The following is a 72,089-nucleotide window of genomic DNA, read 5'->3' on the forward strand; positions in this document are numbered from 1 at the left end:
TTATGTATATATATATATATATATATATATATATATATAAATATTTATATAAAAATATATATGTAAATATATATATGAATCATTTCTTTATATATATATATATATATATAAATATATATATATATATATATATATATATATATATATATATATATGTATATACATATATATATATATATATATATATATATATATATATATATATATATATATATATATATATATATATATATATATATATATATATATATATATATATATATAAATATATATATATATATATATATATATATATATATATATATATATACATATATATACATTTATAAATATATATAAATATATATATATATATATATATATATATATATATATATATATATATATATATATATATATATATATGTATGTATATATATATATATATATATATATATATATATATATATATATATATATATATATATATAAATATATATATATATAAATATATATATATATATATATATATATATATATATATATATATATATATATATATATATATATATATATATATATATATATATATATATATATATATATATATATATATATATATATATATATATATAAATATTTATATAAAAATATATATGTAAATATATATATGAATCATTTCTTCATTTTTATCACACAGACAAAAATATTTTAAAAATAAGTTTAATTTTATTTTCACATTAAAAGTCATTGCATTTCGTTAATGTTCGACAAACTGTTTCACAGAGCTTTCTAAATAAACTTAAAATATTCTACGCAACGTTTCCTGGTAAAAAAGGTTTTAGAGTAGTTTTGAAATTATGACGGCTGTGGAGTGCATGGAAAAGGATTTCGTTTATAACTAAGGTTTTAATGTTGGTATTATTTATGTTCATATAAATATTCATAAACTAAATTTATACATACATATGAATAAAATGTTATTTATTTATTTTTAGATAAAGAAGTCATATTTCACCATAATCTCCTTTGCTTTCATCACCTACTATGTTTTTCATTCTTATATCTAATAATCTAAATTATATGTAATGCTCTAAGGAGATGTTTCAACGTACTGCCCTTAGGACCAATTTTATGCAAATTGGGTCAAAGATAAAAAATTCAAAACTTAGTGTTTATGTTTCAAATATATCCTTATTAAAACATGATATTTTCATATTTTTTTAGAATGATACTTATTATTTTTATTAATACCGTTATTTTTTTAAACCTTCAAAAAATACTAGAAAATTACAAAAAAACTAAAATAGATTTTTTCACCTATTATAAATACCTTAAACATAAATATAAATATTAATAAATTGCTGTCGTCTATTTTTTTTAATCATTGGAATTTCCAAATAAAGCTTCGGTAAAATGTGAGCGTGTACAATAAACCAAACCTTGATGAGTGAAATCCACAATCCTCTCATCAGATTACACGCCAAGAACTTTTGTATGAAATGCACAACACGTGACAAGCTTAAACCCTTGTACAAGCCTGCTCAGGCTCTATGGAACGGGCATGTCCAACTAGGAAAGTAGGAAATGTTCTGCTATTAAAACGGATAAGAACCGAATGAGCGTTCACAGGTTTGACGATGTGTGAATGACATTTAAAACAACACTGGTGGGAAAATGAAAGAAGCTGTGGAAATTTCTAAACCGTGGGAATATTGGAATGGGTAGTGGGTAGTGTCCATCGCATGAATTTTTCAGAGTGGAAATTTAAAAAAAAGGGTTTTGTGCCGTAAGGGTTTTACTGTATATTTACGTATACATGAGTTCTTCGACATACGTCTAAATAATGCTGTATGTACCTTCAAATATATGGTACATACCACATGACCATCGAAGTATTTTTTTTAAATCCTCAAAACAAAAAAGTTGTAGGGCAAACAAGAGAGTTGAAAAAAGTTCGTAAAATAATACAAAATTGTTAAATTAAAGCACTGACGTTGAAGTTTTAACGAAAATTTGATCTGATATTGAAAATAAAAAAAGAAATTTATTTTTCTAAGAATTTATTCCTTTTAATTTCAACAATGATTTGTCGTAATGTTTATGCTATAAGTTAAAACGTGTTTTTTTTTATTTTTGGGGCAATTTTTTTATTCACATTCAACATTTTGAGTCTGTCAAAATAACTGTTAAAATATCCAGGTTTTCTCCAATAATAGTTTGCTCAATCCAACATAGATGGCCCTTGTAAACTCACATATACTGTATCATAAGATCAATCATAGATCTAGGAGTTCTAAAACTATGAGTAGTGTGGTTGAAAAGTGTTGTCCATCATGTCTAGAATGGTGAATGCGATCATTTAACCACCCGATGACAGTTCGTCAGCCCTGAAAAAATACCCAGCCATCCATATTCTTCTTCATCTTTATTAATGTAAAAAAATTAAAATATTTAAAAATAATAAATATTCTTAAATTAATTAATTATTATATCTATACGGCTGTCCAAATTTAAAACACAGTAAGGGACATTTTTTTGTAGTCTATTTACTCTACTTAGTCCAAAAATGCAAAAAAAAACCTACTACAAAAAAATGTCCCTTACTGTGTTTTAAATTTGGACAGCCGTATACTTATCTTATACTCATTTAAATGGATAAATAAACATATCAATAATACTTAAATATTTAAAAAAAAAACAGAATTAAGGAAATAATATTTAGATTTGTAAAGACGGTCCTCGATTTCATCCAAACAAGTGGTACCTACCATTATTAATTTTAAACTTACCAACTCAACATTCGGTCCAGGAACTAGGATCATTTGTCAGATTTTCCGGTGCGCCACGCTCCGCCAGACAGGATATGGACAAAACGTGGACATAAAACACCTCCACCCCCCTGGCCAGCCTTGGCACCCCGGCGGAAGGGAAGCTCTTAAGCCTAAATAATTGATCCTAGGGGTGGCGCTATGAATTACTCCCCACGAGGTACAGCCAACATCCCCGACTCGCATTCTGTACCATGATTTATCCACGGTTTTCCGAACAACCTGGATACAAGGGATTTTGGAAATCCAAATGGATTTTTCATCCACCAACAAACTTACTTTATTTGCAAATATAACTGATATTTAATTACAAACTGAGTTTTTGTAAATATGTAACTTAAATTTATCATAGACATCAAATGAAATCTATTAAAAAAATACTCACACTCAAAATGTTGTAAATAAATTATCTGGTCAAATTATAAGCTTAATAATAAAAATGAAAATGGTATTTTCTGGCGTTTCTCATGTGTGTGATTATAATCCAGGATTCGGATCTCACATACTAATATAAGAGTTTCTGCTTAATAAAAAAGCTTCTTTACATCTCACCAATAGATGTCTCTAGTGAAGTTCTAGTGATTCAAGAACAAGGTTTCTAAATTGGTTCATATTTATAGAACTTCCAAGAATTTGAGTAGTGTGGTTGTCAATAATGGGTAGAATTGGTGAATGTTACACGTGTGTAAAGTGAATACTTAAACCAGCCTATGACGGTCGTCAGCCCCGTAAATGCCCAGACTTCCATATTCTTCTTCATCTTTGATGAGATGTCAAAAAATAATATTAAAAAAATACTAAATGAAAAAATCTTCATTCACCCTTGTTATAGCATAATGCTCGATCTTCTTTTTCGTCTAACCCTTATCCGCATCAAATGGTGAATAGGTCACTGTATCATATAACCGCAGTGATATCTCATTTTTTTGTAAAGATAAATATTTGTGTTTTTATTATCTACACAAATATTTCAATTTCATACTATTTCTATGAGCCTAAGTAAGTGTAAGTGGCTTATTATTAGAAATAGGTATCAAATTGTGGTAGAGCGGGTTCGAACCGAGAAACTCTGACTTGAGAGTCCGCTCAGAGTCCGTATGTACCAGTCCAGGGTAAAATTAAGTAAAGAGTTGAGTGAAAAAACTTCTCTTATTTGTTTGACCCCCCCCCCTGGGAATCGAACCTGGGACCTGCGGCACGGCAGGTAAACACACTAATCATTACACCACCGGAGGTGACAAAAAATATCTTCTTCATTCACCCTTAACTTCACATAATATTTCATAGAGTTTTAATCAAAATAATTAAACACTTTCTTTATCATTCATCGTTCACTTTAAAGTGGTATTACAGAAAGTGAACGATGAATGGTAACGAGAGTGTTTTGTTACCATAACACAAAGTTAACAATGCTTTTAATATACGACATAAAATATGATCGTCGATCGTTGAATTATGAGTAAAAATTGTTTAATATCAAGATGATTTTTATTCACAATTAAACGCTTATTTTTTTTTTAATAAAATCTTTTTCAACAATATAAATGTTACTGACGCAATACGAGGGGCGAGTGTGAGAGCTAAGAACAAAATAAAAGCCGTGGCGTCGACATTGATGCTCTTCTTTTATTCTGATGAGCTTTTCGCTTCTCGTAACGTTACCGAGGCTTGAAAGAAAGCTTTTTTTATATTGTAGCAAAAGAAAAAAAATTCTCGTTATTTTATGTTTATTTATGGTATAAAATACATACATTTAAAATGTAATTCAAATAAAACCTAGCTTCAGATTTCGTAAGTTATTTAATTTTTTAGACAGAAGGAATATTTTGTGTTAAGGAAACGAAATGAAAAAATTAATTTAACAAAAATGTTTTATTAATGACTTCAGCTACATTTTTTTCATTTTAATATGGTAGATGATAATTTAATATTAATGTGCAATTGGCAGTAAAATGTACGTGCTTAAGAACACAAGTTTTGGCAAAAACTTCACCCCATTTATTTCCAATAAATAAATGTTTCATCTTCACATGACTATTTTTTCATATTAATTCAATATATTTTTGACTACATCCGTTATTAGTAACCTCTCTTATTTATTTCTTATTTTTGTGTCCTTATTCTAAGGAATTCTATGTTATATTTTAAGTATAAGTCTTTGTGTTTTTCTTTTTAAAAAACGCAGTAAAAGAGGGTCAGTAGTAAGTTAAAAAATAATTTTATATAATACATATGTTAAGTATGTACTCAATCATGTTCGAGTATGTTCTTATCGGAAAGTGAATAGAACAATTATATTTCTCTTTATTTTACCCTGAGTATTGAAAACAAACAAAGATCCAAAACAAATTATCTAATTGTTATTAATTAATTTCGAAATTGTATTATTTCCCTTACTTCGGTATTATTTAAGTAATTATAGATTGTGTTTATCGAATGTAAATTTTCCGGAAAAGTTGAATGATGTTTTAATCACTTTTGAGCTTTTATCAATTAAACTAGTGCATTTTAATATATATATTTCTTCTAAGTGTGTTTCATATTATATTTTAATATCTACATAAGTAGAAATTGAGTTTATTTATCAATTCAATTATTTATTAACGATTTATATGTTTTTATAGAGTCAATTTTTTAAGTTGTCTTTTAATAATCACTTCACAAATATGTTTTTACAGAATTTCGATAAAACGTCATATTTTATTTGATACACGTGTATAGTCACTGAATTATATTATAACAGTCTCATTTTTAACAGATCGGGGAGTACGTATCTTTCATCACAACTAACACGACATTTCGCACTGATTGACTTGGGAGGGAAATAAATTCGACATGGGGTACGTATAATACACGATTTCAATCATTGTTCGTTAGCTTGTGATGAAAAATACAATGGCGAATCATACACTTGCGTACAATCGAGTAACTTAAATATTTTGTAATGATTGTACATAACAAAATGCTTAAGGTTTAAACGACCGCGCTTTGACAGATTCGCCAGTTTTATACAGTGGTTTCTCTATCCACGTGTATGTACTCCACAGATCTGTCCTTATGTCAGGAGCTCACCGTGTTGGTGTTGCTGCCTGGATCTAATAACAGTTCTTCAGTTAATCGTCTTCCGTCAGCAGTCGCCAGTAGCTTCTTCTTGCCTAGCCTCCTGTCTCTGGTTCGTCTGAACCTCGCGATCAGAGCGAATATTGTGAACAGGATACAAGCGGCCAGCACTGCCGCCGTACACCCCAAAGCGGTGTACACGCCTCCCGGAAACTGTTTGAAGAACCTCCTACCGACCCCACAATGCATCTCGTTTTCATCGTAGCCCGATGGACAGTTGACTCTTCCGTCACACCACAACGAAGAACTGATGCACGCGTTAAGCTCAGGACACTTGTAGGTGCAGTCTGCGTTAAAAGCGCTCAATGTATCATTGCTGTACTCTGGTTTCTCAATTGGTTCGATCGAATCAGCTTGAAGCTGCTGCAGGAGGCTAGAGCGGGATTTGGATATCTCGAGCCACGAGAAAGCAGCTAATCCCGGTTCTCTGGCTATAAACTCCAGGAGAAATGTTGGCGGTTTGGGTGGAGTCAAGTATACTGAGGGTACGCTCGTTTGTCCGGTGTTCGAGAACCAATCTTCAGAGAACACCTGGACTGCGAATTGGCGCGTGTTGGGTTCTGATGGACAGATAACTTTGATGAGCCTTGGAAAGAAAGAAAAGCTACATAAATATTTTTGGACGTGGCATTTAATATTATTTATTTCTGACTAACTGAAGTTGATGAGTTTGTAATTGGTGAAAAATATAAAACTTACTTTGGTGGTCTTCCAGTATAGATCATGAGACGATTTTTAGTAGAGCATCTTGCAGGATCATCTTGCGAAGGCGTTAAGGGAAGTAGAGCACCCCATGTGAGTAGAAATAAGCTGCGATTATCTCTGGCTTCTACTACCCACGGCATGCCACTGCAAGCACTTTCAGCTCGACTTCTACAGAGAAAAAAACATATTAAATTATTAACTCTTGTCTTTATAAAATTAATTTACTTTGTTTTCACCACTTCTTTTATAAATACAATTTAACTTACCGGTTTCGACAATACTTTGTCATCATTAGGGTTTATTTTAAATCAAAAACATAAAATACTCTTACCAAAAATTTCCACACACTCCATATAAATCCTAAATGTAATTTTTATTATTCATTGCATAGCAACCTCAAATAACCACTAATGGAATCACCCAACAAAACAGTATGAAGCTGCGCACGCATACGTAAAGTGGAGAACACACAAAAAACACAAAAACCTACTGTGCAGAAATTTCAGGAACAGAAATGGGAAAAATATCAAAAATAGGACTGTTACTCAATTTTAATTGATTATTTATAATATTTAAATCTTGTTTAATGGCTTTTTTAATTTCCAAAATGATAATTTATAAGGTATTGTTGAAACCGGTAGGTTAAATTGTATAAATAAAAAAGTACTCAAAACAAAGTTAATTCATTTTATAAAGATATTATAAAATGTGCCACAAAGTATCTGCGGAAAACATTCAAGAAATATTAACTCTCGGATTACAAAATATAAATTAGCTGATTTTAGAAGTCATTCTATTTATTACCTTGCCGGGTGAGCAATTTCTTCCTCTCCTCCAGATCCTCTCAATCTCTGCTTTCGTCCGCAGTCTGAGGTAGAGATTAGCTCAAAACTGGCATGGAAGTAGATATCCGTATAGTCGTCAGTAATGTTGAAGGACGATACGCTAAACATTAACTCCAGAGCACGAGAAGAGGACTGGATGATGAGAGGTTTTGGATCTGACGATGTTGTGTTGTCACACAAGCAAGCACGGGGAACCTGCCAAGGAAAAAAGTCTAGAAATTATATGTATGTCAATGCATATTTATTACGGTAAAAAAATTATTTGTAATCAAAACAAAACAAATTAATATTTTTATGTAATTTACTGCAGTTTTTTCTAAGGGGTTCATTTAATAATTCCAATAATAATCATAAATTATGGTCAAACTGAATACTGCTGGAACAAGTGTACGTTTTTATCAATGAACTCCTATAGTGCGGTCATAAAGCATTTTAATAAGTATGACAAAAATGTTTAAGTAACTTCAAGTAAAATCATTAAAAAAATGTTCAAGTAAAATCATTAGTATGGCATGTATCACTCAATTTTGGGTGCTTTGCCAATAAAAAAGAGTACATTTCTACATACACTACTCATAGTTTTCGTAAAACAATGTTGCTTCATAAGCAACATTTTTTTCTTAAAGTAAGTAGTTTTTCCCTTCGTTTTTTATATGGCTTGTTCTGAACAAAATCAAATTAATTCATCTTTTGTAGTTCGATACACCCAACAGAATTATACCCAACAGAATATACCCCAGTTCGATATACCCAAGTTGTGATTCAAAAGGATAATGCTTAAGTTTTTTTTGTACTTAATTTAATATATTTAAGTTTTGAAGTGACGTTCTTGGTGGAACTGCATTTTATATAAGATAGACACCAGTCTGGTGATTTCGGTAACGACGAAATCCAATCACTGGTCAAATAAAATAAATGTGAAAAAATATCTAGTTATTATTTTAATATACATAATGGTGATAATATATTAATAAAATATTTGTTAAGGGACTTTTGAGTTTATAAATAAACATGACCTGTTTCGTAAACAACTGATATTCTCAAAACTAGTAATGCAATTAACTATCTTAAATTACTCTTATGTAAGTGTTTTATTTTCATATTCAAATAATCATGTTTTTTCACAATGTTAATGCCAAATTATTTTAAAAATGTGAGTTTCGCCCAAAACTTGTAACGTTTCTTGGTTTATTTTACATAAAATCAAGCAATCTATATTTTCTGGTACATTAAATGAATAAATGTTATTTAACATTTTTTTAATGAAAAATTTTTTTTAAAAAAAATCATTTCACTGATAACATATTTTCAAAAAAAGTACGTAGAAAATTTTAAAATATTGGCGTTAATTTTTCAAAAATCTTTCCTAAAATTATATGCAAAGTGATAAATACTAGCCGTGATTATTAAAAGTCGACTGACATTACTTTGTGTATCATTTAATGATAGTTCAATAAAATGTATCTAAAAATAAGTAAACTTAGTGGGGAGTTAAGTCCGAACCTCGTAAAAGCCATAAATAATTTAATCATGACCTTTGAGTTGGTAATTCCATGTTGTAGACTTTAAAATTTAATAAAATAATATAATCCATAGGAATAAATTCAGCACGTGTAATAGGGAAAAAAACGAGGTAGTTTCGTGATTTATATTTTTTTATAACTGATGAAATATGTTTTTTTTGTATACCATATTTATGGTAAAAAGGAAAATTCAATTTATTGTGCTAACTGTGAAATATTACTATAATAATTCATTTTTGTTTCTCCTATGAAACACGATAAGGTTACATACTTAACATTTTAAATATAATATAACAAGTAACCTTGCCTACAAAATCAACTGTAATACCTGTCGCATATTATTTGATAACACTAAGTTATGTAACGAACATATAACGCCTACTACCCCAAATTTATGTTGTCATTTGATTGATGTTAATCTTGATCAGATAAACGAAAATAATTCTGTAATGAAATCGTGTTTTAAACAAGCGCGTCAAATAAGCACACGAGGTATTGATGATAATCAAATAATGTAAACACATTACGGTTGGTAAATATTAAATAATTAACGAGGATAAAACGTCAAAGCGACGCGACGTAGTGAAATCCATTATTTGTATAATAACTACGTATTTATGTATTTTTATTAATATGTCAATTCTCATCATTTTATTAAACAAGCGTTCATTTATTTTTATTTAAAATATAAACATAAAATTACACAAAATAATTCTGTGTATGGAATACAAATAATCTATATTGTATGAAGATAATTGCAAAAGATATTTTTAATGAGATTTTTATGGTAAAATTTGAAAAATTAAAATAATATTTCGGAAAAATGTGAAAGTCAAAAGTGCCGCCAATTGTAATGAAAAGTACTTATCTTACAAAAAAAAATATTCTTCTAACCCTTATCCACAGTAAATGGTGCATAGGGCACTGCATCGTATTGACGCAGTGTTATCTTGATCGTTACTTACATGAAGGCAAGGTTATCACTCCTGCGCTCCGGGGACCAGTCCAGGGTAATATTAAATAAATATTGTAGTGTAAAATCGTGAATATTTATTAACACCCCCCCCTGGGGATCGAATTCGGGACCTTCAATATGATAGTTAAACACGCTAACCATTACACCACGGAGGCAGACTTATGTATGTAATATGTTTAAATAAATTAATAATGAGACACAATGTGTCAAATTCTAACAAGTGACCATAAAAGCTCATTTTATTCCTTCGATTTTTGTTAAATCCGCTAGTGAAATGCATATTGATATTGGTTCACATATGATATTGGTTGACTCACCCTCACGTCCTTCCAGGGCGCGTCCCACACGCGCAGGCTGGCGTGCCGGGCGCGCGCGTGTGGCGCGCAGCGCGGCCGGCCCGTGTGCGGGTCGGGCTCCGTGGCGCAGGCGCCCCCCGCCGCGCCCAGCGACACGTTGCGCACGGTGAGCACGACGCGCTCGCCAGGCCCGGCCTCTATGCGGTACACGCACGTCAGGTTTGTAGCGCCGCCGCGCCCGTACATGAACACGTTCCTGGGGAAGACGAGGATGCTCGTTTCATACGAATATATCGTCGATATGAGACGAGAGATAAATGACACTCTCCGTAACTTACTACTATGTGACTACCTTATGTAATCGGGTAATATGCAATAATCCATATTCGCAAAATGAAGTTATTCAAGTTTTTTATTTATTTATAACATTCATTATTTTTCCTATACACAAAAACCCTTAATCAGATCCCCATACCACACCGGAACCACACCTGAACCACACCTGAACCACACCCGAACCACACCTGACCCACACCCTAACGACACCCGCAGTACACCCGCATCACACCCGCATCACACCGCACCACAACCGTACCACACTCACACAACATCCACGCTTCACACCTATTCCACACCCACACGACACCCTGTCATAATACCTACGTCACACCCAAGCCACACCATATCACACCCACACATCACTGTTACACCACTTTCAAGATACACTCTCACCACACCTGCGCCCTATCGACACCACACCCACATAAATTGTTTCTGTAAAAGCAATAACAATAAATAAATACGAAAACGTAGACAACGTAGAAATTATTTTGCCAATAATTTTCAAGTAGGGTGTGTTAGGCTGTTGTTCAAGGGGAAAATTTGAAGAAAATTAATTAGATCAATCAAATCCACTTTATTTCAAATTCGCCTGTTCCCTTAAATAATACACCTAATTATATCTTACCGACTCAAAAATTAGCTCTCAAAGGGTTCTGCATGGAGAAAATTAATATTTTCAATTAGCCCCGCTCACCTGGGCGAGCTAAAGTCCGCTTCCTTGATCTTCCTGAAGATCCTAGCGCACCCCGCGCCGCCCGCCGCCTCCGCCGCCTCCTGCAGCACGCCGCCTGCGGCCGCCCAAGGGTCGCCGCCCAGCCGCGTGTCCACGAACTCGTACCGCAGGCGGAACGTGGCCGGGTGCAGGGCGGTCCCCTCAGCGGTGTGATGATGGAGGACCATCTTGGAGCCTGGGCAAATTAAATAAACCCTTAATAGGAGGGGATCTCACCAGTTCTGAAGCGCTTATTAATATAAATTAACGAAGATGTTGAGAATTTGTTACAGGCGGCGTGGAAAGTGAATTTATCAAAACATGTATTTAATGAGTTGACATGACACAATACTTTATTTCTGAATCTTGGTATGAAAAAGAAAAATTTAACTGAAATATTTTATTTGAAATTAATGTTTTACTTAGTAAATACCACTATTTTTTTTAAATCTACTTTGACACATATTTATTAAGTAAAACATTATTTAAAAATGGATAGATTTTACAACAATGTAACTGCCGAATCAATTAATGAATTATTTTTTTTGAATACTTCTTTGCCTTTGAAAATATATATTTAAAGATAATTTTTATTTATTGTAACTGCAGACAGTTGGTAGAATTCCATTTTGAATTGTTGGGTAATCCATTAAAAATTAAACACGGTCATTGGATTGAATTCTACTTTTATTAACATATCGAAGTCATACAGGAGAAAGTGACCAAGTGCATTGTTTTAATAAAACGTGATCATTGACTATTTGATATCTTACTAGCTTAATATTGCCCTGAAAAAATCCCAAAGGAATTTAAACTTGGAAGTATAATATGTTGACTTGGTAAAAATGACTAACTGCATTGATGTTTATTTTCTTGCCAAGCAAAAGTGACTTAAATGATCCTCCTGAACATTTTACGTTTTGGTAGTTAGTCACTTTCTTCTGTACGACTACGATATATATGATAATGTGACGCGTTTCGTCTTATAAGACAGTGTTTGATATATCTTAATAAGACGAAACGCGTTACATATTATCACATAAATATTAATACAAATATAATTCAATCCAATAACTGTGTTTAACTTTGGATATATTACCCAACAATTAGATCATTTTTATATTAGTATTGTAGCATAGCGTATCATTGATTTTTAGTCTATCATTTGTTCTATTTAATAAATAATAATTACAATTTCAACTAAAAATAAAGTTTTAAAGCGAACTGCCTTTGACGCCTTCAATCCATTTAATGTCACTTTTTGATGTGCTTTATGGGCAGGTAGATTTTTTTTCGAAGATAATAAAGAGCGCTATAGAACCATTATTTCTTTGTATCTCAGTTGAATGGTATTGATGTGACAGAGCTGTGGTTTCAACAAGATGGTGCAACATGCCACACGGAAGGTGCCACCATTAATTTATTGCGGGAAATTTGAATTTGTATATCTCTAAGAAAGACACCTATATATAGTGTGTAATCACCTTTCTGCCCCTAATAAAATATACATTTTACTTAAAGTTTTTGAATTTTTTGTACTCTGTGTAATTCTAACTCAATGTAACTCAAAACAAATGTTGATTTGTAAGTAAGAGTTTTTTTTATTTATTTTTTTATACATAAATTGTTTATATTTATTTCAATCATAATTTTCAAACATATTTTTAAAAAATGCACAGCAAATTTTTTTTTGCAGACAAGACACCAAGCCACCTTGTGTATCTTGTCGGTGGAGTTCTTTTGAATACATTTTTATTGTTTTTAACCATTTTAACCTAATATACACACAAAAAATCGAGGAAAATTAAGAATATACACATTTTACAATTTTCATAAAATCTCTTGATTATTCACCCATTCCCTTATTTTACCTTTGTTCCATATTTAATTTTGACCTCTAACATCCGTCGGCAACAAATTAAAAATGTTCAGAACGATATACTGCAGTATTCGACTCCCATATTTATTGTTAATTCTTGGGAATTAACAATAAATATGGGGGCTTATTCTATGAGTGAATATTTAATAATTAAAGGTGTTATTCAGTTTTTATCAAATTATTTATTTTCCCTGTGCAGAATGGGTTAAACTTTAAACGGGATATAAATTATTCAAAGTTTGTAATTTACCTGTGCTTATATAGCTCTCTTCTGTAGTACAAGGACGGGTGATCCGTGTCAGGTTACTAAGGGAAGTATGGTCACAGAGTTTAGGGCCATCGTCATCACAGTGATCAGCGAGTATCCTTACCTAAGGGTCCAACAAAGGAAACATGGTAAATAAATTTTGCTTTTGTGGTGAAACATCCTTTGAAATTAGACTACCAGCATAAATATCTTAAAAGTAATTTGATCTTGATTTTTTTAATGTCGTTAATATATTTTTTTAATAGTTACAATCGAAAACGTAAAGCACTCTAATTGCAAGCATTAATATCTTAAGTTTTACTTGGTATATGCCACTATTGCTTAAAATCTATTGTGACACGCGTTTCAATGCATTCATTTACAAACACTGAATGTGAAATCTTAATTTTAGAGTTGTGTCCTTGGGACGTTGAAGGATGAAGAGGGATAAGGAGCTGTTTCTTATTTTTGAACAAAGACAATTGGGGGGGAGGCTTTAGTTATCATATAGTTAATTGATATTTTAAGAATTTCTATTGTTCCAAAATGTTGCAGTTTATGAATTCACATAATAATATTTTTTATGATTTCTACGTTTTTGTACCTACTTATATTTGTGATCATGATCTATTAATGGTTCAGAGTTTACAAACTAAGCTTAGTGAACTGTGATTTGAAATAAAAAACATAATTCATGTTTTGAATTAAATGAATGTAAGATAACTAAAATACTAATGTATGAACTTCCACAGTCACAAGAAACAACTATTAAATTTAGACATAGCTTCACTATGGTGTTTGAACATGATGCGAAATGCAGCGAAACACATATCACAATATATTTGAAGAAAAAGTGGTTTTTAACTTAACTCTTTAAGGTGGTGTAGAAAATAGATAGCGAGAGAACGACCAAGATAGTATATGTGGCGAATGTGACCTGGAGAACAGAACGAGGACGGCCAAAAAAAACTTCACGTCAATCAGAACCTAAAATATGGTGGTGTCAAAAGTCTGCGTGATTGAAGGGCATGTATGACTCAATGTATGGATGTGAAGGAAGCGAGGAGTATATGTCAGGACAGAAGAGTATTGCGAAGAGTGGTATTTAGCAAGTAAAACTTTAAATTAATTGGTAGATTAGACCACACAATGACAGAGTTTTTTTTAATGTAAGGATAGAATATATTTGATAGGTTGCAGACTTTGTAAGTGAGGGATCACAAAGTGGAAGATATTACTGCCATATCGTAGTCATACAGGAGAAAGTGACCAACTAACAAAACATAAAATGTAAAGGAGGGCCATTTAAGTCACTTTTGCTTGGCAAGAAAATAAGCATCAATGCAGTTAGTCATTTTTGACAAGTCAATATATTATACATTCAAGTTTAAAATCCTTTAGGATTTTTTCAGGGCAATGTTAAGCTAGTAATATATGAAATAGGCAATGATTACGTTTTTGTAAACAAATGCACTTGGTCACTTTCTTCTGTATGACTACGATATACATGAAGCGCCCTTGAGGTAGTATTTTACGAAAATGGCGCTTTATAAATTATCCAAATTTATTATTATTATTTTTATATTTTAAAGAAAACAGAAAAAGAGAACAAAAGAGTGGGAATAGTAGATAGTAAAAGAAGAATGACAGCAAAGCTTGAGTCGAAAGAATTCATCAAAAATGATATATAATATTTTTAGATCAGAAATCAGATCGGAGACATCGTCATTTTTTATGTAAAAATCTTGAAAAGTTATTAAATGGCTTAATAACGGTTTTTTTGGACGGTATTTCTGTTTGAGTGACATAAGTCTAAGTATACATAGTATAGGCGAATGACATCGTCCTTTTATAATCTCAATTTCAATTAATGAAATTAATATCTTACATTGGCATCATCAGGCCCGCCGCCGTCCCAGATTCGAAGCCGCGTGGAGCATCCTGCAGTATTATTCTGCCTTCCTTGCTTCTCTCGGGGTGTCTCCTTCCCGTGCTCCGGCCCTCCCCCTCCCCTGGAGGCGCCCCTCCCCCTGCCCCTCTCCCCGCCCAGCCCCAGCCCCAGCACGGACGGGGGCATGGGGGGCGGCGAGGTGGGGCTGTCGGAGTCCTTGTCGGGCGGGGGCAGCAGCGGGTGGTGCGAGTAGCTGACGAAATATATCCAAACCAGATCACCTGTGAAATGAACGCGACGGTGAGTTCGGCAAGTGAGATCCATCACAAAAGATTCATTGCGTTACGGTTAGAAACATATAATGTATACAGACGTTTCCGCTTAATTGGGACACATCGGAACTAGAGCATTTGGTCCTATTAACTGACTGCCTCAATTTACCGATGCGAGTGAAAAAGATTGCATTATTGTATTTTTTTTTTAATATAATTTTTATCATTTAAAAATACTATATCATAATGAAAATTGTGTTGAGATTCAAAGAAAAAAAACGATTTAAAAATTCGCATGTTTATTTTATTTCTTTTATTTGTTCGGGAATTGTACAGCTTATCAAAAAAAAAATTATAAAGTAAACAATAGTTACTTTAATAATTACAATAATAAACATTAAATTACATTAACAAAAATAGTTACGTTAAAAAAAACAATTAAACAATTCCACTGTGAATGTTTTTTAATTGTAATTATGTTATAATTACTATTAAAAAACATTCACAGATTTAAAAAAAAGTGTATGGTATAAAAGCTGTAAAAATGTTTAAATTGTAAATATTTTTTTTACTCTCCCTTGTCACAGGTATGGATGGATCATCGTTTAATAACTTCTTCATCATCTTATTTTATTTTTTATAAGTTATTATTTTTACGTCTGTTTTATTCATGATAAATAAACCTGTTCCTTATTTGGAAAACTTAAATTACATTTAGAATTTATTTTATCTTAAATTACACGGGAGGATATTCCAAGTAACCGACGTAAATTACTATTGGTCACATAGTTTAGTTTTCTCTCCTTAAAATTTGGAACAAATAAGCGGCCAACCCAATAAAACGCCAATGACTCAATTAAGCGGAATTATCTATGCATGTATAATATCACGATAAAGTTCGGAAATGACTCGATAAAGAACATTATAAGTTATTTTATATAAATACTATGGGTTTGACGTACTCTCGTGGATAAAGTCATAATTTTGAGAAGACATTGACAAAGAGAAAAATTTATGTTTTCCAATAATAGCCTTATTAAGTTAAATAAGATATTTTAAGTTAAGTCGCAATATTTGCAAGAAATAGTGCAAGGCAATGATTGCAAAATGGTAGACTATCATTCTAAACATATGTTTTGTTTCAATTTTAAAACTCTTATTAATTACTTTTCCGACCGATTTTTTTCATTGACAAAATGCTGATAATGTAAGAAGTTAATGATTGTTCTGAAAAAGAGACGGGTACGTCTTGAAACCGGCAGACTTAAATTCCATTGAGTGGTTGTATATTTTTTTTATATGTAATTCAAGTTATTGCCTAATCAATAGATAATAAACTTGTATCCTAAATTACCTACATTTTGTAAAAAACGACTGACCGCAAAGTTAGTTCTCTAAAAATTATGTTAATAGCGATTTGAAAAGCCTGTAACATTTTTTGAATTTTTATTACTGAATTATATACATCGCTCACTCTTTTTAAGTACGTCATAAATAAAAAAACTTGATTTTTCAGGAGAACGTTTTTAAAGTTTAAAAATATAATACAATGTATGAAAAAAAAACATCAAGCCACTTATTGAAATTTTTTCTGTGCATCAGATCTTTTTAGGTAAAACTTGTAGGTTTTTTCTTCATTTGAATAATATTTAGTCTATTAAAAAAAAATAAGCAATACCTTTTCTTCAAAATGCAAAAAAAACACTTTCTACTCTGTAGCGAGTAAATATTAAGTTAAAAATATGCCTCTTTTGCTGGAATATAGTACATTTTTTGGGCATTCCGTAAACATGCACAACTGAAAATTGACGATTATTGATTAATTACGTTCTTGAAAGGAGTGAGCGATTTATGAATAATTTAAGCATACGTGATTAATTTTATATTAAATAGTGATTTTTCCTTACCAGGTCTTCCGTGAAATGTCCACTCGCAGGTCGTGTTGGGTGGTAATGTATGACGCGGAGATAATATCCTGCCTCTTCTGCCCCTGGTGACGTCTTCAGAGATTGTGACTGCTCCATCGGGAGCAGTACTGGCAGATGTGGACATCCCTGAAGATGCATGCACATGGAACTCGCAACGCCTTGCTTCCCTGGAGGAAGAAAGAAAAAACTTAACTGGAGAGATTCTAAAGCCTTTGAGGACGATACATTATATTGGCGGTGTAATCTTAACGTTGAGCAAGTCAATGACTTTAATGGTCTTCAGGAACACTACGTTCAAACTTTTTCTAAGCATTTACTAGAAGAAGGTAGCAATTTTTAACGATGAAAAACCTTGCAAATGGATACAAGACAGGAGTACAGGAGACGTAAGATGGGGTTTCAGTCAAGCAAATAACCGGCTACAGTATTTTATCATAAAAAGTATCTAAAAATGTATCACTCTACAATACTGTTACTACAATAGTTGATTCGGTAATTAATTTTAACTTATTATCATTAATCTAAGCTTTCACCATTTAATCATTAGAGTGCTGAGAATCGATATATAGATTATAATATAGTATTCCAAAAGCGCGTCCGTCGATATAACGACGATTGTGCCAGTATATTTTGATGATCTAGTTGGATCGTAGGTAGACACATTCCTAAAGTTCTAAATTGTCAATTATATTAAAAAATAGAAATTAACTACACTTTTTTAGTGAAAATAGAAAACATTTTTTTGTAAAGCCTATTGTGCTCTCTAAATTTGAAATATACCATTTAAAAAAAAAACTTCAGCTATTTTAGTATACTTATTTGTTAAAAAATAATCTTAGCACTAAAACGGTTAATATAAATAAATCTAATGTGACATTTGTGAAATTGAGAAAACCTGCCTTCGAGAGTTGAGTTCTTCATTCTTGTTTTTTATCCCATTTTTTTGAAAAATACTAAAAAAAAAAAACAAGAACACAAACTCTCAAATGTTTTAATAATCTAAGAAATGAATGATAATAATACTATTGAATACTTCTAAAAACGTGAAGCATTTGATTTATTAATATGTATTGGTATTTACAGTCTACAATAAATATCCAAAAAATATTACAATGACAAAAAATATTACTAACTAATGTAGTAAAAAAAAATGTAGTCAACGTGATTTGTGAGATTATTCTAAATGACAAGAAAAATAATATAAGTATAGGTATAGACAAAAAAATTAATACACTATAAATTATAAGGTTGAAAGGGTTTATCGAAAATGAAAACCGTATTATTTTACGTTTGAGATTTTTTGAATGTATGAACGGAATATATTTGATAAGTTGCGGACAACATAAGTGAGGAATCACAAAGTTGAATGATAATATACTCTACTTTGCAGTAATCTGCTAAATAGGAAAAAAATAGAAAAAGAGAATGAAAAACAGTAGGAATAGTAGATAGTAAAAGGAAAACGGCAATAGCAGCAAAGGCTAGGGCGAAAGGATTGCATCAAAAATAAGATATAATATTTTGAGGTCGTTCTTAAAACTTTTGAGACATCGTAATTTTTTGTGAATATATCTTGAAAAGATATTAAATGGTTTAACAACGGATATTTTGGAAGACATTTCAGTTTTAGTGACGTTAGTCTAGGTATACATGGTATAAGGGAATAACATTGTTCTTTTATATTCTCAATTTCAAGAAAATACGATAAAAGTAACTCGTCAACACTGAATACGAAATAAGGTATTCCTTTATTTTACGCTTCACCTTAATAAACTTTAGGATTTATTTGCAATTTAAAAAACTAATTGTTCCGTTTATAAGCCCTAATTTAAATATCCCTAAGCGACGACACGGAAGTATTATTAGCATTAGGGTAATATTAATTTTAATGGGATCCCAAAATGGTGTCACAACGTTAAATGTCCGCATAACATTTGAAATTTAAATATTAAGCTAACGTAACAGGAGATTATGAAACATTTCCCGAAATCGACACTTAGGAGTGAAAATTGGCTTCTCATTAAAATGCTTGAGTGGTAAATAGAAGATTTAAATATTTCTTTATACCATTACATAAGGTTTTACGTTGATAGCACAAAAGCCTTAAAGCTCTAAACTACCGTTTCAATGACACGATTCAATGGAGCCGTACTTTTCTGATGGAAAGATATTTCACTAGTCACAGAAATGGAAACGAAAAATTCTCCCTTCTTCGTTTTTTGGCTGATTTCATTTATTTCTGCAAAAAATAAAGGTAAATAGGCGCTTATGAAAAGAATTTTTATATGTTTTGAAAACCAACTCTTTCAAAGGTACAAAGACGTCTTACGTCTTTGTATGTTTTTTTTTTCTTTAAATAAGTTCAAATCAACCACTGTATAAAGCTTTTTTAAGTTTTAGATATTTGTGATTTTTTTAAATGTTTTTAGTAGTGAACGAATATTAAATTTAAATAGTTCAGTTTCTTGATGAAAAAATCTTTGTGATGAAAACATTTCATCAACATTATAACTAATCATTTTGATAAGTTATGTAAAATTATATACAGCAAAAAAAACGTGTATTTTTTTAATTCTGCTCAATTCTTGACGTATTTCGTTCCATAACAAATTTTACATTATTACACTTTATAGAAAAACATGACAAAGATATGTCGAGAAAAATCAAAATGTATTGAATATGAAAACTAATCTAATGAAATAATTCATCATTAACGTTTAGAGAAAAAAAATCATCTTTCTATTTTACAATATTCATAGTACTTTACATATAAATGTAAATTTTAATGAATTAAAAGTACTACAACATTTTGAGTGTGTCCAAATACTTGTTCACAAAATCTGGATTATCTCCAATTACACGAGTTATTACAGACGTCAGCCCCGTAAATGCCCAGACTTTCATATTTTTCTTCATCTTTGATGAGATATCAAAAAATAATAATTAAAAGTGAATACATTATCGGTTTGTCTTCATATCTGATGTAACAAGGCACATTTCAGAAAAGGAAATATTGATTAAATACATTTTTTAATTCACTATCATCACGAATTTCGAACAATTATTTCGACACGAATTCACGTTGTTTTGAGATTTTGGTTATTTAAAAAGCTAAAGTTAATCGTAATATGAATATCCTTACCGCGAATAGTCAAGGCTGTCCGAGTCTGCAAATATGATGTCAACGTCAAGCTCAAATCCTCTTAAAGGAGAAGTGGCAGTGGCGGAGTGGAGAGGGATGCTGAACGGAGACGAGTGAAAAGCAACCAACATTTCTGGACCCCTGTTAACAAACGAAAATAAATGGTGAAATAAGGATCACTTACATACTAAATCATATTTGAAATTCAGTCCTCAAGGAAAAAAATTACAGTTAACTGATCATAATTTTTAACATGAGGTGTTAATTTTCAGGTTCAACATAATTTATTTATTGATTTGGCGTTTAATTTGTAGAACTCCATTTCAATTATTGTATTAATTTTTAAATCAATAACAGATTTTTTGAGTCTACGAATTCAAACGAATTTCTCGTTTGAAAATGCCATGCCTAAGAGAAACAATTGTAACAATATGAATTTTTTATGTGTTTTTGTTGATAAAATACAACTCGGTAATCTCAAAAAATCTGTGTTTGATTTAGAAATGAATACATAAATTAACCATAATTTATTTTTATATCATATGTACGAAGCTAGTCACAAATTAAAAATAATATATCCTTACTGGGTTTGGCTGCATCAAGGGCATATTTTACAATATTTTTGATTAAGAATTTGTCCATCTTGGATGACTTGACCGAATGACACGATCTATTTGTACGAGTACCACTACACCGGCCGTCAAACTGCTAGGCGTGTTCTTAGACTCTGATCTCTCCCTTGAGACTCAAACTAGCAAAACAACTAGTACATGTTTTTATCAGCTAAGGCAATTAAAAGCATTCGCAAGAATCTGCCAGTTGATGCTGCCCGTCAATTAATAAATGCGTTTGTAATATCGAGAGTAGATTATTGTAACGGTATATACACGGGTCTACCAAACAATAAAATGACTCGACTGCAATCAGTGTTAAACGCAGCAGCGAGACTAATTTTTAGAATTTCTAAATTCAGTCACATCACCCCACTACTTCACAAACTCCACTGGTTACGCTTTCCCGAAAGGGTTGAGTATAAACTCTGCCTACTCATGTATAAATCAGTACACAATATGGCTCCAGAGTATCTTAAGGAGCTGTGTATTCCAGATGAATTGGTTGATAGACGTCTCACGCTTCGATCGGCTACAACATCTGCAATGGGCAAAGTGATCTTACCAGCTCGCAACCAACGCACTAAATTTGGCGAGCGTGCCTTTGCTGTTGCAGGACCGACGGCGTGGAATGCTCTTCCACCAATGGTTAGAAATAGTGAGAGTGAGATGATCTTTAGAAAAAGACTAAAAACACATTTGTTTGCTAAATCATTTCCACCATAATATTTTCCCCAATTCATTCACAGTGAAGCGCCCTTGAGGTATTTTTTTTACGAAAATGGCGCTATATAAGTTATCCAAATTTATTATTATTATTATTATTTAAAATCTATTCCCCTCCATTATCGTATTTTTTAAAGTTTTAAAAACAAAGTGTCGTTTAAAACTCTTATTAATAATTAGATAACAAGGGTTTTGTTTTTTTATATTATTTAAATAACCTGACTTTGAAAATTTTCAGTAATTTGAAATTATTTTCTTTAATGTTTTTCGTTGACACTTTCTGGCACATTTAATAAACTTAATAAAATAAAATTAGAACCTGGTCATCATCACAGATAAGTTTATGTTTATTTTATAAGTTCTAGTTTTGTTTTAAATTAATTTATTTTATTTAACTTTATATATCGCTCACTCTTTTCAAGAACGTCATAAATCAAAAAACTTGATTTTTTAGGAAGAAATTTTAAAGTTTAAAAATATAATGAAATGTATTGAAAATAAATATCATGCTACTTGTAGAACTTTTTACTGTGCAACAGATCTTTTTAGGTAAAACCTGAATGTTTTTTCTCCATTAAAAAAGTATTTAGTATATTAAAAAAATAAACAAAACCATTTCTTCAAAATGCAAAAACAACACTTTCTGCCCTGTAGCGGGTAAATATTAAGTTAAAAATATGCCGCTTTTGCTGGGGTATAGTACATGAGTACTGGGCATTCTGAAAAAAAGCACAACTGAAAATTTACGATTTTTTATATTAAATATGACGTTGTTGAAAGGAGTGAGGAATATCTTTATGATTTGGGTAATAATAAATGTTAATTGATTAAATTATTAAACTTATACTAACCTTGATACAACCCTGGGTAACCAGTCGCCCCCGCAATATTTAACCAAAACAGGGTCGTTCGTGGATCCTCCATCATAGAAAATGAGATGGTCCCTCTCCCCTGTACACTCCTTCCAAGCCTTGAGGGCTCGTCCTGTCTTGTTTATACTGCGAAATAATAATGGATTTAATCGTAATATACTGTTTGATGTATATTAAGCAACGTACAAAGATACGCATTTCAGATATATCATGTTTATTTACCTAGAAATATAAAATGTACAAATATTGTCGCTCTGCTGACTGACTGTAGTAACTGGCATTTTTACAGAATCACAAAAATATATTGTTATTTAGATGTCACAAGCACGAAAGTACTCACTTATTGTGCTTGTAATTCTTACCGTTTTATGGGTATCGAGCTTTTTTTAATTATAAGGCGTATAATTTTCAAAAATTAAAATTAAATTGATTTAAAATCAAACCTTCACATTGTTTTATTATTTATCAATTGATAAAGACAAAAATTATTCTTGGCATAATTAAAAAAATGTGCTAAATTTCATATTTAATTAGTTGTGCTAACGCCAAACAGAAAAAATGCGCCATGTTTTGCTCCATTTTACTAATAATAAAATAAATATGTAGCTATTTTCTATCGTATTTTATTTAAACTATGACCGGGTTTTATCTTTACCAATATTACCTGTCTAATGATGTTGTTTAATCATACAAAAATATTCTCTTTTCAAATTTGGCCAAATGCGGATACGAAGGTTAATCAAAAGAGGGATAATATTACGCTTGTGATTTCCATCTCAATATAATTTTTAAAATACAGAGATTTCAAAACATCACATTTTCTGAATAAGCTAATTTAATTTTCTTATAGCTTGAAGCTTATTCGACATCATATATAGGTAGGGTTTATCAAAAGACTCGTACAAATTAGTGATTTCCGAGTTACACAAGCATGAGTATATATATATGGAATTGCGAGTTCCCTAGCCATCTCGGGTATTCTTTTATTATTATTATTATTTTAATTACTACGGCTTATGCATTACCGCTTATCTTGACCCTACTCAGGCTTCAACTTTTTAAGTTTCATAGCCTATGCCTACTCGTGAGTGGATTTACTCTTTATGTTTAAAGTTACTATAGTTTCATGTAATTCTTGAGTGAAAATTTTAGGCAAAAACACTAGCTGTTCTCTGTTATTCTGGCTTTAAATGTATATTTATAGCAACTGTATAACATATGCAAGTAAAATAAAATTTCTGAAAATTCTGGCCTTAAAGGTATATTCATAGCAACTGTATAATATATGCAAGTAAAATAAACTCAGTTTTTAATTATGCAAGTATATTTACAAAAGCCAAAACATATGGGTGAAATATATAAAGACCTTAAAAAAATTATTTATATACAATAATTATTCCATACATAATGAAAAGGTGTAAAATATCAAACATATTGAATTTGACCGCGTCGACTCGTATCCGGCTCACAGTTAACCGGTTACGGAGTACTAATCAAAAGTATTGTAGTATAATAAAGATTTTCTAATATAAATCTTACACATATTACATAATCCATCTAACCTACCTTGCCACAGAGATTGATCTCTTCATCTGCATCTTGTGTTCTGCCTCTTGTCTAACCGCAATCATAGCATGCTTACATGTCGGTACCGTCTTCTGTCTTAAACTCCAGTAGCATGTCACATTCCTACACAAAAGAGAAATTGGGGAATATTACCATAAATAAACCACAGCGAATACGTTACACTGTAATCATACGAAAGTAAACTGTTAACATAATAAGGTTTAGTCGCGTACTTAGGCAACGAAAATATGTGGATTAAAGCTTTGTAATAACGTGAAATTACACTATGGTATGCTCTATAAACAAAACACCCATAGAGTGTCATTAATGATTCACGTGTTTGCAACTCATTTCAGTGAATGAGTTTACTTTAAACTTTAGTATATGGAACACAAAATGCTTGTTATTAATAGTTACAATCATTAATGAACACGTCAATTGAACATCGAATCACAAAGCATATCCGCACGTAATATACCAGTACAATAAAATTTCGATATAACGAACATCTATTTAACGTACTTCGGATATAACGGACAAAACGTCCGGTCAAATGTAAATAAAAATTAAAAACCTCGTGTTCATATAATAAATGCTTAAATTTAAGTGTCGACCCATGTAAATAATTTTTAGTGGCCATAATAATCCCAAACATAGTTTTGTTTTTATTTTGTATTGTTTATTTATATCTGTTATCCATACAATATTAATATTTAAAAAATAAGTTTTTTCATTAAATTTAAACTTTTTTTGTTTATAACGGATTTTCGGGTTTAACGGACACCTCTTCCTCCCATTAGTCCGTTACATCGAAATTTTACTGTATAAACATTAAGTTGGATCATTATCTTATGTTAGTACATTTATGTGTAATCAGAATACAAAAAAAACGTCTATCATTTTCAAATTCTCCTAAATTGTTGCCATCGTCCTTGAGTTTTTTTTCTAATATGGTTATTTATTTAAGAGTATTGATTTTAAAATAAGCAAAGTATTGTAATGATATTTTGAATATTTGGACATCTAAATATTATTAGGGTGGGGAAAATATTATACGATCACGATGATTTTATTAAATTATCATTTTGATTCCAAAATAATAAAGCAGTAGCAAATGACATGGCTTTATTTCCTAGCGCGGATTACATGCGTGAAGTCACGTTTTCAAGTCCTGACGGACATAAATATTGCAATAAACAGGTGCCATGCAGGGGAGAATTTGTTGCAAAAAACTACCATTATAATGATTTTTCTATTGTTTTATAAATTTGATTATTTATCCAATTTTCGTGGCAAAGTCGTAAAAATAATTACTTATTTGGCACATAAAAATCTTCTTTAATTCTGTGGTACCAGAATAAAAATTAATACGTCGTAGATATTTGTTTTGAATTCTTGTGTCAGTAGTGACTTAAAATCTGTGTTAATTTTTTAATGTTTTACGTTTCTGGTCCCATTATTATTTATTTATCGAGATAGTCAATATTTAAAAAGCACAGAGTTATTTTTTAGTTAATTAAGTTTAAAATGAATTGTATACAATATTTAATTTTGCCACCATTTACAGATTTCTCAAATGTTTTTCATTTCACATCAGTCCGATCCACTCTAATGTAAATCTATTAGGAATAATAAAGTGATATACGAATCCAATAGTTACAGGAACAACAGGTACTATAGTCACTAAACAATGAACGTATGATACATGCATACTTCCAGAACCTGGGTTAATTATGCGCACGTCAAAACTTATCAAAGCAAACATTGTTCCGGAGTCTGCTTCGTTAGAAAGTAGGTACACGTACGCTGAATATAGAGGTTTGTCACAGGTTTAATGAAGTCCTGTGAGTATAGACTTATGGGTTCATTAAAGATACATAATACAAAGCTGTATCCTTATTCACGAGCGTGTATAATTCATCATTGTATGGCGGAAAAAAATAAAATGTAAAATTCCAATATATTATATATTCTACAACGTTTTGTGTGTCCAAATACTTGTTCACAAATCTGGATTATCTCCAATTAGACGTTATTTTTTACATAATTTTTTGTTATCTTAACATAGATGAAGTCAAAACGTTGTAAATAAATTAACAGGTCAAATTATAAGCTAAATAAAATGAAAAATTATTTTTTTAAGCGTTTCTCAAGTGTGTGATATAATCCAGGATTCAGACCACACATACATATGGAAAGAGTCTCTGCTTGATAAAAATTTTCTTCATCCCAACAAAGATGGCTAATATGAACTCGCACGTACGAGTTTGATAAATATATCTAGGAGTTGAAATTTTTGAGTAGTGCAATTGTCAATCATGGTGTGGTTTTACCTTGGATACATTCCAGGGTAGTTAGGGCTCTGCAAGCGACAGGGTTTTCTGTAACATTCTTCGTAGTTTCTCGTACAGTAGGTCCCGGGGGAAACTTGACCCCTTTCCAAGGGCGCTGAAGGAGCTCCAAATCTAAGAAGAAGAAAAAATATTTATCAATAAAAAAATACAATCTCCAATCTCCTTATCATTTATCGTTCACTTTGTGTAATTCCACATTTGTTATTGAATTATTAATTAAAGTGGTATTACACAAAGTGATGAAGGAGCTCCAAATCTAAGAAGAAAAAAATATTTATCAATAAAAAAATACAATCTCTAATCTCCTTATCATTCATCGTTCACTTTGTGTCATTCTACATTAATTATTTAATTATTTATTAAAATGGTATTACACAAAGTGAACGATGAATGATAAGGAGAGTGTTTACCATATCAAAAGGTTAATAGTGCTTTTAAAATAAATAGATAAATCCTTGAAAAAAATCTCATTAGCAAAAAGGTGGCGAATGTAATATATCGCTCACTCCTTTCAAGAACGTCATAAATAAAATAAAAAAGATTTTTCAGGAGAACTTTTTAATAATATAACACAATGTATTAAAAATTAATATCAAGCCACTTATTGACCTTTTTACTATGCAACAGTTCTTTTTAGGTAAAACCTGAATGTTTTCTTTCCATTTGAAAAATATTTAGTATGTTTAAAAAAATAATTAAACAATACCTTTTCTTCAAAATGCAAAAACAACATTTTCTTCCTTGTAGCGGGTGAATATTAAGTAAAAAATATGCCTCTTTTGCTGGGATATAGTACATTATAGATAATGCTTTCGGAATGCCCAAAAAATAACGAAATGCACAACTGAAAATTCTCGATTTTTTATTTATGACGTTCAATGTGCTCATACATTTCAGCTTTGTCCTCCGAACACCACACACCGCATTTGAGAGCTAAGGCCTATTTGAAGATGCCCATATTCATAGAAATATATGTTTCTATGTTACTGGTATTATTGGAAAGTCAAGAATGTGTAACAATATCAATTTTACATGTCAAAGCTTGATTTAAGAAATGATATCTTTGTTAAATCTGTTTTAATTATAATAACATCAGCTTTAAATCGAAATTAAATATCAATAAAATGTATAATTTAGGATGATTAATTCAAATATAATGTTAAAACTATTTTATATTAGAGTTATTTATCACAATGCTTATAAAAACTGCAAAATACAGATTCGCCACTAATTTGTGATATACGTATGTGCGAAAGAAAAAATGGCCTCTTTATTCTTCTCATGAATGCAGATGACCACCGAAAGAAAATTTAAAAACTGTTTAGTACGAAAATATGATAATATTAATAAAAAAATACATTGTGTCATTCTGCCACATAACCTGATACTTGATTCTAACATTCTGATACTTGATTGAATATGTATTGTTTAATATATTCTCGGCTGAAGAAATTCAAAAAGGACACATTATTATAAATTTGATCCTTAAATGACCTTTAAAATTGAATATCTTGAGATATCTATCTGTATACATTATGAGTTTAAAAAATCTGTCTTTTATCCTTTTTCATTTTTAGTATTGCATTTTTGATAAATTCACTATCAAGTAAATCATACAAAAATGGTAATCCCGTTTTGTTCTTTCATTTTCAGCCTTGAATTTTAATGGATACAATAGTGCTGTTAACTTTATCCTTTATATTAATATCATAATTTGATGTATTCACTAAACCGACCTTTAAATCTTTTTGCTAAGTATATCATCCCTCTTAGAATTTAATTAAACTTTATTCTAGCCTATTTTTAACAACCCTTGGAATGATTTGATTAATTGTTTTGGGCTCGTTCGTAAGTTATAGCACTCTCACACATAAGTGGGAATAAAATTTTAATATATTCTCACTACTCACATTCACGTTATATTATTCTAAACAAAAAACGTAGTACCATATCAAATTACTTACTCTGATAATATACTCGTACAAAGTTCAATTTTATACTAAAATATTCTACTAAGTATATATATATATATATATATATATATATATATATATATATATATATATATATATATATATATATATATATATATATATATATATATATATATATATATATATATATGTATGTATATAAATATATATATATATATATATATATATATATATATATATATATATATATATATATATATATATATATATATATATATATATATACATATATATATATATATATATATATGTATATATATATATATATGTATATATATATATATATATATATATATATATATATATATATATATATATATATACAAATATATATATATATATATATATATATTTATATATATATATATATATGTATATATATATATAAATATATATATATATATATATATATATATATATATATATATATATATATATATATATATATATACATATATATATATTTATAAATATATAAAATGGTCTTGGAACCTTCCACTTGTGGGTACGATTTTCGATACGTTTGTAAGTATAGCAAACTCCGTTTAAACGTACGTGAGATTTATTCCGAATTAGTTCAGATATTTAATTTTTATGAAACAGAGCTTGAAATAATATTTCAATTTTTTCATACTAATTTGAGACCCCTATTAATTGACATCTCATCCGTAAGATGAATAATTCAGTGTCTGATATATTCAATGATAATTATAATACAGCTAATATCATTAATTATTTTTTGTAATATATGAGAAAAAGTCTTAGTTACCAATAATACTGTATAATATTACTAAATACGTTGCAAATTATCTAACCTTATTTAAGTTCATTGAGTCAGACCAAATTTTACTCTACAATCCTGGATGTTTGTGTATTTGCTTATCACCGATTATTCTGATTCCTAGCCTGACTAACTTCAAATACTTAAAATTTTAGATCAAGTCAAGTTTTCCTTAGTCTTTCTCTGCTCCTGTTTCCAGCTACATCTACCTTATAAATTTATTTTACAGTTTTTTTCCTCACTCATCTGTTTCACATGGTAAAACCATCTCAACACACCTTTCTTAAGTTTATCGATAATAAATATCTCAGCCTTGCATTGTTTCCCTATTTCACTATTCAAACATCTAGTATACATCATTTTGTTGCATATTCGTTCATCTGAGAGATTGCACTTTGACTGCGTTCAGTCTACTGTCTATGTTTTGACATTTGTACGTATTCAAATTTAAATATGTACAAATGAATATTTTATTTCAGTTTTCAAATGGATGCTTTTTTATATTTAACAATCTAAAGTGATAAATTTTGTTAAATATTACTGGGAAATAAATTAAGTTTCTATCTTTTAAAATAATAATTATTAAAATACTTCAGTTTCACTTAAACATATTTGAATAAATGTTTGAGCTGCAAATACCGTAACGGAACATTCTTGAAACTTCAAATATCTCAGGATAAGGAATATTTCAAAGAAATCAACAATTCCCTTCTCACAGTATCAAATGCTGGCTACTTAATTGAATACCAAAGTGAAAACATAAAATTACATGATTGCTTTGAAAGTGAAAGGCAAAAAATAAAACAAATTGCGAGGGGTTGGAATGGTTCTACTATTTTACGCCTAGGATTTTACAAACAATTCCAGACATTTCTTAGTCAGCTAATTCTGTTCATGCCATCTACCCTCGGATGGTAGAATTCTGTTAGCTCGGAAACCTTTTTCCGACCGCTATATTTACCTAGGTATATAAATATATCTTCAGTAAACGAGAAATAAGCATTGACAGAAAATTGATATCTTCATCACAATTTACTATATCTGACTCAATTTTCATGTACATGAGCGGAAAAGATTTCACGATATCATATCTCACAAAAATGCCTCTTTGAAGTATTCAGTAGACTGTTATATTAAATAACACGCATAACGTTATGTAGGTTAAAAGGTCCATCAAGTTAATAAATAATATATTATCTCTAAGAATTTCATCTGCCATTTGCCAAAAAAAGTTATTTATCACAAATGCGAGTTTTTTGTATTTGATTTCATATTATAACAGTGTAAAGCAAGCTCTAATAAAAATATCGTAGGGGCTCTGCACTCTGAATGAATGTTCGAATTTATCCAAATATGTATTAAAATTACATTTCAAAAATATGTATATTACAGTTTATTTAAAAATTAATTGTGGTTTTAAAAATGATCAAATTCAGAATTTTATTTTAAACGTTTTTTTTCTGTGAAATTTTTATTTCCTTCCTTTTTACCCTTATTTGCCTTCAATGGTGTATAGGGCACTTTATAAAATTAATGCAATGTTAATTTGATCGTTAATTATATAGAGATAAGATGATATGAAATAAGTCCAAGGTAATATGAAATAAGTGTATTAGGGTAAAAAAAAACATTTTTTTCTATTTTGAACCCTATGAATCGAATCCAAGACATCCTGAATTGCAGTGGAAAAATTGAAAGTTTGATATCTAACAAGGAACTCATCGTCATGGATTTATTACAAATTTTTGTTACTTAAAATTAAAATCTTAATTTGAACATTGATATCTCTTACCATTAATCTACCCTATGAAACCCCAAATAATTGATATCATAATTTATAATTTTATGTTATAAAACAACTTTATTTTTAACCAATTTTTTCGTACATTTTTTCTCCTATGAGAAAAATGTAAAAAATGGTTAAAAATAAATTTGTTTTATTTTATAAAGTTTATAAAGTGTGCCACAAAGTATCTGCGAAAAATATTCAAATAATGATTTCATAATAATTTTTTTAAATATTTTTTTATAAAAAGAATCAAATTGTTATATTTGGATATAGGATATAAACCCGCACTTGCTTTATACAATTAGGTCCTTTTTCATTCCTTTGTCACCCCAAATGATGCCCACATGGAAGGGCAAGGCGTATTAAATTTCGGAAAATCAATTTGGACACATTTCTTCTTATTTCCTCTCCTCTGATTCGAATTTTGGGAACTTTACGAGTGCTATCTGCTATAAGCAACGAAACCCTCATAGATATGGAGAGCGTTTTAGCACTTTCATCAGGATTTGGAACGGTTAAACCCGATAAAGTAATGCAAAAAAGCTTTCTGATCAAACGAAAGTAAAGAATGCGACTTATATAATGATTATTTCCTCCTTTGAAAGATATTTACACCTGAAGACATTTACATCTACTTGAGAAAATGAGATATTTTTTATTTTCACTAAGACATAAATTATTAAGTTAAATGCCATTTTGATATTTGAAAAATTCGTACTTCCCCATTGAACAATCAAACCTCAAATTTTTATCACTTGTATTTTTTACTTGATTGTCAATCCATTCACCTCAAGAAACCGTTTTCACAAATAAATGTTTAATAATACACTTCAAAGTTTCAATGACAATACAAATGCCTTAAATATTAGAAAAAAACAGCAATTTTATGTTTTATCTACAAAAAATAATAATTTTATTTAACTTCAAGGAAAATATAAAGTCGATAGTATAGTTAAAGGTAGGTACACACAAATATACAAACAAGACTTTTTTCCTCAAACAATTTATAAAAAATTTATTTAAATTCGAATAGTAAATATACAAACCATATTTGAAAATATATAATATCTGGAATATTTGTAACTTTTTGTCGTAATTTTTTTTAAAGGGAATAAACCGCAAAGCGTCTATTTTAGATGCTTGTCTGCAGGTAAGATAGAAAGGATAAGAAAGGTAAATGTGAAAAATACATCACAAACACCCATATCAATTGAAAATAAATCTTTCATGAATTCATATGAAAATGAGATCAATCGAAAATATCTTTCAAAATATAATAATTATGAAAAAAAAGTGTTACAAGCGTAAAATCACTCCTGCGCTTCAGAGACCAATGTTTGGGTCATGTTTGGGTACAAATATTTTACAGCAAAATCACTAATATTTATTTGATATCAAGTGTAATACATACATAATTATAATTTCGTAATTTCCATATTTTAAATATCAACGCAGTGTTAAAAGAATAACCACATAATTCTGATACGAAAACAATTATAAAATTACAATTTACAAACCTCACTATAGCTTCCATTTGTGACACAAACTTGTACCGGAGCTTGAAGTCGAACGGAGCGTTAATGCGGGCATGGAACAACTTCACAGAAACCGTTATTGTGGAAGTCTCGCTATAGTATACTGCATACCCTGATGAAGACCCACACCACGAGCCACCTACATAATACACAATAAACTGTTATTAAATACACGAAACCAAGAAAATGTACCTAAAAATAACGTATTGTTAATAGCAGATTGAAAAAATTGTCGGCATTCGTATAATTCGCAATATTTTTACTGTTTATTTTAAATATGCTTCTAACCTTATGCTTTTCTCATTTATTTCTTTTAAATATGCTTCTTATGCATATTTATTAAACCTGTCTATTGTTTTTATATTTTGACATGTATTAGTGTTGGTTATTTTTGAAAAATCTTTTTTGAAACTTTATTATTTGTGTTCTAGTCTTGTTAACCATAATCCCATGTCCCAAAATGAGAAATGGAAATTACTCATCGGCAATATTATATATGTATATGACTTATGTACGTTACAGGTTTTTAATAAATAAATAAATAAATGAATCATTAAATCGCACCGAAACGTAACAATTTTACAAACTATTAAAATTCACTAAGTCCTGATTACTTAAAATCATTCATAATGGAAATGCAACGTTTGGGTGAGGACCTCCACAAATATCCTCGAATGTGACATTTTGATTTTCCAAGTATTCACCGCTTTTAGTATTTAGTCTTTGAAAATGAGTATCGTTACCTGTGAATGGCCTTCCGAGCTCTGATAATTGCATATACCCGTCCGGGCAACCGTCCAAAGCAGAAGGCTCGTATCTCCCCACATTGAAGGCGTCAAATATCAACTGGAACAAAGAAAAGAGACACTTAAGTGCACTGGGTATTACAGTTACCTTAATTAAAACACGTCGTTATTTCGGCCGTAAGGGGAACATTCAAAGTTCGCCGATTTTGAAAGTTCCCAAGTAATGCATTAAATGAACATGTAACATTTATATACGTTTTATTCACGTTTCATTTTACATTATAAATACTTATATGCACATTAGGGTATATCGTATTAAATCGTACCATATGCAAATTAAAGTTTCATTTTTGTAAACTTTCGAACAAGTCACACAAAACTCCTTTTTGTAATCAAAATTAGATATCATTTATCAACAATTTCATTAATTTAAAAATACATTGGAAATAATTGTAAAATAAATTTGGATAGTTTTCATAGCACCGTTTTCGTAAAATACTACCTCAATGGCACTTCACTGTGATTGAATTGGGGAAAAGAAGATAGTGGATATGATTTAGAAAATTAATTCCATTTTCATTTAATTTCTTAAGATCATCTCAGTCTTACTATTTCTAAATACTGATGGAAAAGCATCCCACGCCATCGCATCGGTCCGGCAACAGGAAAGGCACGCGCGTCAAGTTTAATGCGCTGGTAGCGAGCTGGTGAGATCACTTTGCCTATAGTAGTTGTTGTAGCTGATCAAAGCTATTGATTGTTATTATAATCATTACTCTTTGATCAAAAAATTGTTAATCTAAATTATTGACAGAAATTTAAGCTAGTATCCGAACTTTAAGAAAAAAAAAATTCTTTGTTACAGGCCACTTACTCGATGAAATTAAAATTGACTTTTACTGATTTTGAATAACAATTTATTTTTTGGGAACATGTATTCAAAATATTCGTACCATTTTATATACAAGATTTGGGACTTTGGGATCAAAGATCATAGCAATTTTAATGTTTTTTTTTATAGAATGCTGAACATTACACAAGTTTATAAAATTAAGACTTAAGGTAGCCAATGACAGGTCTTCACCCTTATTAATACCCAGACCTCCGTATAAACTTTGTATCAAAAACATACTTCGCCATAATATATGTTGTTTAACAGTAGGGGGTAAAATGCAATATAAATTCGGGGTCAGCTAGGGGTTGAATCCAATATAAAGCCGATCAGTGCGGATAAAAAATATATATTTTTATAAAAAAACCCAGTATATTACAAACAATATACGATAAAACATGATACCAAAATGAATCATATGGTTTCCTTTTAAAACCCTTATCTACGAGCAAATATTTAATTTTACTAACTCGAAAATATGCCATTCATTTATTGTTTTATCGTAAAAACCAGACATTATATTATTTCGCTGAAATGTCATTTAGAAATAATTATGGCCTTTCATAGGAAATAATTAAATATTTTCATGTGTAATAATTTGGTTTTCGAGCACTTTGAATCGTAAAAGTTTATTATTTAATTTTATTCATGGAGTTAATGTTGGTCACAAAATTTGGAATAGTGCCAAATTAAAGTATGAAATGTCAAATGGACTTCTTATGCGCTACTTGAAGCACTTTATACCAGATCGATTCAAAGCACCATTTGTCAAATTAATCTCGAGTGCTTAATGTTTTGTTTACGTCAATAAAATATTGTTAATACGTTTTCATCGTTGTTCGTTTAAAAAAGGCATGATTTTGGAACTTGAATTGGATGCTTCAATATTTTAGAACCTTTCATGTAATATTTTGATTTATACAGTTTATTTTATTTTATTTTATTTATATTAATTCGTAAAATGTTGAATAAAATCACATTAAACATATTCGCAATTTTAGATAAATAAATCACGATTGGAGTTTGTGTTTTATCCTTTTATATAACAATACCGTCATAATAATTTACTTTTTGAATACTAAATCACGACAAAACGCAATTTGGCAGCCGACTTGCATATTAAACCACGTATGAGCAAAGAAATTCATTCAGAATTCACATTTTTTGTGAATAAGAAATTAAAAATCTCATTATTAATTTAATTGCCTCTGTAACGATCAATTGCATTCTAGAAAAAAATTATAATCTTAAGGAGTATACAATACATAGGGTAGTAAATATCATTTGTAATTTGTCTTAATATACTATTATAAATATAAGATTGTTGCTGACTTCTGTAACATATTATGCACTCTTGGTATGATCAATAAGATTGTTAATTCCCAGAAACATTAAAATCTGAATGATCATACTAGGAGTACGTAATACATATGTTACAAAGGTTAGGAATAATCATTTGTAATTTCACTATACAACACAATTTTAATACTATATTATATTGTTTCTAACGTATGAAACATGTTTTGTGCTCCTGGTACGATAAAGATTGAGATTGTGTTTTACACAAATATTAAAATCTCAATAATCATACCAGGAGTAGGTACATAACACGTTACATATGAATTTGTAACTTCAATTTACAAACCATTCTAAATATTATATTATTTGTAACCTATAAAACATATTGTACGCTTCTAGTATAATCAATGAGATTGTGAATTTACAAAAATATTAAAATCTAAATGATCACACTATGAGTATATAATATGTTACATAGGTGAGAAATAGTCCCTTGGAATTTCAATTTCCAAACCGTTCTACGTATTAATTTTGGTCTAGTGAAATAAGTAACAGAACTTCCATAACCAGGAGATCCCATTGTATTGGTTAAATTCTGATTTTTCGATTAACATTTATTTCAAAATTATTCTGTTTTACTGATTCGTAGATTGTTCTCTGGTTTTTCTATTAAGTTTTGCTACTTGATGGTTTCAAATTATTACAAAAGTTTTTAAATAGACGGTTTAACTTGATTATTCTGAGTCTAGCTCGGATATTACATTTCAGGCTTATTACAAGAAGAGAATATTAAGCCAGCTACGAATGTTGTCAAATTCAAAGTTTAACCAATCTTAATCTATTATTTTTATGGTCACAGTTTTTTTACATTTAAAAATAAAACTTATTTAGTTGCACCAATGAATAGTACATTAATCATAAATATAATTGGTATCTTTATTGACATCGTTATCATTAATTTTAGATAGATATAATAAATACATCCCCATAACTATTTCTAGCATTAATGTAAGCTTCAGCTTGTTTTTTTGGCACTTTGAATGATGAGGTTTAGTATTCCAGTCAAATTATTGGAATGTTGGCTTTCAGATTGTAAAACATAATAGATGTACTCTTTACTTTTCAGATAGTTTCATTAAAAGATGGGAGGTGTCAATTAAACAATTTATTAGTGTATTTAAAAATATGAGTAAATGAAAAAAATTGTGTTTTGAAAAACCAATCCGGACTGAGAAATGAAATGAAATACGAAAATGGCGGTACCTTTTTGTCGTTCACTTAACTATGACTCACCCTGCATAGAAGAAACTGAAAGTATGAGCGGAGGAATATACTGAATACCTGAGAATTTACCCCATAAAAAAAATTTTAAAACAAAATATGAATCTACGTATCTATAAAGTATTACAGTTTGTAAAATATCATATATGTGTGAATAATGGTTAATATTTCATTTTCCACATAAGTTAGCTAGTTTAACATAAAAATAAAATATTATGGAATATTTTAAATCTGAATGAACTATAACGACCAAAATATTTATAGGGCGTAGGAAATTACGATAATTTATGATCATTTTGAAAAATTTCACGTTTCTATGGACTCGTATTGCCATTATAATATTAACATATTTATAAAATAACGTGCCGGTAAAATAATGTCACTGAATAAACATGAATTTATTCATTACGTTCTACTGCCTTATAATTTGATTGGCAATGTTACCGCTACGATGTATTTATAGCCCCAATTTACCACTACCCCCTTACCTTTTAAATATTGTGATTTTATAAAAAGGGCCATAAAAAGGGATCAAATATTTTAACAAGCGTAGAAATATGTTGTCACTTTTGACAATGATACCGGATTAATTTGTCTCACGGATACCAGTTTCAACTCAAAACTAGTGAATTGGTAAACGCCGATAAGTTGGTAATATGGAATATATTCGCAACACGACCTGAATAGTGAATACGATAAGCCCATGTTCATTATAAATGATTATTCGGGTGACATTAAATTCTGATAATTGGAGTTCCCATTCCATACTAATTATTTTTTCTAATTATTGAAATAAATTAAAATGATACAAGAAATCTAAAAAAATGTATTTATACACTTTTACAAACTAGATTTTTAACGTAATATTTAAAAAAAATGATATTTTCCCTTATCCACACTCAATGATGCATAGGGCACTGCATTGTATTGACACAGTGTTATCTTGATCTTTACTTATGTGAAAGCGAGGTGATCACTCCTGCGCTTCAGGGACTAGTCCGGATTAATATCAAATAAATATTTGAGTAAAAAATCACCAATATTTATGTTCAATCCACCCCCTGGGAATTAAACCCGGGACCTCCAGCAACACGCTAACCATTAAAGCACGGAGGCGTGTAAACACGGTAAATTTTTAATCAAATATCAATATTTAACGGAGTTATTACATATGTATTTAAAAATATACATTCTTATTTAGTTATTTAAATCTGTTATTTTGTTGCATAAGCTTCATGAAGTAACTACAAATATTAAAAGTAACAATGTAAAGGAAAAATGTAAACTTAATTAAAATATTGTGAGGTAGTAAGTTTTGAAGTGATTAATCTTTGAAAAAAATAAGAGAAATGTAACCAAGTGTGGAAATTTTAATGACAACATTTATAATCTTTAAAAGTGTTTTCTTACATCGTCATATAAAATCCATATTTCAAATTTTTGCGTAAATTTTTCATAGATTCAATTTACGATACTTCAAAAGGTTGATAGTAAAAAAATTTATCACCTCAATAAATGCCCTGATAAAATATGTATTAATACTTTTGCATTTGATTTAAACGGAGTTGACACCGAACGGGTTGAAAAAACATCCCTTCGCAGAAAAGTGCGCAGACTTTATGATGGCAGTAAATGCTCCGCGAACATAAAGTACGCCATCTTTCTTCTCCCTACAAGTGGGAAGCTTCTTACAACTTAAGGGAACTTCGCAAGTGATGGAAAGAAAAACAAAATAAAATGTCTTGCAATTTACATAATACAGTGAATGTTCCGGAACTCGGGGGGAAATCATAATTTTCTCAAAATACTCATTTAGATTCGGATATTTTTTTTTTGCATTAGAAGATTAAATCAATCAAACATGTTATTTTATTAATGCACAATAAAAAATATGTAGAATAATGTAATATATTAAGTAATTGCACGGTTAAAACAAGCCTCTTTATAAATCTAGCTAACTCTTTCTCTTATCAAATTGTTTTGTTTTTGTTATTTCTACGAGTAAACAAGTAATATTTAATTTTTCTTTTCAAGATTATCACCCGTCAAAAAAATCTTATTTGTCAATGTTTTAGCACAAAGATTACGTAATAGTCTCTGAAAAAATCTCCTAATAAAATCATAAAAAAATAACAAAAAGCTCACGCGTTTTTTGTTATAAAAAAGAATTTTTGAGACAAAAAATTGTAATCTAAAGAACTTTGGAGGCTTTCGGGACAAGCATAAAAGAAACATTTCATGTATTTTATCTCTTAAACCTTCCCAAATGAAATATAGTTGAACTGTCGTAAAAACCTGAGAGTTTAAAAATGTTGGGAGTTTTCGTTATTTTGGGATTTTTCGGAATTTATATTTTCCCCTTTGTATAAAACCGCACTTTGGTTGTTCCTGTCCGCAATACAATGGCGTCACGGGGATAACGCGAGAACTACAATTTTATACACACTTTAGTGTTGAATAAAGTCTGTTCGGATGGCGCCTGGTAATGTGTTCATAAACGTAAAACGCAGAACGGTTCTTAAATATTTCATCATATTATTCGACTTTATGCGCGAGAGGGTGGTACGAAAATTAATAACAGGAAATTAAATCAGAAGTAGACAACTCTAGTGGAACGGAAACATAATCTGCTTTACAATATTTTGAGTGTGTCCAAATACTTAGTCACAAATCTGGAATATCTCCGCTTAGGGGTTATTTTATACATTTTTGACATCTCAACATAGACGAAAAACAATATGGAAGGGCTTACGACAGTCATATGCTTGGTTAAATGATCACTTTACACAATTGGTGAATGTTACACGTATGTGAAGTGATCACTTAACCAAGCGTATGATGGTCATAAGCCCAGTAAATGCCCAGACTTCCATATTCGTCTTCATCTATGATGAGATGTCAAAAATGTATAATCTGCTTTATAATACCACTAATACATACGTAATAAAACAAATTATGCTACCATATCGCCGTTTCACTGTAAGGGTACCCAAAGAGGATGGAATGCCAAACTTGCTTGCCATACATTCCTAAATTCCTCCACATCCATAGATCTCTCTCTGATCACGTTGACTTTTGACATGATCAGATATTAGGTTCAGATCGATTTGATCGTGCCAATCTTGAATGTCCTTGTTCTTTTCACCCATTCACATTTTCCAAAATACTATCTCTATCATCTCTTCACATTACCAGACCACCTCAAAGGACATTTCTTAATCTTTTTCATTATCCTTAACTCAATATTTCTTTCATTTTTTTTCATACATTCGTCGCATTTAAACGACGTTAATATGTTTTCATCCTTTTTTTCCAATTCCATGATTTGCCTTCATATGTACATCAGTGTTGGCACTAGCACCTCGTTGTAAACTGCTATTTTAAAAAATCGCACATGAGACGTTGAAATTGCTACGGTCAAGTAGAAAAAGCTACCGAAAAAAACTTTATAAAATGCTATTAATTTTAGTAAGGTTTTAATTTTTGTCTTTATATATAATGATTTCATATGATTTTAATAGTCATACACCAATCGATCAATGTACTAGGCATAAGAACATTAACCACAGACTGCGATTTGAGCCACTCGCTGGTCTGATCTCGGAAAGCATACGATCTCGGTTCTACATATAAAGCTTCCTGTATAAGCTTACAAACGGGCCGCGTAAAATTGCATGCATTTTTGCATCGCGCCAACCGCATTGCGTTCTTTACATTCTTCATGCCATGTAATATCTACTCTTCCCAAAATAAAATCCGCTTATTTTTTTAAATGTAATATTGAATTAGTAAAAACAATTAAATATAAAAAAATGTGAAACGTGTTTCGATGCACTCAGCATCATTATGAAATACCATATGATATCGTTAAATGTGTCAAAATAAAGTTATTGTAGTGTTTCAATAATTAGTGATTTTACCAATTAAATATTTAATTTTAAAATGTATGGTAAAAAGATTACTACGAGGTGACTTATAACTGACCGTATTAATTAATAAATAAAAAATATATTAATTTAAGTTTTACATTCATTATTGTTTCGGCATTCATATTGTGGTATATACTACTTTAAAAAGTGGTGTTTACCAAGTCAAACTTAACTTCAAAATGATAATATATTAGCACAATGTGACTATCAAATATATTAATGATTTTTTCTTTTTAGTAGTTTACAAATTTGTGTACATTATGAGATAACATACAAGAACAAAATAAATATTTTTAATATTTTTCTGCCATTCAAATGTAAATTACCATTTTATATAATTTCTAAAATATGTTATTATTTTGGAAGAAACGAATTATAGCAATTTGATCCATGAACGGAGATCGTATTGCGTTCCGAGAACGCTATGCTGCAACTTATGACCCCATTTTGGTTAGTAAGTGTACATATATGGACAGCCACAATTTAACGGTAAATAAATAAATCAATTATACATGTAACAAAATAAATGATAAAACGTAATATTTCGAAAATGTGTTACCTTTTTATTGAATTTTATTCAATTATATATTTAACCTGAAATAACTCTTAATAAAATAACTGCATTACTTTTCAATTAATTTTGAATTTTAAAATAGATTATAAAGCTCAGAATGAATGCCGTTGTCCGACCTACTGACTCGAATATCAAAATAATATTCTCAGAGTTTTCTGATTATTTCTAAAGTCAAGTAGTTAAACAAGTCGTTGAGTACTCGACATAACATGTATTTAAGTTCAATTTCCAAGTAAATAAATATAAGGATCAGTAAAAAATCAATATAATTATTTCAAATACTATTGAAACCAACACAAAATTGATCATTTAATCTATGTTAATATCTTATATCACTGTATCGGTATCACACATAAAGCGTCATAATATTCACGGCTATTTTTATACTTATTATAAAAGGAACATAAAATAAAAATGTATTTACCTGTACAATATCCCCATGAACGTGACCGTTGGCAGTGAAGGTAAGATGGCATAGAAAGGGTAGTCTACCCTCTATTGGCTTTCCCAGTTTCAGCTCATAAGTTTTTCCGACATCTCCATAATAGGTCCGATTACAAACTGCAAAAAAACATCATGATGAAAACAAAGGTATTTTTCGGCTAAAGTATGAATACAAATGGATGATTTAAACATAAAATGATAAAAATCGTTTAAAATAGTAGTTACATTTGATGAAGCATTTCATGAGAGGAAAGAAATAAAACGTAAAATGCTTTTTTTCTTAAACTAATATAAATTCACTCTCCTTACCATCCACTGTTTACTTTGGGTAATGCCACTTTTTAAACACTTATTATGACTACCAGTTTAAGAAAATCATTCTGTCATCAAGTAATTAAAATTAAAATAAAATTATTACATTAAAATTTTAAAAATTAAAACAAAATTACAACTATTTGATATTTGTATAAAAATGAAATTTTGAGAAAAAGACGAGTAATGAATCACAATGGGAATATTTTCAAAAGTGGACTCGAAGTTAAATTTAGTTGGTTATTTATTAAGGGTAAGTCTTTATTAATTGCTTTACTAATTTCTAATTCTTATGGATTATCTAAACAATGACCAGTTTTATTTACATGTAAAATTTCTATTCTTGTTTGTATAAAAAAAATCTGAACAAATGTCAAATCGCGATAATTTTATTTTAATTTTATTGACCTGATGATGATCATAAATAAGTGTTTTAAAAAGTGGTATTACAAAGTAAACAATGGATGGTAAGGAGAGTATTTTATTACCATACCACAAAGTTATCAATACTTTTAATATACAAAATATAATATAAATTCTTTTGTTCTTATTCTATTCACAAATATTTTAATTTTGAGCTTTATTGCAGGCCTCAGCGATCCGTTTTTAAACATAAGAAACACGTTATAATGTGTTAGAATGGGGTGGGTGTTAGAGTGGGCTCGTAGCCAGAAACAATCAGTTAGAGTCTGCGACACTAACCACGGGACCAAAACCCGACACAAGAATATTGCAATAAAACGATGCATCTTCGAGTTTATCGACTTAAGAGAATGGTTAAATTGCTTCAAGTCATAACTTCTGCAGATAAAGTTTACAAAGCAATTTGTTAGCCAACCTTCATACTGAAGTAGTCCGATAAAAAGGGAATAAATTAAACATTTGAAAATATTAGTGAAAGGCTTATGTAACTGTACAAATCTTATTGTTCAATAATACCACAAAGCTTAATATTGATTTCTTTGTTCGAAGTATTCAATTAGTACAATAATGCCATATAATAAAGCAACAATAATCAAAACCAAGTCAATCACTATACCTTGTAGTTTGTAGTATTTGTTATAAATGTATGTATTTATGTGTGCATTTGTTTCAATCTTAATAATTACATAACAATAATAATAATAAATCAAATGAGAAATCCAAGAGGGTAAATAAGGAAATAAAGTATTCAAATATTAGAAATGGCAAAAACAGACTTTATATGTTTAAATAATAACAATGTGACGTTATTTTAAGAGAAGACCTTATCCATAATGCTTCGATGATTATGTCATGATGTATTATTTTTCGAACCATGATATTATTTTACCGTCAAAAATAATCAGTTTCTCACGTAAATATAAAATGGCGTTAATCTGAAAAAACAGTCTAAACGAAAATTTGTATTTTTTGTAATAATTGTATTCTTGTCGGTAAAACTTTTTTATAGTGATAGCGATAACGGTGTTTTGTTTCGTAATATAAATTGAATTGTTGTGGATCAGAAATCGATATGTCACGAAATTGATTTTTTTTAAATATTAACTTATAAAAAAATATATATACATTAAGCGTATTTTTCATTTAAAATAAATTGATTTTGCTTCAGGAATATTAATTTTATCAAAAATGAGAGCCTTCAATCAGTTATCTAAACAAATATTTCAGATGAGAAAATTGGTTAAAATATTAATCTCCTTCCTTTTTTTATATTAAAAATCCAATACCCGATAAAATGAAAATAAAAATCAGGAAGATACTGTCATCAAATTTAATGAAAATCCCTACATCAGGATTGGTCGACGTACTATCGTACATACAAACAAGATCCAAGTTTTTAATTAAATTGGTTTTCACCTGTATTTCTCATAGGCAATGTTTTATCTTTGAACAGGCTTCACTAAAGAGAACTTTGAAGCAAAAATCAACTACGCACATTTAAACTATCTCATTAATTTAAAATACCACTTTTTGAAATTTATTTATGTAAACACGACCAGTTTCAACATTTACAGATGTTCTCATCAATATGTAAAAATACAAAATAACAAGCAATAAATAATCTAGGTTGTGATTGATTCTGTAAAAATAATTATTAAGTATTTTTATAAATTCCTCACTCTTTCTTTCTACATTCCGTTAAATCAAACCCCACCGCCAAATAGCCCTTTTCAGTTATTATCCTACTTACCTCTATCAATACTTGCATTTTGGATAATGGCTTTTTAATTTCTATTTTTAAGTATCGATTAGAACATTTATTGTTCTTGAAACTAGTCGTGTTTATTTTAATAATCTAAAAAATGGTTGGAAACAAACAAGTGTTTTATTTCATTTTTAAATCATTATGTATAATAATCCTGTTAGAATCTTACATACATTTAAATAAAAGGGTATAAGCTAAATTAAAGCTTTTCCAATGTAATCGCAGATGTCTCTAGTGAACTCGCATGTAGTGTGTCATGAGAATAATGGTATGTGTAGGAGTTCCAAAAAATTGAATAGTGTGGTTCTCAATCATTGTATAATGGTGAATGTTGCACGTGTGTAAAGTGATCGATTATCTAGCCTATGACAAGTCATAAAAGCTGTCCAGACTTCCATATTCTTCTATATCTGTGTTGAGATATTTATATAAATAACTCTAAGTGGAGACAAACCTAAAATCAATCATGAACAAATATTCGGACAAACTTAAAATATTGCCTATTTATCTGTGTTCAGTCTCTCGTGGACCAAAACTGATTCATTGTTGAAGCCTCTACATCTTCATTCAAATACCTTCCACTTGATCCATCTAGGTTCCGTCAAATCCCAAATATTTATATCTTGACATTTCAGCAATGTGAAGATTACATTGGCCAACAATGATTTTGTAACTGAAATTTTGATGACTGTTTTGGACTTACTTAATCGTTCTTATTTCAAGTCTATATGGTGAAAAGCTTGTATCACGTCAAGTTTTGATGTTACTGTCATATTATTGTTTGTATGGAACCCAATCGTTGAAACCGTAATAGTGGTTGGTATCTAGACATGTTTTAGTCTTAGGTCTAAGGGATTCAAAAAAAGTATCGATAATTATGGAGTAACAGTGGAAATAAATTAACTTATTAGAATACGATACCATTATTTGTTTATATATAAAAAATAAGATAAACTAGTCAATATTGGAATAAAAAATATTCATAACTAAAAAATCTGACGTGCTGCATTTTTTTTGCTTTCGTTTTTTAATTCAGCCATAAAAAGTATTTTCATGCCAGTTTCAAAATAAAAGTCGAAATTGTTGCCCAGTATTATTATTCATAATTGAATTTTTTAAAATTAGATGACACGGTATCTCAATATTATTAAATGTGAAGGCGATTCGTACGGCTGGTTTGCTAAACTAATTGAAATATTTTCTTTTAACATTCTACGTGGGTTTTGTTTGGATAGGACCAGTATGTGTTAGTCCCTGAATATTTATATGAAAAGGGTGACGCCACAATCAATGGTCACCCTTTGATGGCTCATCGGTGAATCGAAGCGTAAAACACGAGGAAAATGTAATTTGGAAAATGTCCCCGTAAGAAGCTGAGCGCATATTGTCCCCTACGATCTCATTGTACACCATAATTAGGGTCGCACCCTTTCACGGCGTTCAGATGAATTATAAATAATATGTCACATTTTCGCGAAATGGTATCGTTTGTAACAGAGGGTATTGAAATACTTTTATTATTACAAAATTGAAACGATAAAAGTCTGTTGAATTTAACATTAGACGCTTAAGCAGCAAGTTTAAAGTTTTTATACTTGTTACTTAAGCAAATTCCTTTTTATGAATTATCTTAAATCATACTAATTCAGCAGATTTAATGGACTATGTAATTAAGATATTTACATTGTCCGAAAAATAGAGATCACATATCTTTGAGCCGGGACGTAAATCCATCATTCAGGGTTGATTAGGAGTTATTTTTAAATATATTTGTCAAATATAAATTTTGCGTATTTAAAAAAACTAGTAACATTTATAAATGTTGTCCACTCCAAAAAATAAGTATTTGTAATATGTTTATAATGACGTAAAGATAAGACAAATATTTACTTTCAAATTTCTTAGTTAAAATAAAGAAAATAATATTAAGGAAAGTTCACAACATTTTGAGTGCATCCAAATACTTGCTCACAAATCAGGGTTTCTACACTTTGAACTTATTTTAAAATTTTGACATCTCAACATGGATTAAGAAGCAAACGGAAGTCTGGGTATAAACAGGGCTTGCGACTTGTCATAGGATAGTTAAGTGATCTTTTTAGAGAGGTGCAACGTCCACCATTCTACCCACAATTGACAGCCGCACTACTTAATTTTTTGGAAGTCATACGTATATGATCAATCTCATGACGTTCCATGACTGAGTTCACAACAGCATATTTGATTGGATTAAGAAAGCTTTTATTTAGCATTGACCCTTTTATTTGTATTCAAGAACCGAACCCAGATATTTTACATACTGGTTAACGCCTGAAAACCTGATTTTAAATTTTTGTACAACTTATGCTTTTACCAAGTGTTTTATGTACAACATTTAGGGTGTGTCAAAAGACTTGTTCACAAATCTTGTTTAAAAAAGTCTATCATAGATACGAGTACACTAAAATTTACTTTTTATTTTAAATTATGTGTGAACGTTTTAAGCGGGTTATGGATAATTTTTACCTCATTATAAATGCCATTCCACAATTTCAAATAAAATCATAAATATTTATCGAAGTTTTCCGTATGCGTAAACAGTTTTTTTCATATTATTTCTCCCGCCTTTCACCTTTCAAAATAATAATACTCATCAACATGAGTGAACCTCATACGCTCTATGTGAGCAAATAATGACTTTCTGAACAGCGTCGCTAATGGCCATATTTCCAAAGCATTTATCTTTCTTTCATCATTTCCGCACCATATTATTATTTATTGCAAACTTTTGTTCTTACATAATCCCAATAGATATATACATTGGCACATTATTAAAGGTTTATTTATGATAAACTAGTGGACAAATGCGATTTTTGCAGATATGTTACAAACGAATTTATATTTATCTTTTTTTCTTAGGACGAATAGGGTAAATATTTAAAAAAATACTTGAATTCTTTTTTTGACGATGAAAGATTTATTAAAAATTAAACATTTGTATTACACCACTGATTGAGTCTTATTTCAGTTCACACGACTAGTTTCGAAAACTACAGATGTTTTCACAGATCACAAAAACTAGCACTCAAAAAAATCATTCAAGTATTGGTAGAGGTAATATCTAGAGAGAGGGGGTTAAAGGGTGATTTAATGGAAACATAGACAATAATGGCGATGAATTTGGAAAAACGTATTATTAATTCGTGTTTTATCAGTATTTAAATTCTTATATACTTCTAAATTTTCTAAATATTTTATGACTTGCTCTTTTAAGTCACATACAATACAATGATCACATGTATGCATATAAAAATATCTGTATTTTTCAAAACTAATCTTGTGAATTGAAAGAAAACTCAATTAGTGGTCTGATAAAAGTGTTAAATTTTTAATTAAAATTTTACTTAGTAAATACCACTATTTCTTAAAATCTACTGCAACACGTGTTTCGATGCATTCCGTATCATTTTCTAACACCGCAACGTGTTTTTATGTGGAATGCGTCGAAACACATGTCGCAGTACATTTTAAGAAATAGTGGTATTTACTTAGTAAAACTTCAATTCAAAATTAATAATCAACTTTACAACATTTTGAGTGTGTCCAAATACTTGTTCACAAAATCTGGATTATCTCCAATTATAGGAGTTATTTTCATATTATTTTTTAACATCTCATCAAAGATGAAGAAGAATATGGAAGTCTGGGCATTTACGGGGCTGACGACCGTCATAGGCTGATTTTAGTGATCACTTTACACACGTGTAACATTCACCAATTCTACCCATTATTGACAACCACACTACTCAAATTCTTGGAAGTTCTATATATATGAACCAATTTAGAAACCTTGTTGTTGAATCACTAGAACTTCACTAGAGGCATCTATTGGTAAGATGTAAAGAAGCTTTTTACTAAGCAGAAACTCTTATATTAGTATGTGAGGTCCAAATCCTGGATTATAATCACACACATGAGAAACGCCAGAAAATACCTTTTTAATTTTTATTATTAAGCTTATAATTTGACCAGATAATTTATTTACAACATTTTGAGTGAGTCCAAATACTTGTTCACAAAATCTGGATTATCTCCAATTATAGGAGTTATTTTCATATTATTTTTTGACATCTCATCAAAGATGAAGAAGAATATGGAAGTCTGGGCATTTACGGGGCTGACGACCGTCATAGGCTGGTTTATTTGAGTAGTGTGGTTGTCAATAATGGGTAGAATTGGTGAATGTTACACGTGTGTAAAGTGATCACTTAAACCAGCCTATGACGGTCGTCAGCCCCGTAAATGCCCAGACTTCCATATTCTTCTTCATCTTTGATGAGATGTTAAAAAATAATATGAAAATAATTAACTTGTCATTCCACAAAGTAAATGCCAAATTAATAAGTAATAAAGATGAAGGTAAGGTTTTAATTACATATGATATATATAATACTAAAGAATTGAGGAAAAATCAATGAACAAATTACACGATACATGATAGTAAAGCATAGCTTATTTACATCCAGCATCATATTACATATTTGACGCTGTATCAGAGTAAACAAAAAGTTATTTGGTTATAAATCATATCAGAATCGTTTGAAGTAGTTCGATTCCAAACCCAACGATTTCAGATCGATTCAAATGAACGTATCCCTCGACTTAATTTTTATCCCAAACAAAATTATCTTTGTGTATCCAGTCAGCCAAAAGTAATATACGGTTTGGTTCGCTCACACCCGTAACGAATGAAACTAAGTTCAAATTAAATTTTAGCAATGCCGTTAAATAAATTCCCAACATCAATAGGGGACGCAAAATCATTTTCTGTCTTAAGCCGAGTTGAAATTTGATAATTCCCAACTCAATTAGAAACGGCAAATTCCATTATGGGCCCAAACTAAGGTCGCCACCGTCACATTACGGTTGTGAGTTTCCTGTTGGCTAAAACTTGTTATTTGTACCTGAGGTTCATGATTTAGCTTTAATTTTAAATCGGAAAGCGAAGCGTAAAACAAGAGGTATTACCTTTAAAAACACATTAATAATGTGAAAGTATGAGAAGAAAAGTTTTACGGTGGTAAATTGACATCGGAGTATTTTTAGAATTATTCTAATTTCAGTAAATCATTTTAGTATTTACTCGTGTGTCCCATACAGGTGGCGCAAGATGAAAATGAAGATCTTCATCTTTGATGGGATGTCAAAAAATAATACGAAAAATAACTCCTAGAATTGGAGATAATCCAGATTTGTGAACAAGTATTTGGACACACAAAAAATGTTGTAAATAAATATTAAAATTAAAAATTAACATCAACTTTAAAACATCAATGTTTACAAATTAACAAATAAAAGAAAATTTAATAGTTATTTTAACATAAATGTGGAATTGTTTAATTGGCTTTATGTTTATTAATGTAACTATTTTTGTTAATGTAAGTATTTTTAATTATTTACTTTTTTTATGTACAATTCCCGAACAAATAAAATAAAAAATAAATAAAATCGAAATCGTCTTTAAATTACGTATCTATAATATAAATATAAATAAATATCTATAATATTTTTTAAAAGAATGATTGTTGTAGAGTAAAGAATTTATATCGTCTACAAAGGGATGTCAGCCTGATTTTCTTAATTAAATTTAAAATAAATCCTTCGCAAAAGAAAATATTTCCTTAAAACTTGTTAACAGTAAAAGGTGTACTTTCATTCTTAAATACTTGATTACTGTAAATTAAGGTGGTTGAATGAGTACACAAACGGGCATTGCTTTTAATTAAAGCTTTGCTCAAAATAACTTGGTAATGTTGAATATAATATTTATATATTGTGATATTAAAATAAATTTTAAAAGGGCTAAGGAATCCGGTTGTAAAAACCCTTTCTAAAACAAGTGATAATCCTCCTGAAACCCAAAAGCAGGGGTCTGATCCTGGATGTATAAATGTATACAGGAATCAATGAGGATTAGGTAAAGGCCGGATTTGTCAATGTCCTATTACCCATCTCTTCATCCCTTTTATTCCTGTACATAATAATAGAAAGGAATTATTTTGAAGTATGCAAGGAATTATTTTATAAGTGAACTGTTATTTTTATTGGGGAATAATGATCTGATACAGAGTAATTTAAATAAACTTAAAAATGTATATTTGTGTAGAGGCTTTTTTTGGTAAAGCAGATAAAAATAAATATCGTTCAGGGAAAACATCTTTTTCTTTATAATGATTTTAAATAGTATTCATGTTACACAATATTTCTAATAGGTATTTCCAAATTCGTGTACCAAAATATATTTTTTTTAAATTACATTAAACTTTTCATTGCAAAAAACGTAGTTATTTACTTAATAAACTTCTTGAATGAAATACATGCATTTTTTATAGTATTTTTAGTGTTTTCGGTTGGATTGTTGTTACATAGATTTTTGTTATATATTCATTGAAATGCAACATGTGTGAGCCATGTATTTTGTAATTTTCTATATACAACGAAGGTTTAACTAGTGTAACATACATAAAAAGGTTTGAAAAATATAAATTATAGATATAAGAATGAGCTTATTTAACATAGTTGTAGTAAAGCACATAACTATTGGCAGGCTGTATATTGGATTTTAAATATTATTCAATATACTTACAGAAATACAGGTAGTAGAAACACGGCAAAAATCTGATTTAATTTCTTTAAACAGTTTTGAAAAACATATTTTTCCTTTTTTTAAATGTAATTGAATGCGTTTTGATATTCAACTACTAATTAACGAAATATTCTTATATAAATTATATGTTTCCAAATTCTTCACAAGATACTCCATTTTCTTTGGCTTAGTATTTATGGAGCTAGTTAAACTAGAAAGTACATTACTTGTTCCAAACAGCTAAGCTGTATAATATCTCTCTTTCATCAAAAGCTCTATCTTTTGAGCGACATCCGAATTAATTGCTATCCGCCTGCAGATTTATCACAACCTGTCAACCGAAGTATCGAGGGAAAGCAGTACCGTAAGACAAAATGACTTTCCAGCCATTTTAAGTTGAATTAGGGTTATCGAGCGAGATATACGCCTTCTTATCAATTCTCGAGAAGCTGTTCTCGAATCTCGCAAGTTGGGGGATGGTTCTAATATGAGCGTCACGTTCTATGAAACACCGAACCCGGTAGCGTGGCGCATACTCACTGCGGGATGAATAGGAAACTACGGAAAGGGTGGTTCGGGGTAAATAAGACCGCGGGGCCAAACGAAACAGATCTAGCAAATGCCACGTCACGTCGAGTGTGAATTATTAACAAAAATAAAGGAAACGAAACTATTTTTAGCTTTTTTACCATTTCTTATTCTATCAACGTTACACATTTTTTTTGGCCAGGTTTTTAGTTACGTTACAGATTTTAACCGTAATATACGCAAAAACGTGCAAAATACAAACTTATATTGTTTTATTAAGTTTATTTTATGACTATGCGTATTTTATCGTAAAAATAAATTTAATAATAACAAACGTATCAATCAATCAAATAATTATCTTGAATGGTTAAAATTTTGAAAACGATAAATACATTTTATTTATTGTTTCGGCATTAACTTTGTGGTAAGACATGTTATAATAATTAAAGAAAACACTTTGTTTTTTACCACTTGAGTTTTTATTAAAGACTACATGTTTCAGAAGTTAAACTTCCATCATTCAGGTCTGTATAATAACTAAAATATAAAATATAAAATTTTTCTATAAATAAGGAGAGGGGAAAGTAAGGGGAAAGGGTTAGTCAAGGAACGGAGTTTGAAAACAAAGGAAAAATTGAAAGCAATGGCGAAGAATTTTGAAACAATATATTATTTAATAAATTATTATTAGAATTCAGGTTTTTTTGTATTTCTAAATATTCAAGATAATTCATAATTTGGCCTTTATATGGAACAAGGTGTAATAATTTTAATTTATGAGAGTGAAATGAGTAGTAAAATGTAAATGTAGTCTTTAATAAAAACTCAAGTGGTAAAAAACAAAGTGTTTTCTTTAATTATTATAAATACATTTGTTGATAAATATACTTAAAACCCAATACAAAAGCAAGAATTGGATCAAAAATAAGAATATTGAGTTTTTTTAAATCAAATAACATATTAATAAAAAAAAAGCTTTAACCTTAAAATATGACATGTACGTTTAAAAAAAATCGTTTATAAATGTATTATTCCCGTAGTTGATTGTGGTGTTGGCACAGAAATAAATTATATATTCAAGAGTGGATTATGATTTCAGGCAAAAAATATTATTCACTTCCTTCCGCCTCTTTGTTCTGCGGGAAGGTACGGAATACTTAAATTCACTCTTTAAATTCCATCTCCGCAGAAATAATTAAAAAAAGGAAACCTATTGGTCTTCTCGGTACGAATTCAGCCCGATTTTTGCTGAGTTTTTAATTACGTTTTCGTAAGTTTACGCATACATAATCGTAAATCTCATTTCACCGCGAAGATTTCGATATAAAGTATCGCCAACGGCGCAACCTTTTACGAAAGAAAAACAAAAATGTCCACAAACTTGTTTGTGAATGCAAATTATATTCTAACAACAATCATATCTCATTTAACTCCGAGGCCCCGGTTTTAAGGGAATTTTTCCCTGATGTTAAAGTTTATTCAAATTCTTTTCCGTGAAATGGAAATCCAGCGCTACTTCGGAGGTGAATATTTAATACAGTTTTAAGATGGAAAATTCTGTTTGTAGGCTTTAGTCATATGAAATATTCATATCGATATTTCAAAGTACGGAATCATAAACTCCGTGTAAACGCTTGTTTAAGCACGTTTTTAGGTTAGCATTTTTGTTCGTTTGTTTAAAGCATGAAAATAGTGCAAATCTATTTTTTGAAATTCTTTTCTTTCAGTTTGGACTTTTAAATGATATTTTCCGTATTGACTTATAAATTTCAAAAAAGGGGTAATCTGATTTTTCGTTATAAACCAACTCAATGCTCTCAAACACTCAGCGAACAGTTTACCTGTATATTGCTTCGTCGAGTTTAGGTCGGCGTTAAATGAGGAAGCCGTTAATTCTTTTATTTGATTTGTTCATTTTACGAGAGACAATCTATTTTCTCGCTTAATTTCAACTGTTTTCATTACTTACAGCTTCTCAAAACTCTCCTCGCTCCTTCTAGAAATATGTTCATGGTAGGAAAGAATCGTTTTTTTCCATATATAACATGGAGAAGCATTTCATTTCTAAGAGTCCAGGATGATATGTATCTTACAGTTCGAAGAATGCGTACCAATTATATGGATATCAAGCAAAACTAACGAACAATTTATTTCGAAGTATAATTTACCGCGCAGTTGCAATAAAACACCCGCAACTTTTGAAAACTTTTCCGGAAAAAAACACTAACAAGTTTGTCGGAAAATCAAGATCGTTTCTTTGAATGTTGGCCGCACTCGAAGTGCTGGAAGTTTTCGTAATTAATGCAAAACTTATCCTCTCATGATGCACCCCAACCCCTTGCGCCCTGAGGGGACAAAGGGGTGTTTGTGAGTCTAAGGAAAGAGACTCAAATAAACGCTTCAAGGAGCACGACCAAAGTTTCCTTTCATCCCCCCGCCCCGGGGAATCCCATTAAAAATGTTGAATAATTTCGCGGGAAGCACGCGGAGGATGTGCGATGTCTTTAGCAGATTTACAATCTCCGAGAATCCGCGATTAGCGATCGATACGAGATCCGATATTCAGAGTACTCGATAAGTACCTAACTTTGCTCTCGAGACGTTGACTAATTGAAACTAGTCAAAAACTCTTATGGCACATTAAAGTTACTTCAACTATAGTTTCGAATCCTAACTGAAGATAATGATTTTTGGCTGATAAGAAATATCAGACTTAATGAATTATTGACATTAAGATATGCTACACGCTCGCAATAAACTTTTCATTGGTATATTATTATATTGAAAGTATTGTTAACTTTGTGGCATGGTAATATTGTCTGCCTCCGTAGCATAATAGTCAGCACGCTCAGCTACATTACTGGAGGTCCCGAGTTCGATTCCCAGGGGGGGGCGGCAAATAAATATAAGTGATTTTTTCACACTCCGTAGTGTAATGTCGTAGGTCCGCCTCCGTAGTGTAATAGTCAGCACGCTCGGCTACCGTTCTGGAGGTCCCGGGTTCGATTCCCAAGGGGGGTAAAATAAATATAAGTGATTTTTTCACTGTAATATTTATTCAATATTATTACCTTGGACTGGCACCTGAAGCAGAGGGCTGATCACCTTTCCTTCATGTGTTAATGATCAAGATAACACTGCGTTTATATGATGCAGTGCCCTATCCACCGATTGGTACAGATAAGGGTTTGAAGAATAGGAGTAAAAACAAGATAAAATAGGAATAACATATTGATAAGTTGATGGGGTATTCTACCTGTACAATATCTGGGCTCGTCGCTCCCGTCGCCGCAGTCGTCGTTCCCGTCGCAGTACCTGTCCAGCCGCACGCAGCTGCCGCTCCGGCAGGGGTACTCGGAGATGCGGCAGGCCGTGGCGGCCGAGGCGGCGCGTGCGGCCAGCAGCGCGGCGAGCAGAGCGGGCAGCAGCGCGGCCAGCAGCGCGGCGCGCACGCGGGGCCGCGCGGCCGGCCCGGGCGCCGCGGTCATGGCGCGCTCGCGCCCCAACGCGGACGGAGGGACACTGGCTCAATCTTCACCGTGCTTCTGTAATAATAGTCAGAAAACTTAATTTTTGAATTAAGAATGTGTTCCGCTTATAAAACAGCGAGCGGCAGAGAAAAACCAAGATGGCGGCGTTACGTCAGTTATAAGGAAGACTCGATAAACTTAATGTGTCGTTTTATAATGGTTTTTTTTACTATTATTATAATTATATTTATTCAGTTAGATTAAATTACATTTTATATAAATTTTTATTTACATTTATTTCATTTTATAAAAATTAAATCAAATAGTTTTACAGAATCGCTTTCCGTTTGCTTTTTGGGGTAAAAAGCATAATAAGCATAATACATTGCTTTGGAGTGAAACAAGGAACTTAAATTTAATTTTTAATATTTTTTGTTGATAATTGACACATTATAAAAATTATATTTAAAAAAAAACTAATTTCACAATCGAGCCTCTACCCAAGTTTACAACGAAGCTTGTGCATTGCTAATAATTTTTTATGTATTTCTTTTATGATTATTTTCACATCACACCGCAAATGAAAATGTAAAATATACCATTAATATTTGGGAGACTCATTTTTCTTCTCATATTGCCGTATTTTTTAATATCTCGGAAATAAGCTATTTCAAATTCGTTGATTGGAAAAGCTGATCGAATTAGCCGGAAATTGGTCGTAAGCAATGTTTTACCGTTCCCCCACACGTGATACAGATTATACACGTATATACATATAATGGAGGTACATATATAACCTTGTACGTACACATTCATACCTATAACTATAAATGACTTTTTTTTCAACTGCACACTTAAAAATACTATAAGTTACTTGTAAGCAATATAAATTGATTCAAAATATGTATATACGCTTTACCAAAAGAAAAGAAATACCATTTTTCAATGATTTAATAATGATCATGTTTATTTTCGTCATTTTTCCTTTAACTGTAATTGTTTTTGAGAAAAAGAAATAGAAATGGATACATTTAGGGCGATGGTAAGTAAAGGATACCAGAGAGTTGGGGACTTTTGAGGGTACTCTTCTAGGGTCCTTAGAAATACTCGTGTAATAAATTAAAACTATCAATTTTACTTTAAGATTTCGCTCACTCCTTTCAAGAACGTCATAAATCGAAAATCGTCAATTTTCAGTTGTGCATGTTTTCGGAATGCCCAGAAAATCTACTATATTCCAGAAAAAGAGCCATACTTTTAACTTAATATTTACCCGCTACAGGGCAGAAAGTGTTATTTTTTCATTTTGAAGAAAAGGTATTGTTTAATTATTTTTTTAAATTTACTAAATATTTTTCAAATGGAGAAAAAACCTTCAAGTTTTACCTAAAAAAATCAGTGCATAGTAAAAAGTTCAATAAATGGCTTGATATTGATTTTTAATACATTGTATTATATTTTTAAACTTTAAAAACGTTCTCCTGAAATATCAAGTTTTTTTTTATTTATGACGTTCTTGAAAGGAGTGAGCTATTTGTCCTTTGTCCTTTGACCTTAAACTATCTGGACTATTATCACTTCGCTAGTGAGGTGAGATAAAAATGAAAAATATCCAGAAAAACGTTATATTTACGATGACCGAGAATTAGTAAAAATATATTTAAATAAATAATAGTTATTTTATAAAATAAAACAACTTTGTTTTTAACCATATATTTATTGATATTTTTTTTCTCCAACCAGTTTTGACAAGAACCTTGTCATCATCAGGGTTAAACGTGTACTGATAATTAACCCTGATGGTGACAAAGTTCTTGTCAAAACTGGTTGGAGAAAAAATATACCGATATAAAGGTGGGTAAAAAAAAAAAGTTGTTTTATTTTATAAAGTTTATAAAATGTGCCACAAAGTATCTTCGAAAAACATTCAAGAAAAAAGTAATTGTAGTAGTTATTGTTAACAATTGATAGTCAAAATAGCTTTGGTATTAATTCAACGCCTAAGGATGTCACTTCTGCCGTTATGCGTACTTAACAAGCTTTGACAAAAACTTTTTTTATGATTTTTTTGAAAAATCGACGAAGTGATTATAATACCCTGAGTAAAAAACTACGTTAAAAAAAAAAGAAAACTCACATAACAAAGTTTAGCTTGATATTTTACCAAACATCAAAAGCTTACTCGTATATAAAATCCATCGTCACGTACCAAAGTATAAAAGCAGATTATGTTTATAATAAGATTTACTAATGTGATTTGATACCACGTAATAAATAATAAGGCATGCTTAGGTTTAAAAAAAAGTTTAGGTAAAAAAAAAACAATTTTAGTATGTACTGGAATCGAAAAGGGTCAACTGGACTTTTTTTTATTTGGGTTACCAACAGCAACATATGTTAAACAAAATAATCAAAAGATATACATTAAATAAGCCAATAATAGCTAACCACAGAAACATAAAGATTAGTACAAAATATTTACTGATGTTGATTCTAGCAGGGACATACACACAATGCTGAGAAGCATAGTTTTTAAAGATCCTAAGAGGACAATATGCTCACCATTCGACTTTTCAACACGGATATTCCGCAATTGAAAATTAAGAAGTTTAGTTCCCATCGAAATATTACAATTGCGCATTATATGAAATGTCCGCCTCCGTAGTGTAATTGTCAGCACGCTCGGCTACCGTTCTGGAGGTTCCGAGTTCAATTCCCAGGGGGGTCAAATAAATAAAAGTGATTTTTTCACCCTAATATTTATTCCATATTACCCTAGACTGGTACCTGAAGCGGAGGGCTGATCACCTTTCCTTCATGTGTTAACGATCAAGATAACATTGCGTTTGTATAATGCAGTGCCCTATGCACCATTGGGGTACGGATAAAGGTTTAAATGAAATGAAATTATATGAAATGACACAAAACATTAACCTTTAATAAAAGAAGCGGGCTTTATTAGTTTAGTCGTAAAAAGTATCCCTTTCAAAATTTTCAGTTCCTGTTTCACCCTCCGGCGGTCTGTATCTGTGTCGGGTCGTGTTTCCGTCTGATAATTGCCCAACCATTTGATTGATTATTCTACCATTGTTTTCAGAATTTACTCGTCCGACTCCCAAACAACCCCCGAATACTATTCCCCACCCTTGCCATGTCGCAACCTTCCGATGGTTTTTATACGATGATGACCGTTAGCGACGTCTGCTGATTAAGGTTAAAAAAACAAAGGTTTTCATCTGTATGAACTTATTCATTTGGAATGAGATTCTTTTTTTTTACCAAAACAATTTTTCATATCACTTTCACGTACATTATTTCACGTACATATCGCTCACTCCTTTCAAGAACGTCATAAATCAAAAATCCACAATATTCAGTTATGCATGTTTTCGGAGTGTCTAGAAAATTTACTATATCCCAGCAAAATCGGCATATTTTTAACACAATATTTACCCGCTACAGGGCAGAAAGTGTTTTTTTGCATTTTGAAGAAAAGGCATTGTTTAATTTTTTTTTTAAATAAACTAAATATTTTTCAAATGGAGAAAAAACTTTCAGGGTTTACCTAAAAAGATCTGTTGCAAAGTAATAAGTTCAATAAGTGGCTTGATATTTATTTTTTATACATTGTATTATATTTTTAAACTTTAAAAACGTTCTCCTGAAAAATCAAGTTTTTTTATTTATGACGTTCTTGAAAGGAGTGAGCGATGTTACATTAAAATCTTTCATATTACATTAATAATCATTATTCACCTCATTTATTTTATCACATTTATTTTATTTTTTTCTCATACGTATTTATTTAATTAAACTTCTTGTACAGAAAATATATTGGCGTGTTTATTGCTATGATGCAATGAGGCAATATCTTTCAACTAACCAAAATCAGATTTGGGATACTGGTCGAAGATTGTACAAATACTTGAATGCGGCTGGGTCAAGAGTCAAAATAATCGGCGGGTATGTATGAGGAGATGCATGAATGTGGAAGAGTCGAAGAATGTTTGCAAAGACAAATTGGTATGGCGTTCTATTCTCTCGACCCACCCCTACGGGGAAGCAGCATGACGTTAGTTAGTTAGATAATAATTAATTGTTGTGTGAATAAACAAAATTAAATAAAACTCTGAATTGATGAAAATAAGGAAGACAAATGAAGTAAAATAAAGTTTGAGTAATGAGTTGATATATCATATTATTTTTTTACGTCTCATCAAAGATGAAGAATAATATGGTCTATATAAGTCTTGGCATTTTGTGAACAAGTATTTGGACACACTCAAAATGTTGTATAGTTGATATACCATTCAAAAGTTGACTTCACATAAAGAACTACATATGTTACAATACCATACCACAAAGCCTTTGGAACTTATAAAGCAAAATTTAATATTTCCATATTGTAGGCTTAAAAAGAAAATATTTTACGTACCAAGCGTTTGTAATATCGCAAAGTGCGCAATTAACATTTATAACTTACAAAATCTGAGCTATAATGTTAAGTAATTTGTGCTTATAAAGCTGCCTTCCCTGAAATTTCTAAACATTATGTCCTTAATATCTCTGAACATCCTTTACAGAAGGAGCGATTAATTTCGAGGCATAGTTGATGACTATTCTCACGGAGTAAAGAAAGTAAGTGACCACTTCAAGGAAACATAAATGCTTGAAACATTCCTCTTAAAGAGCTCCATAAATATTCTATACAGAGAATGGCCAGTGTGACTATAAAACAGTGTTAACCCTATTACTCACAACCGTACAAATACGATTTTCTCCCATATACCATGAATTTTATTTCTCAGATTTTCAGAGATAAATTCGACCCCTTTTGGCTGCAAATAAAGTGGAGGCTTTTAGTTTCAGAAAACATTGAATAAGTGCTAAAACACCTCCTTTGTTCGAATAACACGGGGTGAATTTCTTCAAGTTAACCTTATTGGCGATGTCAACTACTAGATATACATTTTTGGTGAAAGGTAGCTTTACAACATTTCAAACAAAAAGTAAGGGTACAACAAAAATATGTTACTCATGTAATCTTGTACATATAAGATAAATATTTATGCACTTACTGATGAAAATCAACATTTGTGCGTTTTGCGAATTTATAAAAAAATATGTTAGTTCATAAATGGAGAAGAAAAACGGATTTACACTAATAAGTCATTATTTCTTAATTCTTCCACTTTTCTATCAATCGATCTTCCCATATTCTCTTATTACAGTGTACAAGATACTAGATTGTATTGACTAAGTATTCAAGATTGTAATTTACAGGTAAATGTGAAAGACGTTTTATTATCGGGAATTGGATTCTGATGCCAAAACTTCGTAAACAAACATCAATGTATAATAAAAAACCACTTTATACTTTTTCCATATTTATTTTATTTGACTAGAACCATCATCAGACTGGTCAGTTTCGATGTCGGTAACGACAAAACTCGGCCACTGGTCAAATAAATGGGTAATACTGTATAGTTGTCGTTTTCTTATATAAAATGTTGTTCCACCAAGAAATATCAGTACAAAACGCAAATCTCATTAACATCAATGTATTATTTTTTGATATCTCATCAAAGATGAAGAAAAATATTTTGTGAACAAGTATTTGGACACACTCAAAATGTTGTAAACATCAATGTATCTGCAAAAAAACGTTTATTACAAATTTCTGAAAATTTCAGTAAAATCATTTTAAATCTATTTTAATTTTTTAGATTATGATAGCACCATGACTTAACAGCTGAAGAATGGGTGAAATAATGAGGAAATAATAAAGTTTTTTTTTCACTTTTTACAGCATAGGTACTCTTATGTTGTAAGAGCGAAACCATTCCCCGTAGGAATCTACATATCAAAGCGATGAAGTAATTGGTATATCTGAATAATTCACTGAGTATGTATGTTCATTTTCTTTATTCTATGTGGTTAGTAATATGATACAAAACATACTTAACTAACTAACTAACTAACTTAGTTAAACAAAACATACTTCGAAGCAAAAATATTAATAAAGCTGTTTGCAGTTTTCAAAGACATTTTTTTCTATCAAGTAATATACAATAGTACAGTTTGTTCTTCTAATATCAAATCACCTCGATTATTTATCAATATTATTTTCTTTAAGTGGTTAAGTGTGTTTTGTCCAAGAAAAATATTATTAGTGGCTATTGATTTACGATTCTTTTATCACGTACAGCTTCGTGAAATATACGGAACACCTTGAAAATGAAAACATAATTTACTGAACCTTTTTTAGAAGTAGACTAAGATACACGTATATTTTTGGTACGTAAATATAATTGTTATTTATTTTTGTTAAAGTATTTAAAAAAAAACATTTAAAAAAACTTTAAACTTATCCAGTACTATTGAACGATTATATTGCGGTGCCAAAAAGGTGATAAGAGTTGATTTACACTGAACCAAAAAAAGATACATACAAATGTATGTAAAAGAATCCCAAAAGGATTGATTCTTCTAAAAAAAATCCATTTCCAATAAATATTTTCATATTAGTTTTGAAATATATTCACCATAAAAAAATCAAGTTTATAGGTTTTAACATATGACCACGAAATTTATTAGTTTACATCGTCTGCCTTTAATATATCCAATTTGATGTCTGAGTTGAACTTTTTATTTAAATTTAGACATGATGTCTACTAGATTCTAATTTGATATGTAATTTTTCTGAAAAAAAAACCTTTTTGGAATTGTCTCTTGTATGTGTCTAGACTTAAAGCCGGGTAAATGGATATCATTAAAAATAATCGGTTTTGAAATTGTTTTATATCTGGAAAAGAATATCAAATATATATAATATGGCGTCTGACTGGCGCGTGGATTTGAAGCATTAAACCTAGTCTAATCTTACATAAATTATGTCCTCAAGTTTGAATTGCAAATTGATTTCTAGAGCGAATTTGTTATAGACGAGCGGAGAATTATCTGAAGCCGGTAAAAAACTTCAAACAGCTTTAAATTTTGAGCATGCTTCTATTCCGGCGTTTAAGTATTCATATTTCTAATAAGTTTTCTCAACTTCAAGTTTTGTCCATTGCTTATCCGAAATTCGGAGGTTTCCGGGGCTAAATTTAACAAAATGCAGCTTAATCGTTATTTATATAAAATGTGCACCTCTGCGTATAGTCCGCCTCCGTAGTGTAATGGTTAGCACGTTATGCTACCTTGCTGGAAGCCCTTGGTTAAATTCCCCGGAGAGTGTGGGGGGTTAAAATATCTATAACTGATTTTTTACTGTAATTTTTATTTACAGTAAAATTTTTTATTTACAGTACATTTGACTGGTACCTAAAACACAGGAGCGATCACCTTGCCTTCATGTAATTAACAATCAAGATAATACTGTGTCAATCGATGCAGTGCCCTATGCACCGTTAAGTATAGCTGAGGATAAGAAAAAGAAGATATGGATAAAAATGTAAATATCCGTTTGATCAAAATCTTAAATCTTCTAAAATTATTCACTGATTGCTTTGAAATTTTGACGCAGCTTTGCATACGAACACGCGCGTGTTTATAATAATGGTCAAATTATTAAGTGTTGAAAGAATTTGAAACAAATAAGTTTTTTGGCGCAAAAAAATAAACTAATCCATGGATAGAAGAAAGCAAGGTTATTTAAACATATCGCTCACTCCTTTCAACAACATCATAAATCAAAAAATTTGATTTTTCTGGAGATCGTTTTTAAAGTTTAAAAACATAATACAATTTATTAAAAATAAATATCAAGCCACTTATTGAACTTTTTACTTTGCAACAGATCTTTTTAGGTAAAACCTGAATGTTTTTTCTACATTTGAAAAATATTTTTCTTCAAAATGCAAAAACAACACTTTCTGCCCTGTAGCGGGTAAAGTTAAAAACATGCCGTTTTTGCTGAGATATAGTTCATTTTTTGAGCATTCCGAAAACATACAGAACTGAACATTGACGATTATTTATAAAAGATGTTCTTGAAAGGAGTAAGCGATATAATTGGAACTAAGCCATATGTGAAAGCGTTTGAAGAAGACGTATATCCTACCTAAAAAACTTTATAAATTCAGACAACATTGAGGGCTGGATATTTACTAGTTTAATTTTTTTATACAAATAGTCCTTTTGTGATTTAGAAAAAATTCTAAATTAAATATTTAATTTAAAAACAAATGTAAAAAACGAGATTCATAAAAAAAATACCTTCTTGTTTAAATAGCAGCGACATGCTTATCAAAAGTTTATCATGTTTATTGATATCTTAAAAAATATGTAAAAAGTGATGGTCTGGGCATTCAAAGGGCTTACGATCTGTCATTGGCTAGTTTAAGTGATAACTTTATAAGAATATTACATACACTATTCTACCCATTATTGACAACCATACTACTCAAATTTTAATTTTCAATGCTCAAGTTTATTTATGCTTCCATTTAATTTTGTAATTTTGAGTTGCGTAGTTGTCAATCATAGGTAGACCTGTAAATGCCCATACTTCCACATTCTTCTTAATTTATGTTGAGATATCAATATAAATAGCTCCTAAGTGGAGACAAACCCAGAACCAATCATGAACAAAGATTTGGGCTCCCTCAAATATTGTCTATTTATCGTTGTTCAGCCTCTCGCGGACTTAAACTGATTTACCGCTGAAGCCTCTATATCTTCATTCAAATACCTTCCACTTGATCCGCCTAAGTTGCCGCCAATTTCCAAATTTTTCGCCGTTAGCCATTTCTCACCCCCTACCCGCGCTCTTCACTCCCTCCTCTGCCCCTCCTGCACCGACCCTTTCCGCCCACCCCCACGCCCCTCGCCGTAGGCGTGACTAGCAAAGCAAATTAAAGTGCTCGAAACTCTCGACTTCTTGGCTCGACTGACCTGCGGTGGGTGACAAAATTAAAACGAAAAAATACTACCCGTAGAAGCACTTTTCTAAATGCAGTTTTTTTTAAATGAATGAATGTTTACATTATGCTGTATGATCAAGAATGTTCTTAATATGTGGTTTCGTTATACTTTCTGTGGTATAATATAATGCGTCGTCTTTAAATATTCACTGAACATATTTCTTTCTGCATTATTATATGCATAAAAGAATATTTTTTGACATCTCAACATAGACAAAGAAGAATAAAAATGTCTGAATATTTAATTTACAGGGCTCACGGTCTGGCGTTACCGGTACTGTAAAATAAAAGATTATGAATGAAAATATATTTTTTAACTCTTATTCGTACATAGAGCATTATATAGTTTTGAAGCTGTATTTTAAAAAAAATAATTACGTGAATGCAAGGTAATCAGTCCTTCGCTTCATATGAAGAGTGAAATTTAATCAATATTGCAGTTAAAAGTTACTGATTTTTTATTATTTAAATCCCCTGGAAATAGAACTCGTCATCCTCCAGCACGGTAATCACTGCACTACGGAGACGGAGAGAGTTTATAATAATTAAAACAACTTATAAAGAAACAAGGAATGGGTTTTAATCACAATGACAAATCTCAAATCAGTATTAGGGATACATAATTTAATTTGTATGGACATACGTGTAATTGAATGGCTTCAGATTTCATATTATTTTTTGACATCTCATCAAAGATGAATAAGAATATTTAAGTCTGGGCATTTACGGGGCTGACGACCGTCATTGGATGTCAAAAAATAATGTAAATATAACTCTTGTGATTAGAGATAATCCAGATTTTGTGAACAAGTATTTGGACACACTCAAAATGTTGTAAAGGTTTCAGATTTATTTATTTTCTCTTATAAAAACAGCTTATTAAAAAAATATAAAAGAGTATTAACAAATTACGTTTTAGGTGTGTCTTTTTCATCAATACGAATTGCGGCGAGACGGTTTTCCCTTCTGTATCTGTAAAATTAGAACATACGCGTTTATCTTTTGTCCGCGGAGAATTGTTTGCAAGAGAAAATGTGTCGAGTATCAAAGTAAGGGAAAAAAGCTCGATGAGCCACGTAGTACGGGTAAATAAGGTTGTGTTGCCTATATGGCTGTTATGATTATAGTGTAGGTGCGAGGACATGTGTGAGTGTTTCTGGAGTGCCATCACGCCCCCAGGTAATGGGGTTTCATTAGGACGTGATCTAAAATTAATGGTGCCGAACACGTATTGATAACCTGATAACAAATACCTGTAGAGATACGAATGTTCATTTTTTGGGGTTTTGTAGTATGGTGAAATGGAAACAGAATAATCTTTTATATCTTTACAAAAAACATATATGTACATATATATGCATATACACGTGTCTACATACCTTAAAACAATGCTCTGTTAGATTTCTAATGACAAATACGCAAAAAATTATTTAGAAATGGAAAGAACACTTTCCATTCCTCGCCATAACACATAATTCTCCAGTAATTCCTTCTCTCTCCAAGCGGCCAGAAGATGGAATAATTACCTGTTCTTGTAAAAAATGCACCTTCTCTAATAACTTTTAAGAAACATCTCAAACATTACTATCTATCAGTAAAATCTTAACTGTCCATCAAACCTCCTCCAAGTTTTTCCCACTACCTCCTTTCCCAAACTCCCTTTTTCCTTTGCCGTCCTTATTATAATATGATAATTATAATCGATTTGTAATTTATGTGTCTTTTTAAATTTTCAAGTACTTTCTACCCTCGGATTGAAAACAGCTATATATGGTATCAAAAGTTTCGACCAATATCACTAGTCGGTTTTTGGTTGGTTGAAAGATATTGCTTTTTAGCAATAAACCAGCCAATGTACTATTTTTTCCCGTATATATATATATATATATATATATATATATATATATATATATATATATATATATAAATATATATATATATATATATATATATATATATATATATATATATATATATATATATATATATATATATATATATATATATATATATATATATATATATATATATATATATATATATATATATATATATAAATATATATATTTATAAATATATATATATATATATATATATATATATATATATATATATATATATATATATATATATATATATATATATATATATATAAATATATATATTTATAAATATATATATATATATATATATATATATATATATGTATATATATAAAAATGTATATATAAACATATATATATATATATATATATATATATATATATATATATATATATATATTGTATATATACATGAAGAACTGGCCCCAGAAATAAGTAAGTAAAGCAATCAAAGAAAACTTAATAGAAGTTTACACGTAGTTAACAAGCATAGCAAGTTTATTAATTAGTTCTATAAATGTAAGATGTTGTTTTGTAGTTACGTAAGTTTACATACATAGGGTAAAAGTCAGCAAGTTGTTGGATTCTTCTTGGTTGTATTTTAAACCTTTTTTATGAAGAAGTATATACATGAATGATTTGAGTGTGTCATGGTGACTTTTGCATTTTAATAATTATATAAAAAAATTAATAAGAAGTATTTAAATTTTGCTCTAAAAAATATTAATTTAATGAATGAATCACGGTCAGAAGTAAATTATCTAAATTCAAACAAATTTAATTAAAACTTCCATTGGAATCCAAGCTCAATTTCTCCGTTCAACTATTTTACTGAAGAAAAATTCAAACAGACTCTCACATCCTTATATTGATTTTACGCAATTTTCATCAGCAAACACTGATTCGAGTTTAAACATAATTAAACGTTTGAGTGTACCTAAGAGACGCTTCTGTTGACCCATTTCAATCTGACTCGTGAAGCAAATGGTTAGAGGGTTCTGATTCTGATGTCTACTAACTGTCTTATTTCTAATGTTCTGCTCCAATCTATATGAGACTAGACTCGTCTGAGAAACTCACTCACCGCATCTTGTGTGGTTTTAGGTACACGGTTTCACACTTAATCACGATGAAGAAGTTATTTAAGAATTTCTGTCTGAGTCAAAAGTTTTGGTATTTTATATATCAACGTGCTAAAGTTCTTAATTCTGATATTGTACCTACTATAATTTTTTTGAAATAACGTTTTATTATTTTTTTAGACGTCTGACAGAGACTTAATAAAATACATCATCTTGAACTTGAAATTAAAGCCTTGTTATCTTCTAGTATCTGTTAATATATATATATATATATATATATATATATATATATATATATATATATATATATATATATATATATATATATATATATATATATATATATATATATATATATATATATATATATATATATATATATATATATATATATATATATATATATATATATATATATAAATATATATATATATATATATATATATATATCCCTAAAATCTCGAAAGATATCACATTAAATGCCATGTAAATGGGGCATTGAATACACACAAAAATCAAGCGTTATGGATGAGCATGTTCAGAATTATGATGGTTACACATATGTTTGAAAAAATTACATAAACTACCCGATGGCAGGTTGTAAGCTTTATAAATACCCACACTTCTATATTCACCTTCCATAAATGCTATAGACCAAGTACTGTATACAATAAGTTATGTATGTACAAAAAAACTGTTTTTTTTTAAACAGCATCCCTTTCAAGGCAATTAATTATAATAAAATAAAAATTGATACAAACAAAAACAATAGATCCTAGTTAGATAAATTATAAACTTATTAATGTTGCTGAAAGTACAACTGTACCAGGAATAGATTATGGGTTTTGACCCATGTCAACAGAGATTGCTTACCATTGTGCTTTAGAAAAAAGATCTTTCTATCTTAATTACATCATCGGGTGAGAGGTAAGGAAAGGTTTGTCAGAATTTAAAAGAAATTTAACATTATCTTTTAATAATGTTATAGGATAGTAATGTATGCTTTATACATAAAAATCATCACACGTTTATAAACTTAATAATTATGTAAAATTGGGCCTCGGTATTTTTAGAATCACGCGGTATTTTGTTGAAGATTGCTTTGAAGGTAAAACGACAATGATAAAATATTAAATGGTACTACTAGTGTATCTGAAGGAAGAATTTGAAAAAAAAACTACATCAAATGAAGAAACGTTATCAGTTATTCTACGATCTAACTAAGAATAGATGATATTCATAACTAAAAAATGGTTGATAATTTTTATAATTTCATGAGATTTTTTTATCGTGGTTTTTCATAAACTTGTGAACTAGGTTTACTTTATTATACATTATATGAAATTATAAGAAGAGATCTCTGGCGACTAATCACATCACATAGTTTGGTCGGTCTTTACTTAATCATAATAATAATATAAAGAATACCTACTAATATCTTTTTATTTTAATTTTACCAGGTAAATACCACTAATTCATAAAATCTATTGTGACATGTATTTCGATGCATTCCACACCATTTTCAAACACCGTAAAATAACGCCGAACGTAACGAACCAAATACAACTGAAATTTACAATGGATTGATATTACCACAAAATGACTGCCGAATCAATTAGTAAAAATATTTTCTGTGAAAGTGAAGCGTGAAGTCGGCAAAAAAAGGATGAAAATGGACTCAATGTAGTAAAAATGCGATCCATCAGACAAACGTGTGGCAAAACGATATATGATAGATGTTCGTATGGTAAAATAAGGGAGGAATACATGGCTGAGATAAGCATTATCGATAAAATTAAGATAGTAGTGTTCAGGTGGTTTGGACATGCGGAACGTATGAGTGAGGAAAGAACGATTAAACAAATTTATGAGGCAAATGAAGTTGGAAAAAAAGCAGAAGAAGACCGAGGGAAACTTGGCACAATCAGGTATGCCAAATATTATACTTGAAAGCGGCTGGGTAAGGAGATGAAAAAGTATGCATAAGGAGATGCATGAATGCGGAAGAGGCGAATAATGTTTTCAAAAACAGTGTGGTATTGCATTCTTTTCTCTCTGCCTACCTCTACGGGAAAGAGGCGTCATGTGTTTATTCCTAAAACAAATATTTAAATTATTATGAGAAGAAATCCTTTCTCAACTTCAATTCATTCCCCCTATTAAATATTCTAACGGTATAGAAAACGGGGAGCAAGCAATTCCATTAATAACCCGTGGCTAACTCTATTGACTTGATGCTCGTTGTGCTTCGCTAATGCACATGTCTGAATTAAAACCACGCCTAAAAGAATTCTGAAAGAGTTCGTATTTTGTGGCGTCTGAGACTGACTGAAGTTTCCTTCCGGTTGTGGAAGCGTAGAACAAGACTAGGCCCCTAATAGTTTAGCAACTTATTTAGAATCTCGTATATTTGGCACAAAACGTTTTCTTTAAATCGACCTCTCCCTTACCCATTTTAAACATTTATTTTTATTATTTATTGGTGCATACGCCTGTAAGGCCTTTACATATAGAGTATAATTAAGTACAGCAATATAGAAGAACGTAAGTACATGACACGTTAAAAATAATAATCATAGCATAACAATATTAATACATAGCCTCCGTAGTGTAATAGTCAGCATGCTCAGCTACCGTTCTGGAGGTCCCGGGTTCGATTCCCAGGGGGGTTTATTAAATATAAGTGATTTTTTCACTCTATTTCACTCTAATTTCATTTTTTCACTCTTTTCAATCTATTTCACTCTATATTTTTTTTAATAATATTAATACAAATAACTATAGGAAAAAACACATAAAACCAACGCAAGAACATTTTATTCACATGTTGTTCAAATCCATTCAATAAACATTCAATAAATATTGTGAACAAGTATTTGGACACACTCAAAATGTTGTGAATATTGTAGATATTATAATGTTATATTGGATTAAGTACCTCTGTATGTAATTATTTTATGACTTCTCAACATAAATTAAGAAGATTTTTTTCGATATTCTTCTTCATCTTTGTTGAGATGTCAAAAAATAACTCCTAATTGGAGATAATGCAGATTTGTAAACAAGTATTTGGACTCACTCAAAATGTTAATAGAGTAGTAAAATATTTGTCAATACCTATGTATGTATAAAAAATTATTTCGATCAAAAACCAATTCAATCCTAAATAATTAGCTTATTTTTTAAAATCTTGTATTTTTTTATGTTAATATATTCCATAGAAAACAGGATTTAAACTAATATTTCGAAGTTCTTGGCTTATTACGTGTTCTTTCACATACACATACCATATTTATACCATTGGAGAAAACTACATACAAATAATTTGTAAATGATGTAATACCAGTATTTAGTATAATATTTTTGTTGTTGATATTTAAAATATTATAAGGATTTACTTCGTGTGTGGTGTTGTAGTCCCGTGGTTAGTGCCGCGGACTCTTGAGTCAAATTTCTGGGTTCGAACTCATTCTACCACAATTTGTTTGTATTTTTAATAATTAGCCACTTAGGCTCACAAAAATAGTATGAAATTGAAGTATAAATAAGAAAACAAAAAAATTTCATATTATTTTTTGACATCTCATCAAAGATGAAGAAGAATATGGGAGTCTGGGCATTTACGGGGCTTACGACCGTCATAGGCTGGTTTAAGTGATCACTTTACACACGTGTAACATTCACCAATTCTACCCATTATTGACAACCATACTACTCAAATTCTTGGAAGTTCTATATATATGAACCAATTTAGAAACCTTGTTCATGAATCACTAGAACTTCACTAGAGACATCTATTGGTGAGATGTAAAGAAGCTTTTTATTAAGCAGAAACTCTTATATTAGTATGTGAGATCCGAATCCTGGATTATAATCACACACATGAGAAACGCCAGAAAATACCATTTTCATTTTTATTATTAAGCTTATAATTTGACCAGATAATTTATTTACAACATTTTGAGTGTGTCCAAATACTTGTTCACAAAATCTGGATTATCTCCAATTACAGGAGTTACTTTCATATTATTTTTTGACATCTCATCAAAGATGAAGAAGAATATGGAAGTCTGGGCATTTACGGGGCTCCGAGCCCCGTAAATGCCCAGACTTCCATATTCTTCTTCATCTTTGATGAGATGTCAAAAAATAATAAGAAAGTTACTCCTGTAATTGGAGATAATCCAGATTTTGTGAACAAGTATTTGGACACACTCAAAATGTTGTAAAAAAATTTTCATTAAAAAAAAATTATAAAGAATTAATTGCCATTTTCTCAAATCTCAAAGTTAACAAAAATATTTAAATTGTGATATTTTTCTGTATAAATACTGAATGTAACCCAATGGTAGGTTATTATTATGTGTAAATTACTTTTATCAGCCCGTCTCTAATTTTTCACTCTGTTAGATTATTCAAACGAAAATATTTTTTTTATCATACTTAAAGGACGAACGAAAGAAGGTGTGTATTCAGAAGCACCTAAAAATAACAATCCGATCGTGAATGTAATACCAAATTGGGTATGTTGGTCCTTTATAAATGAACTAATGGGGATACGTTACGAGTGTAGGCGCCTAATACCCCTAGGTCACAATAACTTACAGCTTGAAGGATGATTAAGGGTTTGAAGGGCATAGGTGAGCTAAACCGTAATTAATTAGGTAACCCCTAATGAAGTCTAAAACAGTTTCAATAAAGATACACGCAGATGTTCTCTGGTATTCTAATCACCTATTAATCTAAAACATCATTTGAACTACTTGTTGAAATTGTCATCTACCTTGTTACCATAATTAACCACAAGTGAATAAATAGTTGGCACTCCGAGTATCGGTATTCTATAGTAAGTAAGTTAGTTAGTACATTTTAAAAAGTTTAAAAAACCGTCCATCAAATCCAAAACTGTATAATACAAATGATATTAAATGTCTAATACAAATGGTATTCTTGAACTCGATAGAGTTTCTGCTTAATAAAAAAGCTTGGTTCATCC

General features: G+C 30.2%; 1 protein-coding gene across 1 annotated transcript; it reads right to left on the reverse strand.

Moving 5' to 3' along the window:
* Positions 1 to 4,699: 4,699 nt before the first annotated feature.
* Positions 4,700 to 55,222, reverse strand: LOC148300249 (uncharacterized). The gene is made up of 16 exons (XM_088275053.1): positions 54,991 to 55,222; positions 42,062 to 42,198; positions 33,660 to 33,762; positions 32,899 to 33,055; positions 26,797 to 26,928; positions 24,464 to 24,586; positions 22,877 to 23,023; positions 20,689 to 20,829; positions 17,526 to 17,713; positions 15,344 to 15,627; positions 13,459 to 13,579; positions 11,312 to 11,525; positions 10,297 to 10,531; positions 7,440 to 7,675; positions 6,630 to 6,803; positions 4,700 to 6,516 (listed from the first exon to the last, which is right to left on the reverse strand). Exons 1-16 carry the CDS (start codon positions 55,220 to 55,222, stop codon positions 5,871 to 5,873), a joined length of 3,270 nt encoding a protein of 1,089 aa, XP_088131179.1. The 3' UTR covers positions 4,700 to 5,870.
* Between the last annotated feature and the right edge of the window lie 16,867 nt (positions 55,223 to 72,089).

Source organism: Brachycentrus maculatus, unplaced genomic scaffold (assembly GCF_059751285.1).
Source record: "Brachycentrus maculatus isolate JH-2025_06_01 unplaced genomic scaffold, ASM5975128v1 h1tg000772l, whole genome shotgun sequence".
Taxonomy (NCBI): Eukaryota; Metazoa; Arthropoda; class Insecta; order Trichoptera; family Brachycentridae; genus Brachycentrus; species Brachycentrus maculatus.

Coding starts and splice junctions, on each gene's coding strand:
- LOC148300249 (XM_088275053.1), bottom strand. CDS start 55,222: ATGACCGCGGCGCCCGGGCCGGCCGCGCGGCCCCGCGTGCGCGCCGCG. Junction 11,526..13,458: donor AGAGAGCTATATAAGCACAG/GTAAATTACAAA, acceptor TAATTTGCCCAG/GCTCCAAGATGGTCCTCCAT. Junction 6,517..6,629: donor TATACTGGAAGACCACCAAA/GTAAGTTTTATA, acceptor TTTCTTTCCAAG/GCTCATCAAAGTTATCTGTC.